Source organism: Panthera tigris, chromosome C2 (genome assembly GCF_018350195.1).
Source record: "Panthera tigris isolate Pti1 chromosome C2, P.tigris_Pti1_mat1.1, whole genome shotgun sequence".
NCBI classification, from domain to species: Eukaryota; Metazoa; Chordata; class Mammalia; order Carnivora; family Felidae; genus Panthera; species Panthera tigris.
In genome coordinates, this window is record NC_056668.1 from 67,580,707 (window position 1) to 67,652,795 (window position 72,089).

The 72,089-nt window shown below is 40.8% G+C and overlaps 2 protein-coding genes across 8 annotated transcripts in view; one reads left to right on the top strand and one right to left on the bottom strand.

The window, feature by feature from the left end:
* The first annotated feature begins 14,075 nt into the window (after positions 1–14,075).
* Positions 14,076–56,539, top strand: PARP14 (poly(ADP-ribose) polymerase family member 14). 4 transcript variants are annotated; one of them, XM_007098307.3, is made up of 17 exons: positions 14,085–14,348; positions 19,136–19,269; positions 20,030–20,063; positions 24,453–24,695; positions 27,370–27,606; positions 32,056–34,304; positions 35,222–35,458; positions 36,034–36,255; positions 38,509–38,587; positions 41,247–41,396; positions 41,702–41,764; positions 42,780–42,947; positions 46,395–46,601; positions 49,249–49,848; positions 51,355–51,488; positions 55,137–55,311; positions 55,890–56,539. In XM_007098307.3, exons 1-17 carry the CDS (start codon positions 14,162–14,164, stop codon positions 56,177–56,179), a joined length of 5,409 nt encoding a protein of 1,802 aa, XP_007098369.1. In that variant the 5' UTR covers positions 14,085–14,161; the 3' UTR covers positions 56,180–56,539. The 4 variants fall into 4 exon arrangements, with proteins under 4 accessions (XP_042854677.1, XP_007098369.1, XP_042854676.1 ...); XM_042998742.1 differs by lacking the exon at positions 14,085–14,348 and adding an exon at positions 21,658–22,174 and having other exon boundaries at positions 19,236–19,269; XM_042998743.1 differs by lacking the exons at positions 51,355–51,488; positions 55,890–56,539 and having other exon boundaries at positions 14,076–14,348; positions 55,137–55,218.
* A 4,592-nt stretch (positions 56,540–61,131) lies between these two features.
* Positions 61,132–72,089, bottom strand: part of HSPBAP1 (HSPB1 associated protein 1) — a 58,183-nt gene continuing 47,225 nt past the window's right edge. The window contains exons 7-9 of one of the 4 annotated variants that reach the window (XM_042998745.1): positions 68,132–68,170; positions 62,152–62,262; positions 61,132–62,024 (exon numbers count right to left, since the gene is read on the bottom strand). In XM_042998745.1, the coding sequence (XP_042854679.1) occupies positions 61,485–62,024; positions 62,152–62,262; positions 68,132–68,170 (690 nt within the window). In that variant the 3' untranslated portion in view covers positions 61,132–61,484. Of the gene's footprint in view, positions 62,025–62,151; positions 62,263–68,122; positions 68,171–72,089 lie in introns of all 4 variants that reach the window. The other 3 variants (XM_015544806.2, XM_007098305.3, XM_007098306.3) reach the window with 3 other exon arrangements.

Below are 72,089 nucleotides of genomic sequence, written 5' to 3' on the forward strand. Positions count from 1 at the left end.
CACATCTGCAAGTTCTGAAACACTCCTCCCAATAAGAGGTGGAGGTCCAATTCTCCTCTCCTTGAATATAGGCTAGGCTTAGTGACTTGCTTCTAGGCAATAGAATGCTGGAGAAGTGACAGTTCTGAGGGCTAAGTCATAAAAAAGGATACCCCTTGGGTTTCTCTCTCTCTGCCTGTCCCCACCCACTCTTGAGATGCCTTAGTTACTGAGCTTCCCTGGAGCCGCTGCCATGTTGGGGGGACCATGTGGTAAGCCCACACTGGGAGAGATGCCAGAGGAGCTCCCGGTTGTTTCAGGTTGTCCCGGTCTAGCAATCAGACAGCTGTGAGTAAAATGGCCTTTGAGATGACTTCAGCCTCAGTCATAGTCCGATTACAAACCTCAAGAGACTTTGTGGGAGACTGCCAGCATGAGCCAGAATGTCGAGAGATAATAATAATAAGTGTTTGTTGTTATTTTATACCACTAAATTCGGGGGAGTATTGTTCAGTAGCAAAAGATAACGAATAATTTACTCATCTCCTGCTGTGCCAAGAATGTTTAAAAGTGAGGTTGGCTGCCTGATGCAAAAGGAGAGTAATTTATATTGAGATTTCTCTATGTTTAAGTCTTTATTTCACTGGCAGATTATGGAATTTAGGGAAGAAGTTGATATGTAAGATGAAGGTTTTATTTATTTTAATTCAGGCATATGACTAATTTATGGAAACAGAATTTACCAAACCTCTTTCACAGAGCAATGACTTCTAGAATGGAAGGGCCTTGAGATATCCACCTTATTGTACGTAGAAAAACCCACAAGACTGTACTTTCAGACTGATGATAGATATAACATCCAAATACCTTGAATCTGAGCTGCAAGGCAGAAGGACACTGGGATTTCTTCAGAAGGTGCTCTGGTTGGGCTGTGAAAGACACACAGATTGAGCAGATGGCACTTGTTCCCAGTTGCTGATCTGCCTTCATTCAAGAGAGTGAAAAGATGCTTTAAAATGTCATACCCAATTATGTTATAGGCTGGCTTCTCTAGGGATCAGACTCTGATGTGAAATGTAATGTGCAGGATGTTTATTAGGGAGTGCCCTTCCGGTCAGCACCTTTGGAAGGGAAACAGAGGAAGCAAGAATGGGAAAAGAGGTCGAGTTGCCGTGGGGGCTTGACAACGGCCTCAGTCGGCTCTAAGGGTTGCTTGAGCACTAAAAGGGCACATCCGAGTTTTTCCACGTTGGGCTGGAAGGGCTGAATCTCTGTACTCCTACCAGAATCAGTCATTGGAGTGGGGACTGCCCCAGGAAGGGCATGACCTTGGGCAAGGTAGCTGTGCAGCTGATGCAATCCCTAATGGGCTAAGAGCTAAAGGCTGTTGACTGAGCACTCCCAGTAGCTGAGTCTACAAGTCCCTCCTTCTAGGGCACTCTTTGTGGTTCATCACTGCGACCACCACAAGTTGCTAAATACTTCAAAAGAGGTGAAAACTTTGGCTTAGTGTGGATCATCCATTTTGTTTCTAAGAATGTCTTTGGAGTGCAAATGGCAGGGTTCAAACCAGGGCAATCAGTTCAGTGGAACTGACTGAGCTTTCAGGAGACTCAAGAAGATGACAAAGTCTCCCCAGAGGTTTAGGGAGGATTTTATGACCCTCTGAATTATTCTAAAGTTTCTGGCTATGTGGCCAAATTCTAGTCAAAATTTGTGCCAACTCAAGGCTATGGGTATATTTTAGGTTCTGGCTATGAACTACATTTCTACAACTTTATTTGGCTGAGTTTGGACTTGACCACATCTCTCACTGCTCACTGGACTTGAAAAAAGTTTTTGAGTAAAATTACTAAGGATGCAGGATTTAATTGAAAAAAAAAAAAAGATTTGGATGTTATATTGTCAAAAGCCACTTTTCCTGTACCCTATAATTTAATTATAGAAAGCTTGTAATCCCAGGTGATCACCTTGTATTTCGAGTTACTACTTTGAAGAATATGGCTTAATCCAATTGATTTGATAGGAACATGCTTGTGTAGAAAAGAATTAACACAGCAAGACTGCTATCTTTAGAAAGGCCTGCTTGCGAGAGTGGCCCCTGGCTGGCATCTGAACTTAGGGAGGGTTCCCCCAATTCCCTAACTGATAAGAGAATTGGCTCTCAGAGTGCCTAAACTGTTTGTACAAACACCATGGTTTGTGCTGAACATCTGCTTTCCTTCAGGGTATCTGGAATCTTGGTGCAGGCTTGACAAAGACTGCCTACATGACCAGCTTCCCAAAAAACCTTGGGCAATGAGTCTCCAAAGAGCTTCCCTGGCAGATAACCTTTCATATGCATTTTCACAATTGGATGCTTGAGGAATGAGGCATATCCTGTGTGACCCCTGAGAATCTCAAGTCTGGTTTCCTTAACCCTCTTCCCATACACCTTTCCCCTCTGCCGATTTTGCTTAGTAGTCTTTCTCTGTAAGAAATCACAGCTGTGGGGCGCCTGGGTGGCTCAATCAGTTAAGCGTCCGACTTTGGCTCAGGTCACGATCTCATGGTTCATGGGTTGAGCCCCACATTGGGCTCTGTGCTGATAGCTCGGAGCCTGGCCCTGCTTCAGATTCTGTGTCTCCCTCCCTCTCTGCCCCACCCCTGCTCATGCTCTGTCTGTCAAAAATAAGTAAATGTTAAAAATTTTTTTAAAAAACCACAGCTGTGAGTATGACTACATATGCAGAATCTAGTGAGTCCACCTAGAGCATTACTAAACCAGTGGGTGGTCTTGGGGACGCTGAACACAATGTTATTGTAGATATAATTAAATCATTTTTTCCATTTGACAGTCTACACGTGTAAATCGTAAGTTCTCAATTATGCTTTTTCCTTAACGAAGCCAGAAATATACATATTTACTCATAAAATTAAGCGAATGAAAGTTTTGTGGTTAATATGGAAGACAAGGGCTAACTATGGAAATAGCTGTATCCACTATTAGCCATTTCCAGAGAACTGATGCAGACTGGGACCAAGAATCTCTAACCAAGAATTCTAGTATGTTTTCTTTAAAAAAAAAATTGTTTTATGTTTATTTTATTTTTGAGAGCCAGAGAGAGCACAAGCGGGAGAGGGGCAGAGACAGAGGGAGACACAGAATCGAAAGCAGACTCCAGGGTCTGAGTTGTCAGCACAGAGCGTGATGTGGGGCTCAAACTCATGAACCATGAGATCATGACCCGAACTGAAGTTGGACACTTAACTGACTGAGCCACCCAGTTCCCTCTCTAGTATGTTTTCTAAGGAGCCCCAGAAAAAAGGTTCCACTTCATCACTCCTCATCACTCTTTCCTGCCCTCCACCCCAAACAAACGGTGAGATAGACGCTTATATTTTTATTTATTTATTTTTAATGTTTATTTATTTTTGAGAGAGAGAGTGAGCGAGCGTGAGTGGGGGAGGGGCAGAGAGAGAAGACATAGAATCCAAAGCAGGCTCCAGGCTCTGAGCTGTCAGCACAGAGCCTGACGCAGGCTGAATCAGACACTTAACTGACTGAGCCACCCAGGCACCCTGATGCTTATATTTTTTAAGAAAGAGAAAGATCTCAAGACAATGGTATAAACTTCTGTCTTACCAAACTAGAAAAAGAGGAGCAAATTCAACCCAAAACAAGTCAAAGAAAGGAAATAAAAGAAAAGCAGAAATCAATGCAATCAAAATTAGGAAAAGAAAGAAAAAAATCAATACATCTAAAAGCTAGTTTTTTAAAAATAGTAATAAATTGATAGACCTCTAACAGACCTCTAGCAGACTAATGAAATATAACAGCATAATTTAAACTTATGAGTCAGGTACTACATAGTGCTGTTTATATACTTATCTTTTTATCTTATGTAATCCTGAAAACACCCTATTCTAGAAAGTAACATTATATCTATTTTTAAAGATGAGAAAACTAAGATTTATAGATTTTGGTTAATTTGCCCAAGGTCACCTAGCTGGTAAAATCCAGAATTAGTTTTGAACCCAAGTCTATCTGACTTAGGCCTTCACCACCATATTACATAAAGGGGTATCCATCCAGATCCCCATCTTAGGAATGACTATCTTTTCTCCCAGCTGCTAGGACTATCTGCTGCTGACAGGTCACAGCTGCATCCCTCACTGTAAACTGATCTGAGCCTGCAGACAACTGCCCCTCCCATAACTGGCTGATGCAGAGATTCAAACGAAAAGATCTCTTTCCTCAGCTTGGGACAATTACAAAACCTGTTTTAGTTCCACAGTTCCTCATAGGTCGGGCTGAGGCTTCAGCTGCACCTATATTGCAAGTCACTTTCTCCCCATGCCCAGATCTGTGTTACCCAATTCTTTACAGATCTGTCTCCCTAGAGGGCTCCTTACTAAACCTCTGCACTCACCTCTCTGTCTCAGAGTTTGCTTCTAGGGGACTCATATTGTGGTTTGCTTTTCTCAATAAAATTAAGTATCAAAAAATTGTGATACATTAATACCATTATACATTATGGAAAATAATCACATCAACTACTTACTTTCAAATTGTTCAGAAAAAAAAAAGTTCTTTGTACTCCTCTTGCTCTCACTCTCTCTCTCTCTCTCTCTCTCCTCTCTCTCTTTTCTGTAAACGTTATTTCAAAATAAAAAAAAATCTTTAAGATTAAAGACATTTTCAGACAAACAGAATGAGAAAGTTCACCATCCATAAGCTCTTGAAAAGAGAACTGTAAAGGGTAATTGTCTACATTAGAAAGAAGAAAATTGAGTGAAAAAGAAAGGAGAGGGCTTCAAAAACAAAGAAATTGCCAAACATGTTGTTAAATCAAAATATATATTGATTATTTTTAAAAAGATTAAGCTTTTAAAAAACAGTTCACAACAAAAGGATAGCAAGATAGGGATATATTTTTCTCAGGTTTGAGAAGATGTATTGATTAATTTTAGACTATTAAGTCTAAGATCTGCAAAAGAATAGGTATAGAATTTGTTAATTCAAACCAACTAGAGAGTGAAAGACGGAATAAAGAAAAACTATCAATCTAATACAAAACAAGAAAGGAAGAAAAATAAACAAGGAAAAATCATAGGTAATTAAAAAATTCATGAAACAAAATGGTAGGAATAAGACCTACTATATTAGTCATATATAATATCTATACACTTATATTTACTAATTAGAAGAAATTGGATTAAAAATAATGCAGCCACATTTTGCTAATGAGAGATACAAGCAAACTAAGGACACAGAACACTTGACAAAAAGGAATTAAAAAGTTATTCAGGTATATCAGAATGCTTTCAGCTGTAGGCAACTGAATACCTAACTAAAATAGGCTTAAACTACAAGAATGTTTACTGACTCATGTAATAAGAAATATGGAGATAGGTAGTACTAGGGCTGGTTCTTTAATGATGCCATCAAGGATTTAGGCTCTATCTCTCCAATTTGCCATTCTCAGTGTTTCTGAGGTATCGGGCTTCACGGTTACAAAACAGCTGCAGCATCTCCCATGATTACATCCACTTGACAACATTTTTAAAAAATAGGGAAAAAGGATTTCTCCTAAGTGTCTCTTTATGGAGTAAGAAAATATTTTCTAGGACAGACAGCATACTTCCCCTTAGATCTTTTTGCCGAATTGGGTCACATGACTATGTTTAAACCAATCCCACCAGAATGTAATTAGATGACTAAAACTGGCTTAGCCAAATCATAAGTTGAGTGTGGGTCTGAAAGGGTATCTACTTTACCTAAGCACTTCACCGCTGAGTATCGAAACAAAATTGAAGTTCTCCTGACAAGGAAGGAGAGACTGCCCTTGTGTCTAACCAACCAACCTACTCGAAGTGTCTGTCACACTCAGCAAGGACCAACCAGATTAAAGTGGTCAGAGCAATATTAATATACAACAATGGATTTTTAAGGCAGTGAGAATCAATAAAGGAGAAAGACAGGCACACATTAATGATGAAAAGGAACAATTCACTTGTATATAAAAATCTGAAACCTAAACAGGTTTGAGCAAAAGAAGATAAGCTCATAAGGTGGCAAAATTACAAGGAGAAATGAACAAATCACCCATCACACAGGAGAGACCCCATTTCCCCACAAGCTCACTATCCCAGCTTTGTTATTGAGGCCACATAAATACGATATGATTAACTTGGCCTGGGGGTAGAGCTGGACTCAAATGTAGGAGACAGAAATATTCTCTGCGATGAGGAAAGGCAAGGCCAGTGAAGGATACTGCTGTGAGATACTGCCATGAGCTGTGGACAGCCAATATTGCCAACAGCTAGAGAACTCGTTTATTACCCTGAAGAAGGGATCTTAGTAGAACGTCATTACACAGGTACAGCATCATGTTAGCTTGGGTTTGTATTCTAGCTTGACCATTTTTTTTTAATGTTTATTTATCTATTTTTGAAAGAGAGAGAGAGAGCATGTGCAAGCCAGTGAGCATGGGGGAGGGGCAAAAAGAGAGGGAGAGAGAGAATCCCAAGCCAGCTCCATACTGTCAGCACAGAGCCCAATGCAGGGCTCCATTTCACGAACCGTGAGATCATGACCTGAGCCGAAATCAAGAGTTGGTCACTTAACCTACTGAGCCACCCAGGCGCCCCCCCTAGCTTGACCATTTACTAGCTATGTGAACCTGGGCAAGTATTTAATCTTCCTGTGCCTCAGTTTCCTCATAGTAAGATGGAGTTGATATTAATTTTCTTAGAGATTGTTGTATTAATAATTATATTGACAGAAAAATGCCAAAGACTGCTAAGTAAAAGAAGCAAATTGTGTATAGTACCTAAAATTTTCAATAAATGTATGTAGTATGTGTAGAAAAACGTATGCTGTAAACCATTGACAACATCAGAGTTTGGTGTGTTATTTCATGCATTAGGTATGCCTGCTGTGATTAGATTCTTTGAAGCATCATGTGTTTGTTTTCATGAACAATTACTTAAGATAATAACTGAGCCCTTTACATTCAGCAGTAAAATTAGGATAGAGAACATCAAAAGTAAAAAGGAATTTACTAAAATCTTCCATAGAGGGGGGAAAACAGATCACAGAGAAGAATAGGAATCAATAGTGCATAAGACTCACAGACTCACATACCCTAAGAACACAATGGAGCTCTCTGCAAGGATCATCGTCAGCAAACTATTAGTAGCCAGAATTTTTAGAACTTAGATATTGATAAGAGAAAGAAGCAAGCCATTTAGAGAAGAGGAAACTCAAACGACCAAGAAATACATGCAAACATACACATTCCCGCAAGTAACTGGCGAAATACCAATTAAATCTGTCGTAAGGTACCAACCCGTATGCATCAGACGTGGCATTCTCACCAATACTTAACATTGTCAGCCTTTTACAATGTTGGCAATATTTATTAAGGATGAAGACACACATACTTTTCAACCTAGCAGTTTCACTCATGGATAAATACCAAGAGAAAACCTTCTACATATCTATCTAGAGATTTATACAAGAATGTAGCAGCAATCTAAGTGGTCTGTAATGCACTTAAATAACTATTGATAACTATTTGGGGACAATATAGGAGGAAAAGTGGGCATAGTGGTGTAAGAGCTAAATCCTCATCTGTCATATCAGGAAATCACTAATGTGTAAAGTAACAAATTAAGACGTGACCAAATAATTATTTGCAAAAAAACAGCAGAAGAAACTGCTAAAAGTTAAAAGCCATATATCTGGAGAACTAGGGAGGATGTGGGGCAAGAGACTGCTCAGGTTTTTTTTTATAAACTCTAAAAGTCAAAAAATATTTACACTTCTTAAGACATAAGACATGCATTCATTTGAAAAACTACCAAAGTGGGGCACCTGGGTGGCTCAGTCGGTTAAGCGTCCAACTTCGGCTCAGGTCATGATCTCGCCATCTGTGGGTTTGAGCCCCACGTAGGGCTCTGTGCTGACAGCTCAAAGCCTGGAGCCTGTTTCAGATTCTGTGTCTCCCTCTTTCTCTAACCCTCCCCTGTTCATGCTCTCTCTTTCTCTCTCTCTCTCTGTCTCAAAAATAAATAAATGTTAAAAAAAAAATTTAAAAAAAAAAAAAGAAAAACTACCAAAGTAATTAATGGGGGTGGGGTGGGGAGAAACATGAAGACGATAACTACCAGAAGGAAAATCTAAGAGAATAGAAATGCTTGCCAATGAAAAGGACAATTGAGGTTGGGGAGACTGCTGTTTTTACTGCAAGACTTTTGGAACCATTTGATTTTATGCAACCATTTTCAGTATTTCCTTAGTAAAAACAATTCTTCCTTAAATGAGAAGTAAAATAAAATAAAAATAGATTATATTTTTTAAAAATAATAAATACTGAAAATTCATCATTTCCTAATTATTTTACTACATTTTATTATTGTCTATATTTGAGTTATTTCTGTCTATTGTATCTGTATGGTAAAGTATTATATAATGGTGTGTTACTGTTTATCCCTTCTCAACTCTGCATTCAGTGACATCATGTTGGGAACTCAAGTCAGCCATAGTGGGAATATTTACACCACAAAATTGGCAAACACCACAAATCAGGGCTTGATTTATTGTTCTGTTAATTGTCTAGACTTAAGAAAACGATGGAGAAGATGTTAATAAGGCAGATTAAATTGAAACATTTCTCATGTCTGCATCCATTACATTTATTTTTATTTTTGAGAGAGAGAGAGCAAGCACGTGCAAACGGGGGAGGGGCAGAGAGAGAGGGGGACAGAAGTGGGCTCTGTGTACACAGCAGAAAGCCCAATGTGGGGCTCAAACCCACGAACCATGAGGTCCTGACCCGAGCCGAAGGCAGACGTTTAACCGCTTAACTGACTGAGCCACCCAGGCACCCCTGCATCCGTTACATTTTAAAGAGCACAAATGAAGAAATATTCTTCCAGCATTTGAAAACTATTATCCAATCCAGCAAAGAAGGAGCTCATGTCAGTGACAGATAAGAGTTCTGACACATGTCTTCCTTGTTTCATTTTCATCTCACTTAATGTAAACAGAAGCATCAACCAACATTTATGTAAGAATTATACTCACTCATAATTGCAACCATAGGCTGGCTACAAAGATAAGAGTTGGGCAAAAATCTTTGAAACGTTCTGTGAGGATCAACTGGTTATTTGAAATTTACAATAAAGAGGATTATATATTTAATTATCATTTGCAAAGTATGTGCTATGCAATCTTTATATCCACAAAATGTATAATAAACCACAATGTATGTGCAAACTATTTTTCTCCAGAGAGCTGGTTGTTCAATATTTAACAGCATGTCACTGGAGGAAGTCATGCATTGTATGATATGGGAGTAAAATATTTTATGTTTTTCTTTTAAAATATGATCTAGAGTGTATTATCTCTGAGAGTTAATGCCTGCCTTGAGACATGCATGTGTGTCTTATTCAGTGGCCAGGAGGATTGTTGCTTTGCTTTACTGTTCACCTCGCACAGACTTGTTAGATCTAGACTACTCTGAACTCTTCTGCAGAATCCTCCCTCTACTTCCCACCCAATGATAATGTTAGTGAACCTATATGACTCCTATTTGGGAAAAAGTACCATTAGGGGTTGTTACTATGCTGGCAGGGCGACGGGTATTAGGGACTTACCCTGTGGAAGTTCGAAGAACACAAAGCTTCTGAAGGGGACCTGAATACAGGGAGTGAGGCCAGAAACTGGGTGTGTCCCTTTGGTGACTCCCCCTGAGGACTGAATTTGGAGTGGCAACAGAGGGTGGCTTGCCTTATTTCTGATGTTACATTCTATTGTAGAGAACTGGGCCAGGAGCCTCAGGACCAAAGTGAGGTGGAGAGATGAGCATGAGGCACTCACAACTTACTGATTCAAGAGACGGGAAAGCCACCCTTTCCCCAAAATACACTTCCGTGGGAGAAATGGGGGCCTGATGCTTGTTTGTAGAGAAGTTGAAAGGAGCCTGATGCTAAGTTATAGAAGTCTGCAGAGAAGCTGAAAGGAGAAATTTAGATGAAGTAAAGAAAGGGAAGTTAGCCCCAAAATGCAGATGTGGGTTTTATAGCAAGATCAGCTGAAGCTATGAGGGGTGTTGACCAGGAAAAGAGGCAGAACAGAATTATAACAAAAGCATTTATTTGGGGTCTTAAAATTGCAATTCTGGCAACACAGATTTGGGCAGCAACCCAAATATTGTTTCCCTAGGGAGCAAAACTCTGGGGTTTTTAAAGACAAAGCATGGAAGGTTGTTATGTTGTTTACAAAGAATTTTGATTGGTGTTGGTGGCAGAAAACCAGTCTCGGTTAAACCTAATTGGTTGCTCAGGCTATCTCTGAGCAAAAGTCAGCTATGTAGGAAGTTGTAGGTGTTTATGCAGAGTCCGTGGAGTATTTGTGGTTTGGCTTAGTTCAGAAGTTCCACCCAGTGAGGACGGGCATAAGGCCTACCTCCTTAGTGGCCTCCAGCTCCAATTTAAAACCCGACATAAATGATTCCATTTCGTTTCACCTTTCATAGGTGGACATAGCCTCTTCTATGTTGGCCACTCCCACTTCCCTCCCACGCCCAGAGAGGACTTGCTTCCTTGGAAGGAAATGAGTTTCAGGAGATAGAGAATTGAGAGAGGATAAGCACACAGTGGGAGGGGGTAGGGTACAGACTCAACAAGTGAATAGGGACAAAACCATTTAAGATAAAAGACAAATACTTCAGGGGCTGATGATGAGCAATTTGCTTTTCCTAGAACTTTCTTTCCTTGGTTTTCAAGACCTGCCATCCTGATCCTCTGATAACTCCTTCCCATTCCATCCAGGGATGATGAACAGGCTTTGAGTCTGAGCAGACCTAAGACATTGCTGATAATTAAGGAGATTCTTTTTTTTTTTTTTGAGAGAGAGAGAGAGAGAGAGAGAGAGAGAGCGAGCAGTGGGGAGAGGGGCAGAGGGAAAGAGAGAATCTCAAGCAGGCTTCACGCTCAGCATGGCACCTAATCTCACGACTGTGAGATCATGACCTGAGCTTAAATCAAGAGTCGGATGCTTAACTGGCTGAGCCACCCAGGTGCCCCAAATTCCTGAAAAAAAATCCAGAGATAGCCAAATAAAAATTCCACTATAAATTAATGATTTCAGTTTCACTCTATTTCTTGTATAATGATAATGTAAGGAAAAAAAGATGAACTGCCCAGTTCTGGAATCCCAAACTCTGGGGAAAGAAGGGTGCTGATTTTAGTTGTTGTTTGGGGTGAGGCATCCTGGGGCAAGCAGTCACCACAGTGTGGTGAGAGCTATGCCTGGCCCTTCTGTGTCCTCCCCACCTCCCCTGCTGGGGTTCAGGGTGCAGTGGACTGGATGATGTGCGCCACCTGCAGGTAGAAAGCTGGAGGCAGGAGAAAACACCCGCCTACAGTTCAGCATTGTTACTTACTGAGCAGGAATAAAAGCCCAGTCAGTAATCTCTTTTGGCCCATCCTTGATTCTCTTCACCCTGAAATTTAGTTTCATTGTGATTAAAATACAACATGTGAGGTCCAATCCTGCACGGGAAGCCGCTCTAATTTTGGCTGTGCCTGAGACCTCATTCAAGAAGCAAACAGATCCCCCAGGGAGAATCCCCATAGCTTCCCACCAACAGTCAGTCAGAATCACCTACTTCTTTTTTGTTTTTTAACTTTTCAAAAAAAATTTTTTATTTTATGGAGAGAGAGAGTGCGAGTGGGGAGAGGGGCAGAGAGAGAGAGAGAGAGAGAGAAAGAGAATTTTAAGCAGGCTCCATGCTGAGCATGGAGCCTGACACAGGGCTCTATCCCACCACCCTGGGATCATGACCTGTGCCAAAATCAAGAGTCAGATGCTCAATGTACTGAGCCACTCAGGCACCCCCATAGTCACCTACCTCTGTTCTCCACCTCTTCCTGTCCTGGTGCAGTGAGAAAAGTGTTACCTGCCTGAAGCTAATGCCTCCAGAACCCCCTCCCACCTTCTCCCACAACCTGCATTTTCAACCGTCCCTTCCTTCGTTCCACCAGTATTAAACATGCTTAAGACTCTGCCATCTTAAAATATTTTTAAAGCTAGAAAACAAAAACAACAGCTCCCTGATCCTATAACCCTATACACTGCTAACTCCTTCACAGTCACACTTCTGGAAAGAGCTGACTATGCATGCTGCTTCCACTTCCTTCCCTTCCTTTCAGTCCTTTGTCCACTGCCATGTCCCTCTCCTCCCTCCTCACCAGGAGACAGTGCATGTGGTCCCCGCAGTCCACGAGATACTTCCCTATATGGTGATTTTTGAATGATAACTGCTTCTTCTCACTTGACACCCTCTTTTATTTATTTTTATTTTATCTTTAAAGTTTATTTACTTATTTTGAGAGAGGGAGAGAGAGTAGGGGAGGGGCAGAGAGAGAGAGAGACAGAGAGAGAGAACCCCAAGCAGGTTCTGCACTGTCAGCACAGAGCCCAAGGCAGGGGTTGGACCCAGAAACTGTGAGATCATGACCTGAGCCTAAACCAAGAGTCAGACGCTTAAGTGACTGAGCCACCCAGGTGCTCCGACACCCTATTTTATTACGGGTCAAAGGTACATACATTGCTAGCCTCCCTCCCACATTCCTGGCCACAGGTGATGCTCCCATCTGGTTGATGCCCTTATGTCTAGCCAGTTGCTTAGGCTGTCCATGGACGGCCATGGAGTCATACCTGAGCATCTTCTCCACTGTCCACATATTTCAGCAAGTCCTGCATCTGTGCCTTCAATGTCAAACTGGAATGTCACCCTTTCTCAGAAGGTCTTCCTCTGCCAGCATCCTGCTCTCAACCACCCTTATCCCTCACTCGGGAAACCACAGTAGCTACTTGGCTGACCTCCCTGCCTCTACTCCAGCGACTACACAGCCAGAGTGATCCTATACAAGTAAATTACATTATGGGAACCCCTCCCTTCTCAGCCCTCCAAGGTTATCCCCCTTTGAAAATTAATAAAGGGAAACCTCACTGAAATGGAGCTGGAAGGCCAGAAGGAAGAGCTGTCTCGGCATATCACTCCATGTCAGTCACAGGCAGAATTGTCAATTACAGACCCCAACAGAAGAATACTCAACAGGAGAGAGTTATCAGTGAGGAGCCCCAGCAGGAAACTGACTACCCCACCCACTCAGCCAATGAGAAACTGTCATCACCCTGAACTCTTGCTTTCTCCAGTAGCCTTGTGTGCAAAACAACCCCTCCCAACTTCCTCCTTCTTGTCCTCAGTTTTGTTTGTTGGACAAACAGATGGTTTTTGCAGTAGTTTGCTTGCCCTGAATTGCAGTTCTCTGCTATTACCAAATAAACCCATTTTTTTCTGGTTAAAATAATTGACTTTTACTTTTAGCATCAATACCCCCATCATCCTTTGGCCTCGGGTCACATGTCACCTCCCCATAAATTCTCCCTGAGCTCTTACACGGGGCTAGAAGCCCTCCTAATTTGTTCCAGGAACACCTGTATATTTCCTCCTGAAGCACCTACTGCACAGTCATCATTCCTATGTCCCCACAGCTGTGTGAACTCAATGAGGGCAGGAACCATGTTCGTTGAGACCATCCCAAGGGCATGGCACTTACTAAATATTCCACAAAGAACTGTGAATGTATGGCCCTCCCTTTCTGAATTTCTAGACATATAATATTAACAGATCAGGGAACAAAATGCAAAAGAAAAGCAAGGTAAAATTCTTATGATTTGTTTGGGGCCTATTTGGCGACTTCATTACACATTTTAAAGAGTCACAGTTTGCCAATACATTCTATTTTCTTGTAAAATTCTGGCCTCCAGAAAAAGTGAAGCTTTCTGTTTGCGAAGGTATTGTGCGTGACTCAAAGACGCTGGTTTCGGCTGTGACTTGGGTGAGTGGCACACAGTGCCCGAGCTTTGGGACGCAGGTGCACAAATGGAGGAAGACCAGATGCGTGGAGTGGCGATGCCCAGCACTTGCTGTGGGCCAGACCTGAAGGTGAAGAACTGGGTGGGCGGCGGTAAGTAGTTCAATCCTGGGACAGCTGTTCAGAGCCAAAGGCCAAAAACTAAAGACAGGGAGGAGTCTTCTGGGAAACGAAACCGAAAGGGGCAAAACTAGCCGCCCTCTGCTGGGGTGGGTCGGGCGGCAGAGGCAGCCTAGCGGAGCTGACCATGGCTGTGTCAGGCTCCGTCCCGCTGTTGGTCGAAGGGTCCTGGGGCCCCGACCCCCCGAAGAACCTGAGCACCAAGTTGCAGATGTACTTCCAGAGCCCGAAGAGATCGGGAGGCGGGGAGTGTGAGGTCCGCCAGGAACCGGGCAGCCCGGGGCGCTTCCTAGTGTTCTTCCATCGAGAGGACGGTGAGGGGCGCGAGGGATGGGTGTGAGATGGGACAACCAGCGTCTTCCCCCAGGGTAAACTTGGGCTTGGGGCCTGCAGCGGGAGAATCCTCCCGGCTCCAGCAGCAGCCATGAGGGGGGGCGAGGGGCTGCCGGACCGACGAAGAGCGCGCGAGGGGCGCTGTGCTTCTAGGCGCTCCCGGTGTTGCCTGAAGGTGGCGGCAGAACCGCGCAAGTGAGTTCATGTAGCACGGAGAAACAGAAAGGAGTTGACAGGCTGCTTTATTCACCTCACTTTACAAGGTTACATAGTGTGTTAGTGGCAGAGTTGCAAATCCATTGCAGTTTTTTCCTTCCTATTAAAGCAGCTGTTCTAGAACTCCAGAGATTAATGGGAGCACAATTTTAAGGGAAGAGAAAGCTTCCGGGGAGAATCACATGTAAACTGATTCCTGAGAGCCAGTTCAATTCCTGATAGGAAGGCTATTGGGGAAGGCTCTTCAGATGGGAGCACGTGGGCTGCAGTGCAGGGGGCAGGAAAGCACAAGGCATCTTCAGGCAACGTGCAGGGCGCTCTCTGGGAGGTTTGGCTTGAGTAGCGAGTCTACTAATCCCTGTGTACAAGCAAGGTCTGCAGACTGGGTCCTAAAATAACACGTGGGGTCTGGGAAATTTCATAAGGTCATGAAGGGGACACCTGTATTTTAAAAATCTTAGGCCTTCTGTTATTAAACCTCCTTCTTATGAAACGGTGGGCAGGAAATTAAGGCCAAGAGAAAGTTGAGATGGTAGGGGCCTTGTAGGATACCATAAAGAGTAGGAACGCCCTCCACCCCCTTGGCAGGGGAGAGGCATGTCCAAATATACTTTCAGGAGATAAATTTGGTTGAAAATAAGTACTTTGACTTCTTTTGGGAGAGAGCTTGGAAATCTGAACTTTTAGGAGAGTCATGCAATATTCTAGGTGAGGACAAGTGAGTCCTTGAACAATGAAAATCAGCCTGGGGATGGAAGATACGTATTTGTGTGGTATTCTGGATTTGGTAACTGAGGTCAATGCTCTGAGAGAGAGGGAGGGAGAGAGAGAGTCTCTTTTCTTCAGTTATTTTTTTAGGTGAGGAGTCATAGGGATTTTCTCCCAGTGTTTCTGGGGTCACTTGGGGGCAAAAGTGCTGCCTAAAATCACATTGGGTGTAAATATAGAAAGTTACTGGAGGGAGAAGGTCGTGTGCTGCTGATCAGCACGCAGAATCTTTGTTGAGGGTGCGTTGGTACCTCTTCCCTTGGTTTCATGGTGGTCCTTGGCCTGGGGTAGGGATGACATTCTGAGTTGATCTGGGTTGGGAGTTTTGAGCTTTGTGGGTGGGAAGCTTCCTCCCCACAGGCAGCCGAGTGGTTGAGTCCGTCCTCCTCCGGTTTGTTGTCACCCTTAGGAAAGGGGGCAGATAAGCACCCACCAATCTGCTTGTTCAAAACACTACCGGGTCTTTACTGAGAGGCTTGTGACCTGTTGTTCCCAGAGCATTCGCTTTTTCCTTTGGACTCTCATAGGAAATGATGTGGACAACCCCTGCTTCCAGCTTCCTGTCGCTGGATTTGGACAAGTATTTGATCCAGAGGACAGGCAATGAGGCTTACATGTGAGAAATTGGAATGCTCTAGGCAGAGATCCAAAAAGGAAAGAATGAAACCCAAAGAGAAGAGGGGTCCACAACTAAGTGTGTAAAAGGCGAGGCAGGTAGGGGACAGGAGATCTGTTAGGCTCACAGCCCTTATGAAAACAAAGTACCAAGTTTTCCAAGGATTAATTTCACCAAAGAATGCTGAGAAGGCAACTGTGCAATGTAAGCTGTGTCCCCTGGGTTTCATTTTCCTCAAGGAGTTTTACCACTTTGATTACAACTGTCCACATCATATGAGCCTGGCCCTTAGGGACTCTTCTTCCTTCTCCTTTAGAATCCCGTTATCCTTGTGAGTAGTTCAAATTGGGGCCACAGACCTCTGCATCTGACTCACAGCAGGCTAAACAGACACAGTCCCAGCTCTCTCTTAGAGATTTAGGAAACCTGGGTTTGGGTCAGCGGGAATCTGCACATTTAAACAGCACCCCAGGTGCCCCTGGTGTGCTAAAGTTTGAGAAACCCTGTTGTTTGTTGACAACCCTGAATGAATGTGATTACAGAAAGTACAAATGGCATAAAAAAGAAAGTACAAATGGCATAAAAATATCAACAGTGCAAAATACGATTTTGTGTCGATAACATCATTCTCTTCCAGCCCTGAAAACAGAAATGGTTTCAGTGTCCCGGCCAGGCTTCTTTCCTCACATTGCCCAGCCCACTACCCCTACCTCCATCCTCAGGCTACAGTAGTGGCCCCTCTCAAACAGACAACTCAGACTTAGTACAACTCAAAACCTTTTATGGACAAAGACCCTGGGTGGGTTGGGGGGAGGGGGAGGGTTCCTATTCAGTTTCAGTTTCCTACCAGAGGAACCATTGCCTCTGTAACAGGTTATCAGAAATTTGCCAACAATGGTTGACCCACCCTAGTGGGTCCTTCGGGTGTTCTTTCTTTTGCAGGAATTCCCTCCACCCTCCACTCTAGGAACTGGCTTCAACAGGTATAGGCCCACAGTGTAGCACAACTTTATCCATATAATTCACATAATAAGAATGAACCCAACAGCACTTCTCTATAGAAATTAATGCATAGCAAACAGAAGTATTCAGAAGCTATATCTTACTTTTATTTGTTTGTTTGTTTATTTATTTTAAGTTTATTTATTTATTTTGAGAGAGAGAGAGAGAGTGTGTGTGTGTGTGTGTGTGTGTGTGTGTGTGCATGCGCTCACATGAGCAGGGGAAGGACAGAGAGAGAGGGAGAGAGAGGAGAGAATGAGAATCCCAAGCTGACAACGAGGAGCTGACCCTGATGTGAGGCTCAAACCCACAAACTGCAAGACCATGACTTGAGCCAAAATCAGAGCTGGATGCTTATCTAACTGAGCCACCCAGGCACCCTGCTGTATCTTACTTGTAAATAGTTCACTCAATTTCTGAAACATCAAGTATAAATTGACTAATACGATTTTAATCCATGTTTCAGATGTGTGCATTTATCATTCTTTCTGGTCATAATTTGGCTCCTGATTATTTTCAGTCTCTTTGGGGTAAGGAAACCCGTCTCCTTAAGTAAATTAAATGTAGGTGGTCTGAAGTTAGTGCAGAAGGGAGGTTGTCCACAGGGGGTAAGGGTGGCTGGACATCAGAGTTTCAGCTCTTTTTCCTCCCAGATTCACCTCTCCTTGTTGCAGATCACTTACTGATATTGCTCCTGCCTGCTCTCTTGAAATAATGGTGCCGTACATATTGTGCACAATCTGAGAACAGGCTTTGGCATTTAGATGCCTAGATAGGACTCTACCAAAGTCTAAGGAATAATAAAAGGAATGCATCACAGAAGCCCACGACTCTAGACAACTTGGCTTATAAAACTTGGCTTGTTCTAAGGCTTCAGGGGTCTTATCCAGTCCTCAGTCCTCAGTCCTCACTCTAGCTTAGGACAGCCCCTTAAGAGTCCGTGTGAAAATCTCTTCTGCCTGATAAAGAGCGAAATTAGAGTCTGGCATTCCTTCTCATGTTGTTAATGGGGCTTGTTTTCCAAGTTAGTATCCAGTTAAGGCCTCACTTCTCCTACCCCTTCATGGATACGTGAGGTGGGAAAGTTATTCAAGCTCCTCTTAATGACTCCCTATATCCTTGGCCTCTCAGACCATCCACATCAGAATACAACATGGTAGCCCAACATTCGTGTCAGAGCTACATCTGTGAGTAATAGGGCACTTTCAAAGGTTCCCCTTCACCCTGACCTCTTTGCGCCATCTAACTATTTTGACCACATCTCCTCTCCTCTAAAGTCACTCATTCCCTATTTTCTGTGGCCTTAGGTACAGATTTTCCTTTTCTCTCTCTGGCCATTCCTCATAATTATAACCTACATTTGCATAACTCTTGTGGGTGTTACAAAATTCATTCACAGGCACTGCTTTAAGGGAGGAAACAGACTCAAGAAGTTAAGATATTTTCTCAATGTCACTCATCTAGTTTTTGGCAGAGTTGGAATTTGAATCCAAGTCTTTGGACTCCTATGTTCATTGGTCAGTTTTTTCACTACAGCCCAGCTGCCTGGAATGCTAATTCTATTTTTTTTTTTTTAATCTCTCACCTCCCTTCTTTTCTACTCCTTTTATTACTGGATGTGAGGGTCTTATCACAGGTTAAAGAACTGAGTGAAACATCTTTTGCACTAGGCACTTGGCCATTCTGCTCATGGTCACTCAAGTCGCCTTCCTAAAACACAGCTGTCATCATGCCATGTCCCAGCACCCAATCTTCACTGGCTCACCATGAGGCATGCTTTGATTACTTTCCTTCACTTGTGGAATAAATATTGCTACCTTTCTGAGTGCCTACTGAACATCAGGTACTGAACTAAGTTCTTTATAATGTTTTTTAACACACAACACTTGTACAAGACAGTCTTCATTAATAACTTATTATAGACAAGAGACTGAGGCTGTGTAAGTAAGACTTATTAAAGAACATGCCCAATGTTTAAAAAAAAAAGTAGGTATAAAGATGGAATTGAAATCCATGTCTACTTGCTAAACTTTTCCTCTTTTTACCACACAAGGACTCACTTGGGAAAATGACCAAGCCATTGAATGATGATGATGAAACCCTCTGGAAATCATGGAGTAATTTTGTGAATAAAAATTTCTTGACAGTTTTTTTTTTTAACTTCAGTTCGGCAAAAAGTTCTGGAGAAAAAGAACCATGAGTTAATATGGCCAGGAAAAGGAACATTCAAGTTAACTGTCCAGTTGCCCACAGCCCCAGACAAGGTCCAGGATGCCTTTGAGGAGGAAATTCCAACAAAGGTAAGTCAAAACATGAGTAAAAGGGAAGTAGGATGTTCTGCCGAGGTGTGTGGGAAGGGAATCACAACATGGGGAATACGGTGGGATGAGAAGTATAAATCAAATTGGAGTAGAAAGCACCTTACAGATGTGGAGGGAGTGAGAGTGGTCATGAGGTAGTTATGGAATAATGAAGGAGGGGGCGCTTTTTGTTTGATTTTAGGCACTTTCGGAAAGTCAGAATTTTCAGATTGTAATAAGGGTGGTTTGAATGTATAAATTTTTGGGTTTGTTTGTCCTGGGTGCTTTTAACCTGGAACTTGCTCTGTTTGCTTTATCTTTACATCACTTTGAGGGGACAGTGATCCATACTGCATGTACTATTTCCTTGACTGTCAAATGGGATAGTCATAGTATCTACCTTGTTGGATTGTTGTGAGGATTAAAGAGACAACCTCTGTAAAGCATCTGGCCCGGTGCTGGTTAATAGCAAACACTCAATACATGTTAAATGGGGGGAAAGATTTAGGGCTTACTCCATACCCCAAACGCTTGGTGTTAATTGGAATTTCTGTTATTTGTGACTCATTTTACCAATGATTTTGGAGCTAAGTAGATATAACACTATGCACGAGGTGCATTCAACAGCATAATTGCTAGAGCTTTTTATTATTGTTTCTATTGACCCTACGCCTCCAGGCCAGTCCCCAGGGACAGTTTCTCAATGTAAGGAAATTATTAGTAATTTATTGATGCTACTCTATTGTCTATTGGATTTCAGGAACCGGAAGGCAAAGAACATGTCAAAGAACCAGGTAAGGTCAAAGAACTGAGACAGGTGGCCTTCGCCAGCAGTTTTGCTTTCATTACAGATGGCACCTGCAAGGGTCATCCTTCTCTTCTTGACTTCACAAAGCAGGGTGTGCTCAGCTTAGAGACGCCTCAGGCTGCCTTATCTACATATTCTCGGCCAGTTGTTCTCAGGGTGAGCATTGGGGAAACCCCCTGAGAGCTTAGGGCTCAGGTAGAAGCATGGAAACAGCTCTCTCTGTGGGGACTGGGAGACACCTTGCAATTGAAGGGAAGCAAAGAGGTGCCTGGGAGATGGTGATAAGCCAACCTTTAGAGCCCATCAAGAAGCAAAGACATGATGTGTCAGTGGGTGCTGTATGTGGCTAAGTCTGTTTCTGAGCACTGAATGTGGAGGGTGCTGTCCTCTGGAGCCACAACAGGAGGGTGGACAAAGGCTTCTAAGTGCTGGGTGCAGGATGTGAGTGCAGCACCCCCCAGGCCAGCAGCAGCTCTTTTCATCCCATCTGCTGTAGGAAACGGCCTGCAACCTAGTAGCTGTTGTGGATCCTGCTGTTTCACTTGTGTCCGGATGTTGGCCTGTAGTACCACCTGCCAGTTACTAAAGAAGCAATTAGTTTTCCTGGCTAAGCATGCTGTTATAAAGGGGAGGGATGAGGACCTATGCTGAATGGCTGAGTAAGAGAGATAAAATGATGTATATACCCAAATCTTAGGCAAAAGGAATCCCAAAAAATGTATAAATTATTGTCCTCTAAAATTGAAATTGTCTTGAGAACATGTTTAGAGGTTTGCAACCTTCTCTTTTGAAAATAGCACTAAGCTGAGGGCTGCCTTTACTTGGCAAACCGACTGGATAGGGATGTATAGATTGTTTTCATCTAACATGCTATTAAACTATAGAATCTAGGATGCATGGTTTTCTTAGAAGCTCATGATTCTTATAAGATAGGAATTTTTTTTGTCTGTTTGGAGTAATTCCTGCTTTCTATTCTTCAGATATGGAACTGGCTTATACAACTCCCGGTGTTCATTGTGACCCCCTAAATCCTTATCTATTCTTGGAAAATGCCTTATGTGTTGTACCCTCAAACTCAATTTTAGACCAGGAAGTGGTTTTATACTGGTACATTTATATCTGTACCACTTCCTGGGTCTAGAATTAATCGAGTCTGTGTTTCTTACGGTTTCATAGATTTTACCCTCACTGTGTCTTAACTGATTTGTCAGCACTATTTCAGATTCACTTATAACCCCAAGTATAAGTGAATAAGTATAAGGAAGAGCCATCCAGCCCCACCCACCAGTGGAATTTTCATCATACTGGAGATTTTAGATTCATTGGCTAGCCTGTTTTTACATGACCCAGACTCTAATGATAGTCACCAGCCAGGAAGTTGGGCAGTCTTTGACAAAATACTTAATGGTCCCCTTTAAGAGACATAAGAGGAGGTCCTTTGTTGAATGGTTACTCCACACTGAATCCTAACAGTGAGCCTAAGGCTAGGACTCTTGAAATTAATTGGGATGGTATAGATAGTTTTCAGAACGAGCAAAATCAGGGTGGAAGGTGGTTCCCTAATAGGTCCCGTATTTCAGGAACGATAAGAACGGAGAATGCTGCCCTGAGAGTGCATGGGGCATGCACGAAATCCTGAAGTTGGAGATGGACAAGCAGTTGACAGAGTAAGGATAGGTCAATCAAGCCACACACCAACATCAGGGGATGTGAGCCCTGAGCTAATGTTCGATTCCCGGCGAAGCAGAGTTGGGCTGGGTCTGAAAGGTGGAAACCAGCAGTTGGAAGAACCTGTAGAAGAGAGACACGCAAGAGCAGAGAAACACTGGCCCTTGTGGTCAGCAAACTCTGGCTTTTTCAAATCTATATTTCCAGCCTGGACTCTTCTAAATTCCAGACCTTGTGTCTGATCTTCCTGTTGGAAAATATGTGAGAGCCACCATGTCTGAAGCTACCTGTGTCATCTTCCTCCTCCTACCCTTTCCGGCTACCTTATTTCTCTTGAAGTACACAACCAGTCTGCCCGTCACCTACTAGAAACTTCAGTCGTCTCTCCTCTTTAAGCCTTCACAGACATCGGTCACAGAGACGATCAATGTAAGTTTTCCTCATCTGTCCCTCCCTTATGCCAGACTCCCATTATTACCTCACAAATCCAGTATGGCAGGAGTGCCCTGTATCTGGGGTCTCTCTGATGTCCTTCCCCTGAAATCTGACCAGCCCTTTGTACTATTGCTGAATATCCTGTCACCCTTATCACAGAAACCTTCCACAACTCACTCTTACTACCAACTGCAAGATAAAGTCCACACCACATTCTGGACAAAGATGATTTTTTTTGGCCTCACTTTTGTCTGCACACAAGTGCTCCTTGAGCTTCATCAGTCAGATCACCTTTTCCTAAGTAGTTTGGGGCAGTCACAGCACCCTGCCTGTACTTCTATTGCTCACGACCCCTTCCATCCCACTTCTCTCTACCTACACTCTAGAGAGCTTTCAAGATCCACTCAGCCTCCCCTTTTCTCTGAAGGCTTTCCAAGGCAGCCCAGTCCCATTCTTTCTCTCTCGGACTCCTGGATGGATTGTTGATGCTCTTTATTTGGCAGTTAACCAAGCCTCAAGCCTCTCTTGTGATGGAGCTTCTAATAGTCATAGAAGCTTATGTCGCTGGAAAGGCTCTAACCATTCGGTTAATCCAATACTCTTCATTTTGTAAAGAGACATGCCTGAGGTCACATGGCTAAAGAGTGGCTGAGTCAGGGCTTGAACTCAGGCAACCTCATCCCCAGCTCAGCAGTCCTCCTGCTTCATGACATCTGTCTCATTGAAAGATAATTTAGGTTATTATTGAATCCTCAAGCCAATTTTTATTTGGCATGAATGTGTATATGTGTGTGTGGTGTTACATCTAGCATGTAACAGGAGTATGTGTGAGGGTGATCCGACTGGGGTAACAAATCATAGGTCGATATAGTTGGCAGCTGGGGAGTGGGGGAGTCTAGACTGCTTCACAGTCATTCAGGAATCCCAGATTCCTTCCATCTTTTGACAATATTACTATTGATATGTGGCCTCCAAAGTCACTGCAAGGGAGAATGGAGAGTCACATAAAGGAGATTTGTACTTGCCAGGCTTGGAAGTACACTTCACACTTCCACACATATCCCATTAGCCACATGAGCTTGGCTGTGGGAAGTCTGGGAAATGTTGCTCAGAGAGAAAACAAAATGGATTTGGTGAGCACAGAGCATTTTACTCTGTCATAATAAACCTTTACAAATGTCGGTTCCCTTTGTCATTTTTCTTGTATGCCTCCATGAGAAAAATCTGTAAGTTCCTTATCTCATGTTTTGTGTATGCATCCCTCTGTACACCTCTAGTGCCTTGAATATAATAAGGGCCCCAACTGAATAGTCACTCACAGAACGTCTAAAGATCTTATACACATCATGCTGCAGTGAGTGAGTGAGGTCTGAGTGAGACTGACCTGATACAGAGATGGAACTCACTTAGGGCCAACAGCGGAGAGGAATAAGCTGGCTGGGGTGATTGCTGTTCAGTGAGCTTGACATATACATACAGCTCTCTAGGCAATTTTACTTTCTATGTGTCTTCCTTGGTCATTCAGCAAGTATCCTTTTTTTCTCTTCGGTGATGAAAACTTAATACTTTTCAGAGCATAACGTGTTACATGGGCATCGTAAGATATTCTCGCTTTCCTCCAGTGGCCCAAGCAGTAAATCTCCAATTCAGCAAATGCTATTGAACCTCAAGAATATACTATGTGCCAGCAATACAGGATGAATAAATATATCCCTTGCTTTTGAGAAGCTGACTTCAATAACTATAATAAGGTGCTTGATAGAAGCATGTGTCAAATACTACAAAAGGCAGGTTCCTCAGAGAGACAAGGCAGGAAAGGATATAATAAAATCAAACTTAATAATAACAATAGACTGTTAAGTGCTCCATTTTATTTATTTAAAAAAATTTTAATGTTTACTTATTTTTGAGAGAGAGACAGAGAGAGAGAGAGAGAGAGAGAGAGTGAGTGGGGGAGGGGCAGAGAGGGAGACACAGAATCTGAAGCAGGCTCCAGGCTCCGAGCTGTCAGCACAGAGCCAGATGCGGGGCTCAAACTCATGAACTGTGAGATCATGACCTGAGCCGAAGTTGTACACTCAACCAACTGAGCCACCCAGGTACCCTGCTCCATTTTACTTTTAATTACATTAAGCAAAAAGCTTTCTAAAATCTGTTTGAGTTAGCCAAGAGAATGAGAAGGAAAGAGGACAGTGTCTTAAGATAATTTACTTTGCTAAGATCATGGTAGATTAATATAACATCTTGTATCTTTTTGTCCTTCTAAAATCAGATGTGTCAGAAGAATTGGATACAAAACTTTCTCTCAACAGAAGATCAGAAAAAGTGGAAGATACCTCAGAAGAATGTGAAAATATTTCCTCTTTGGTTGCATTTGAAAATCTCAAGGCAAATGTAACTGATATAATGTTAACCTTGCTAGTGGAGAACATAAGTGGCCTGTCCAATGCTGATTTTCAAGTGGAAGTAATACGAGATTTTGATGTTGCTGTAGTTACCTTTCAAAAATGTATAGGTAAGATCAAGTGATGCTGTATTTACCTATCTTTCTTTGCACCACACTTTGGGATTTGAGACATCCAGCTAATGTCTTTGAAAGTTGGACTCTTTCCAGTAGCTAGTAGGAGAGGACTCCAAGTTAATATCGATGCTTTTTTATTTTGAAAGAGAAGCAACTTTGTTTTAAAACTAAATTCTGATATATACAGTAAATCAGACTTTAGTGTATGAGTGGTGTGTGTGTGTGTGTGTGTGTGTGAAAGAGAGAGAGAGAGGGACAGAGACAGAGACAACACACCCAAATAGAAATCTAAAGTCTAAGGTTATTAAAGTGATTCCACCTGGGTGGCTCCGTCAGTTAAACGTCCGACTCTTGATTTCAGCTCAGGTCATGATCTCCTGGTTTGTGAGATCCAGCCCCACATCGGGCTGACAGCACAGAGCTTGTTTGGGATTCTCTCTCTTCTTCTCCCTCTCCCTCTGCCCTTCCCCCACTCATGCTCTCTCTCTTGAAATAAATAAACATTAAAAGAAAAAAATTAAAGTGATTCCAGGCAGAGGAGTCAGCATTTTCACATGTGTTATCTTATTGGGATAAGTAAATATTGATACGTGTTACCAAACTGGACTTATTGGAAGGTAATAATAATAGCAGGCAGTCATATAGTGATACTATAAGTCAGGTACTATGGTAAGCTCAGTACATGTATTTATTTCTTTTCAACAACCTTTTTTTTTGTTTGTTTATTTACTTTGAGAGAGGGGTCTAGGGGCAGAGAAAGGAAGAGAGAGAGAATCTCAGGCAGGCTTCACACTGTCAGTGTGGAGCCCGATGTGGGGCTCGAGCTCACAAACCAGGAGGTCATGACCTGAGCCAAAATCAAGAATCGGATGCTTAACCAACTGAGCTCCTCAACAACCTTTTGAGATCATTATTATTATTCCTCATTTTACAGTTGAAGAGACAGAGGTGCCAGGATGCTAATAAATTCTTGGATTTGAACCCAGGCAGCCCTGTTCATTTATCTCCTTTACAATATATTTCCTTAGTACTTTCATGGTCATCACGTAGGCGGGAGGGTAAGTGGATGGGATGCAGGAAATGAATGCTTTTCAAGGTCTGTGGGAGGAGTCGTCTTCAGAAGGACAAGAAAATTTCCCAATTCCAAGCCTTCGCTATTCCGTGGCCATGGTAGTAGAATGGTTAAATAAGAGCACAGGTCACAAAGTCAGAACTCTAGCTCCAACATTTGACCACTTATCTGAGGTTGTCTGAGTTACTACCCTCTGTGCTTTACTTTTCTTATCTGTAAAATGGAGAAAGTAGTAGCTACCTGATATGATTTCTAAGAGGATTAAATGAGATAATGTTTGCAAAGCTCTTAATATAGTATCTAAGACATGATAAGGATTCAAGAAAGAGCTATTCTTATATCAAATTTATAATTATTTCTTATAAAGGTAAAACTAAATGGCCCTGCTTTTGTTCATTAATCAAAACTCTTAAATATCTACTATGTGCCAGGCTAGGTGCTATGGGTACAGAGATGAATAATTCTTGGTTCCTGCTCTTGAGGACCTCAAATGGAGTTGGAGACCCATATGTAAATGAAAAATGGCAGATGCAAGAGGTGAAGCCATGAGCAGCAGGCTGTGGGGAATGGGAGGAAGGGGAACCCAAACAAGGTGGCTTGGTTTTGCCTTGCTTGCCTATGAAGTTTATACTCCAGTGATCCCAGTCTGCCGGGTCCCTGGTACACTGTTGTTTCCTGCCACTGCTCTTCTCTCTGTCTGAAATGTTTCCTCCCCTTATCTGTCTGCTAATCTCTTCTTTATTTTTCAGAATTCAGATCCGCATCCACTTTCTCTGGGGATCCTTGCGGGATTCCCTGTATTTGTCTTCCTGCCTCATCTGATCCTACAATAGGTCCTTTGTTTGCTTTCAAGATTCCTTCCCTCCTAGGTGGTGAACTTTCAAGGACTTGTTACACTCATTTCTTTATCCCCAGATCCTAGCAGAGTACCTGTCACATTGTGGGTCCACCATCAATATCTATGAATTTCAAAGAGATAATCAGGCTGAGTCCTGAAGGAGGAATAGGACAAGGATATTTTTTTTTTAAATCAGAGAAGGGCATTTCAGGCATAGGAAATTGTATATATGGAGGCAAAAGGGAATGAGGATTTCAAAATAATGACTAGGTTTTTTGGCAGTATGGAAAATAAAACGAATGGCAGAGAATAACCAGAGGTGATGTTTGGAAATTAGTTTAGACTCAAATAGCCAAACAAGGGCATTTTTAGCCTAGCTGAGGAGTGTGAACTGATGCTTGCTGCCTACAGGTAATGGGGAGCCATTGTAGGACTTGAGAAAGAAGTGAAATGAGACAATTTGTATTGTAGACAGAGCTCTCCGGTAGGGGTAAGATGTCAAGTGGGCTGGGGGAGGGCTGTGACTGGAAGCAGGGACACAGCTCAGTGGCAGTAATCCAGGTAAAACATTCATATGTGTATCGCTGTTCAGAGACCAGGAGTTTTAAGCGTGTAAATCCTCATATAAAAATAAAATATTGCCTCTAAAAATTGAGTGTTTATCTATCTCCTTTATCTCAACTAATATTCAGACAGTTTCTTCTGTATAATATAAAGATATAATCATAATTTTCTGATTGATTAATTTTGATTTGTAGATGCTGTGAAATTTGTTGATGATTGTGCCAGGCACCATTCAGTGAAACAACTTCAACTTTCTCCACGACTTCTGGAAGTGACAAAAACAATCAGGGTTGAAAACCTGCCACCTGGGGCTGATGACTATAATTTGAAATGTTTATTTGAAAATCCTCTATATGGAGGAGGAAGAATTGCCAGGATTCAGTGTTTGCCTGAAGAGAGTTCAGCTCTGATTGAGTTTTTTGACAAAAAAGGTAATATCTATGAGCTTGACATTATAAACCTACCTGACATAATCTCAACTGTTTTAGCGGATCTTAATAGTTATCAGTTGAGTTCTGATGCATGTTATTTTTTATTCATAAATTTCATTGGAAATCCAATTAGTAATCCCATTCATCTGGGATATCACAGTTAATGGGCCCAGTGATTTAAACATTAGAGAAGCAATGCTGAAGACATAAGGAGATTCTCTCATGAGTCTCTACCTATAATGGAAAATACATAATTCTTAGAATCTTTGAAATACTGTATTAAAGAAGAGGTGATCTGTGTTTTAGCTGTATACTTGGTAGAAATTTTCAAGTTAATTTCCACAAGATTAGGTAAAGAAATGCTCAGAAACACATACAGTTCCTATAAAGTATCACTACTTCCCCTTTCACCTGTCAGTATCATCATTCAGAAATTAATAGGGGTGGTTAGTGGCATCCATTGGATGCCTGCTGGATAGTTCTTTGCAGCAACCCTGTGAAAACCATGTCCAGCTGAATCTCAGGGAAACACTTCTGAGGGTTTTGTGGATATTAGATTGCCAGTTCTCCGAGGCATGTGCAAAGTCAGCGCAGAGATTCCACTTGATGTTCGGAGGTGAAGGCTGAGGAGTAGGAATTAGGGGGTCAGACATTTTAGGGAAAGAAGGAAGAGTGAGTTTGGGATTACCAGGGGGAGCATGAGACAGGATCACGTGGTATTCCACCCACTGAAGATAAACTGCTTCATGAGCATAGGGGAAGGAAGCTCCCTTGGGCTTTGATGAGTTAGGGAAACGGGTGAAGGTATGGTTTAGATTAAAATGGAATGAAATTCCTAGTATTCCTTGGACAAGGGGACAAAAGAGGAGCTTCTGTCACAATTTCTTTAAATCTCCCTGAGCCTGGGTTTGGGATTAACAGCTGTCTACTCTAGAAGTTAACTTCCCAGTTTATGGTGGGACTTCCAACCTCTTGAAGGCTTGGGCAGTTGACTGTGTCCTCAGAATGTCTACATTACATTCTGTATGGCTAATAACAGGAACTGCTTAATCTGGGTTACTTTATGCAGAGCTGCATCTGTGAACAGCAGGGTACTCTCAGAGGTTCCCCTTCACCCTGACCTCTTGATGCTGTCTGACTGTGTTGACCATGCCTTTTGCTCTAAACCCACAAACTCTGTGTTCTCTGTGGTCTGAGATATACTGATCTTCCCTTTCTTTCTCTGGCTGCTCCTTCTCATGATGATGACTTACATTTGCATAACCCTGCAAGGTGCTACAAAATACATTCACAGGCACTGCTTTATGGGCATTGCTATTACTGTAATTCCTATTTTACAAATGAGAAACTGCAGCAGAGAAACGTCAAATAACTTGACCAAGGTTACACAGCTAGTACATGATAGAGCCAGGATTTGAACATGGCTAGACTGGACCCTAATCTATGCTCTTAAATTCTCCACTCTTTCCTAATCTCCCGCTCACCTATACCATTAATTTTTCTTATGGGCCATCTCACCACTTACAACAGGTTATTAGTAATGAGGCAAACTGTAGCTAAAGCTGGATTAAAAGGATAATTTATTTAGCAGTCTACACTTTATGCAGATTATTTAAGAGGAATAAGTAAGGCACTTACTCTAAAATTATTTTGTTCAATTTTACAAAGCCTGATTCACAAAATCTTAAGGAAAGGAACTCTTTTTTTTTTAAGGAGAGGGGAACTGTTCCAGACTTTTAAAAAAATGTTTATTTATTTGTTTTGAGAGAGAGAGTGAGCAGGGAGGGGCAGAGACCAAGAATTCCAAGCAGGCTCTGCATTGCCAGCACAAAGCCCAACTCATGAACCATGAGATCATGGCCTGAGTCAAAACCAAGAGTTGGATGCCTAACCAACCAAGCCATCCAGGCACCCCTTAAGAGAAGGAACTCTTATTGAATACCTGTTATAGGTGAGATCTTTTGTTGTATTTTCTATCACAGTATTTCACTGAATCCTAGTAATAACTTACATATAGTTACTTTTTCTTGCACAGAGAAGGAAACAGGGTGGAGAATTTAAGCCACAATAAGGAGTCATCTGTGATGATTCTTGGGTCAGACAGATCCTGGATTTGATGCTTATTAGCTTTGTGATCTTGGGCAAATTACTTTATTACTTCATTATTTTAAATATATTTTTTATTGAAATATAGTTGACACACAATGTTACATTAGGTTTAGATGTTCAACATAGGGATTCAACAACTCTATACCTTATCCTCTGCTCACTGTATGGTGTAGCTACTGTCACCATACAGGGCTATTGCAATATCACTGACTGTATTCCCTATGCTATACCTTTCATCCCTGTGACTTACTGATTCTGTAGCTGGAATGTATCTCCCACTCCCCTTTATCCATTTTGCCCATCCTCCAACCCACTTCCCCTTGGCAATCATCAGTTTTTTGTTCTCTGTATTTATGGGTCTGCTTGTTTGTTCATTTGTTTTGTTTTTCAAGTATTTTATTTATTTTTGGGAGAGTACAAGCAAGGGAGGGGCAGAAAGAGGGGGACAGAAGAGAGCCTGATGTGGGGCTCCAACTCACAAACCATGAGATCATGACATGAGCCACCTAGGTGCTCCCATTTGTTTTGTTTTTTAGACTCCACATAAAAGTGAAATCATATGGTATTTGTCTTTCTCTGACTTATTTCACTTAGCACAATACCTTCTAGGTCCGTCCGTGTTGTCACAAATGGCAAGAGCTCATTGTTTTTTACGGCTAATTAATATTCCATCGTGTGTGTGTGTGTGTGTGTGTGTGTATAATCACATCTTCTTAATCCATTCATCTGTCAGTGGCCACTTAGGTTGTTTCCATATCTTGGCTATTGTAAATAATGCTGCCATAAACATAGTGGTACATGTATCTTTTTAATTAGTAGGGTTTTTTTTTTGTTTGGTTTCAGTAAATACCCATTAGTAGAATTACTGGACTGTCTGGTCTTTCTATGTTTTATGTTTTGAGGAATCTCAATACTGTTTTCCACATTGGCTTCACCAATTTACATTCCTACCAACAGTACATGAAGGTTCCTTTTTCTCCACATCCTTGCCAATGCTTGTTATTTCTTGTCTTTTTGATCACGTTAGTGATCCTGCCCAGGCTTGGATCCTGCACAAAGCCATGTTGGGAAGTTCATATTATGTGTAATGACCTCTGAAGGCCACATCCTTTTCATGATGTCTGGCTCCAGGCCTAAGAGACAATCATGCACAAGGGGAAATTATTTTTAACACCTTTATACAAGGATGCTATTTTAATTCAACTTGTTACTGGAGTTCATTCTAATTCCCTTCCTTCTTAGACCTCTTGTGCCCATCTAATAACTAACACAAAATGAAGAGGGGCTTTGGGAAGAAGAGTACCCGCCCATACACACACACACACACACACACACACACACACACACACACACACACATCCCACCCTAGGAACTTTCCCAGTAGAAGTGGCAGGAGAGGGGGTCATAGCAGGGACAAGGGGAGGTTCAGAACCTACTGAATCAGAATCCTTGGGGTTGGGCTTTCTAATGACTAGGAGGTGATCCTCTTTGGAACCCCTGGTAAAGGAGTAGGAGCATTGGCTTGAGAGTTAGACACTGGCTCAAATCTTAGATAATACTAATATTAGATGACCCTATTTGAGTTCTCTAACCTTTCCTAGCATCAGTTTTATCATTTGTAAATAGGGATGATAATAATAGTGTCTCTATCTCAAAGGGTTATTGTGAGGATTAAATAAATAAATATATGTAAAGCATTTAAAATGGTGTCTGACACATGGTAAGCTATGGTAATTATTATTATGCTCCCCCTCTTAGAGGTATTAATGGAATCTAAATCATCTATGAAGCCTAAAATTGTGAGACTGTATAAGAAGCAGCAAATAGCATGATTCTTACGTGAGCTTTGCTTTCAGCACCAGAACATTCTTTACACTGGGACCAAACATTGCCCCCATACTTGTGAACAAATTCTTATCTATTTGTTAATCTGGTGGTGATATATCAGTGTTACCAGAAAACAGAAAATAGAGGGGTGCCTGGCTGGCTCAATCAGTGGGGCACGCGACTCTTGATCTCAGGGCTATAAGTTTGAGACCTATGATGGGTGTAGAGATTACTTAAAAATAAAATAAAATAAAAAGAAGATAGAATTTGCTTAGCAGAATTTCACCATAGGGTGATCTTGGTTGGAAAGTATTCCATTAAACAAGGGATACCTATGCAGTATTGATACAAATCTATTTATATTTGAGCATAATAACATGCTTTTTAATAGCATGTTATAACATCAAAGTTCTACAAACACGAGGCTTTTTTTTCTCTAATAGAAAAGATTTTTTTTTTTTCACTTGAAATACATTACTCTGGGATTACTTTATTTGTTTCTTTCCTTTTAAGTGTTACACACCATCACGACCAAGAAACTTGACCTCAGTAATATGCCGCTCTCTGTGTTTCCGTACTATGCCTCTTTGGGCACGGCCTTGTATGGAAAGGAAAAACCTCTGATTAAGCTTCCAGCACCATTCAGAGAATCGTTAGATCTTCCCTTATGGAGATTCTTGAAGAAAAAGCACCATCTGATGGATGAGATAAATGAAGAAGTGAGGCGTTGTCACTCTGAACTAATGTGGTCCGAACTCAGTGGTGAAGTTACCATCAGACCTGCAACCACATTATTCAGTCTAGGTAGACTAAGGATCAGGACTTGGCGGAAAGATGTTTCCACAGCATTCTCTAGCATCAGGTCTAAATATAAAGTCACCCCATTGAAAGTGGATCCCATAGTGTGGGACACCATAAAAAATAGTTTAGAAGACGACAGGATTTTGACTGAATTTGATACACTTATGGGGGTTGTAACCTTAGTGGGGAAATCAGAGGATGTACAGAATATTGAGCCACAAATCAAGGAATTAATAGAAAGTACAATTCAAAAAATTAAAAAAGAAGAGCAAAGTGTAAAGGAAAAAGTGGCCATTGCTCCAGGAAGGTATTCTCTTTTGTGTCACAGTGGCATCCTGGAGCGTCTCCGCACTGAGTGCCCAGAGATGGAGATGTCTTATGATGAAGCTTCTCAACACATGAGCTTCAAAGGACTCCGCACAGATGTGTATAAAGCAAAGTGTGAAATACAGAAAAAGATGTACACCATGGCTCAAAAAAACATCCAGCTTCCCCCCGAGATTTTTCAATTTTTGCAAAAAGTAGACTGTACAGAATTCTCTAAGTCTCTTTTTATAGCACAGAAAATTCTTGCTGTTTATGAGCTAGAGGGTACAGCTGTTCTTCTAACCAGCTATTTCTCTGAAGTCCTATTAGATGCTGAAAAGCAAATGGTCAGTGCCTTAAGTTCTAAGCGCATAGACATTGAGGACACGGACATTCTTAATGACAAGAAATGGAAAGGGCTCACTCGCAGATTGCATAAGAAACATAATTCCTCGTCAAAGACTGTAATAATCGATGAGTTAACTTCAGGAACCAAAGCTGAGGTTATCATTGCAGGCTGTGTGAGAGAAGTGAATGAAACCTATAGCTTGCTTTTTGACTTTGTGGAAGAACACACGAAAATAGAGAGATTGGTTGAAATAGAGCCTTCCATAATCATTGATTATTTGAAGACAGAAAAAAAGCCATTCTGGCAAAAGATAAAGAAGACAAATGTTCAAGTAATTTTCAATGCTGAGAATAAAAAAAAAGGCATTTTACTAATTGGCCCAAAGGCTAAAGTCCTGGACGGCATGCACATCATCAAGCAAGCCTGGGAATCCATCTGTGTTGAAAGCATCCATATTGATAAGCCAGGAGTCAGCCAGTTCTTCCAGGAGAAAGCACAGTATTATAAAAGTGAAGTCAAACGGTTATTTGGATGTTTCATTGAACTACAGGAGAACGGAGGGAAGAAGGAGGGAGGTGGCACTGACGGACAGAAGTGCTCTTCTCGGGCAGAGCTGGCCCCTGGAGTCTCTCTGATTGTGCAACAGGGCGACTTGACACAGTTTCCTGTGGAAGTGGTGGTGAGCACTGCAAATGAGGACCTGAAGCTCTCTGGCGGCCTAGCGGCTGCTCTTTCTAAAGCAGCTGGCCCTGAGCTCCAAGCAGACTGTGACCAGATAGCGAAGAAGATGGGCAAGATCCCCCCTGGCCGTGCCGTCATCTCCAAAGCAGGAAAGCTCCCATACCGGCATGTGATTCATGCCGTGGGGCCCAAGTGGAAGGGAGATGAGGCCCTGAAGTGTGTGCTCCAGTTAAAGAAAGCTATAGAAGAAAGTCTCCATTTGGCTGCAAAATACAAGTACCGATCCATAGCCATCCCTGCTATCAGCTCTGGAGTCTTTGGCTTTCCCTTAGCCCGGTGTGTGAAGACTATTGTTTTGGCTATCAAGAAAAACTTCCAGCTTAACCAGGATGGAAATACCTTGAAAGAGATTTACCTTGTGGATACAGCAGAGAAGGCTGTGGAGGCCTTTGCAGAGACAGTGAAAACTGTATTTGAAGACTCCCTGTCTGTTGCCGCTTCGCTGCCCAGTTTACCCGCAGCAGTCCAGCCCAGCTTGGTAACAGTTCATGGAAACGGACAAATGTCATTGTCCCAGGGAAATCTGAGGCTCCTGCTGGTGAAAGGGGATGTGCAGAGTGCTACGGTGAGTGTCCCTACCTACAGAACACCCACCAAGGTGCTGTGACTCCAGTTAGCCTGTTGCCAAAGGAAGATTAGGATCGAGGGAAAGAATCCCATGCCTGCCCTCCCGGCCTCAAAACCGGTTTCCTCAGAAAACTGGGCTGCTTCATTGAGGCATTTACTAACAGCGATTGGCCAGTTAACCATGGGGACTACAAGTGTATTCAGATCGCTAGGTCTCCGGTAAATGTGAAAACCCACAGGAAGATCTTACGTTTACACTTATCCTCACCACTTACACATTTATACTTTTTCAGTGCCTTTATACCTGTCATATTTTGGCAAATCTAAGGTTAATTTCCTGTCAAATTTACAGAGAGCAGATACAGAAAAATTAGAATATTTGATGAGGGCAGAGGACAGGAATCTTGTCAATGGCGCTGAACCAGGATGAGCCACGTTACTCCTCGGTGACCCATGCGGGGCAGCTGTGAACATTGCTTGGTCACATTCCCTCTCCTCTCTTCTCTTGGTGCCTTAATCTAGCCTGATTTAGAAAGTCTCTATCAGGTCCAACCAATCTGTTCACAGCTCAAACGTACCGGGCTTATGTTCATGCTGGCCCCCTCCCAGATGACTGTCCTGTCTTCCTCTGCCTGCTGCAGGGATTCCCGTTTTCTAGACCCCAGAAGTCACTTCCTCTGTGCTGCTTCAGTGACCCCATACTATTTATATATTGCTTTTTGACAGCTCTCTGTTGTCCTAGAGTGTTAATTAAATAAGCTTCTAGTAACCCTTTGCCTTGGATGGCATTTCAACCTCTGAAATTAATCATCTTAGTTTCCCCCTCATCGTGCCAAGCACGTGGCTCAAACATAGTCCTCCTTGATGAATGCTTTTTGTTAGCATCTGAGACAAATTGTTGGCTTTCTCTTTAAGGTTGATGTTCTTGTCAACTCCATTCCCATGGATCTTGAGCTTAATAGAGGGCCCCTTTCTCAGGCCCTCCTGGCAAAAGCTGGGCCAAAGCTCCAGGAGGAATTGAACATTGTCGGACAAATGGCAATTGTTGGCATGGGCACAGTTCTCCAAACCAGTGGACACAGTCTGCACTGCCGCCGTGTGCTTCACGTGGTGGCTCCGAACTGGAGAGATGACAGCACATCTTCATACAAGGTGGGCCAGGAGTTAGGTTCTCTAGGAAATTGGGTAGCCCTCTGGACCCTCCTCTCAGGGTAATGTAGCTTGCCTCTCTGTCACATTCTCAGCAGGTTCTATCATTTGGGCTGTTTGTTTTGTTTTCTTTTGTTTTGTTTTGTTTTGTTTTGTTTTGTTTTGTTTTGTTTTAGCCCTAGCTGACTTCTGAAGACTGGTTAATAATATAAATTGATTATAGCGCCCAGTCATTATTGGGGCTCATTAAGAGGTATGGAAAATGGCGCGTCCTCAGTGGGGATAGCAAGGCGAGGGCATGGAGAATGGAAGAGGATGAAGGATTAGAACAGTTTTTGCCCTGCTTCTTATCTTCATTGCTGAGTAAGTTTGGATCTTTTTGGAGGGCCTCTGATGTTCTCTTTTTCTTTTCCTCATCAGCTCCTATACTCTTCTTTCCTTTTTTTGACTGCCCTTCACCTCTGTTGAAAGCGGAGGAGTAGACAGAGATCACGGTCAAAGTTGCTAAATTTTTGTCCTTTTTGTTCTGACTCCCAATTCTAGGAAAGATGCATAAAGTTGTGCTTTGTGCCTTTCAGATCATGGGAGACATAATCAGAAAATGTTTGGAAATCACTGAGAGCTTATCCTTGAAATCAATTGCATTTCCAGCCATAGGAACAGGAAATTTGGGGTTTCCTAAAACCATTTTTGCTGAATTAATCATTTCAGAAGTGTTAAAATTTAGTAGCAAGACTCAACTGACAACTTTACAAGAGGTTTACTTTCTGCTGCACCCGAGTGATCATGGAAATATTCAGGTACAATCTCACTAACTTCTGGTTGTTTTGGCAGCTGAGCCCTCATGTTCTCAAATGTCTTCTTGGTCTATTAGGTTGTTTTTTCCATGTATTTCCCATACATGGGAAAGTAAAGGAATAGTGTAGACTAGTTGTAGCACAGCAAATTTCAAGCAAATTTATGGATATGGAAAAAAATTTAACTTCTTATTAAGGAAATTTTTAAGCATTAATGAAAGTAGACAAAATAGTATAATGAATTCCCTGTACCCATTACTCATCAATCACAATTATCAACCTCTGGCCAATATGTTTCATTTCTATCTCTATTTATTTCCCCTCTTCCTATGTTATTTTTTTCTTTTTATTTATTTATCTTTTTAATTTAAATTTTAGTTACCATAAAGTGAAATATTGGTTTCAGGAATTGAATTTAGTGGTTCATCACTTACATACAGCACCCAGCGCTCATCACAACAAATGCCCTCCTTAGTATACCCATCACCCATCTAGCCCTTCCCCCCCCCCACCTCCCTCCCTCAACCGTCAGTTTGTTGACTATCCTTAAGAGTCTCTTGTGGTTTGTTTCCCTCTCTTCCCGCCCCCTCTTCCCATGTGTTCATCTTTTTTTCCCCCTAAATTCCACATATGAGTGAAATCATATGGTATTTGTCTCTTGAGCAAATCCTAGACATAACTTTATCCATAAACAATTCAGTGTTTATTTTATTTTAAACAATAGGATTCTTTTTGAAAGGTAACATGGCCACAGTGCTATTTCACACATAAAATAAATTGAAAATCATTTCATTATTTTAGCAATTACCAAATGATGTTCAGATTTCCAATTGTCTCATAAAGGCCTTATTTTGTTTTTATAGCTTGTTTGTTTTAATCAGATTCCAAATAAGGCCCCTATATTGCAGTGGAGCTGACATCCCTTAATCCTCTTTTAATCTATAGGATTCCCTTCCATATGAACATGGAAATCTTAATACATAATATAAAAGTTGTAGTCCTCTAAATAGGAGAAAAAACAGTTGTAGTCTTGTAAATAACATGAGGAGAATGTCAGGATGAGATACAACTAAAAGGTGGGGTTAGAATGAACTCAGCACATCCCCATGTGGGTAGGAGAGTTGGGACTAGAAATACCAGAACCCCCTTCGGTTGTGGAAAGTCTTTCAACCGGCTGTTCACCTTTACACATGGAGCTTCCCTAGAGGCCCATGAGCCTGAGACCCTGGCTCTATAGTCTTCCCTGGCCCCCTCCAGCTACTGTATCAGTCTTTTAGCAAAAAAGTTACTCATTTTTTTTTCCCAAAAAAAAAAATCTCTCCTGCTTGTTTAAAAGGAGAAATAAAGTGATGATTTGATGGTGTCACTAACAGGAAAAGAAATGGAATTCACAGGCTCACTAACTCTAGAATACATACACCAGCCTCTTATCCCAGAGAGGACTACTCCCCTAATGGTTCCTCTCCTGGTACAAATAAGAAGTTAAAAAATAAAGTGTTTCTGTCCATGTGACTATCTTTCTCATAATACTGCGGGTTTTTTTAACAACTGGCAAGATACCTGCTCTCACTGATTATGAAAACAACACATATTCATTGTAGAAAATTTGAGCCATACAAAATGTATTCATTCTTTTAGTTGAATTTCATCCTGGCCTTCTTTTATACATGTGTACTTTTTTTTTTTTTAATTATAGAGAGAGAGAGAGAGAGTGAGTGAGTGCAAGTAGGGGAGGGGCAGAGGGAGAGAGGGAGAAAGAGAATCCCAAGCAGGCCCTGTACTGTCAGCACAGAGCCCAATGTAGGGCTCAAACTCATGAACTGAACTGTGAGATCATGACCTGAGCTGAAATCAATAGTCAGACGCTTAACCGACTGAGCCACCTAGACTCCCCTGAAAATGAGATTTGAAATGGCTACTAAATATTCTAACACATGGATATACTAAAATTTATTTAACCATTTTCCTGTTGGATTGTAAACTGTTTTATATTTTCTCTGTTATAAATAGCATGTAATGAATATGCTTTATATATAATTTATATCTTTGTTCACATATTTAATAGTTTTCCTAGAATGCATTTGTAGAAACAGTTATATGTATTATTTTCATAGTTTTAAAAATATATTATGAAAATAACACTTTGAGAGTTGTTCTCTCCTGAGTATGTGTGCATTCAAGATCAAAAGCCCTGATGAATCAAATTTATTCATCTACTGAGGATTGTAGTGGTCAAAACTGTCTTTGTATTTCCAGGCATTTTCAGATGAATTCGCCAGAAGGACTAATGGAAATTTCGTCAGTGACAAAATTCCCAAGGCTGAAGATAAACAAGGTTCAGTAAAGCTTTTAAATGAGAAATTATTTCTAGTTGCTAAGTAACTATTCAGTGAAAGATGGTAGTGATGTTTTTTTATGAAAGAATCAATTACTGATAAAGAAGATATTAAATTATATCCCATACACCTGAGCATGTAAGACACTGGCTGTGTTTATGTGACCTAAAGTGAAAGAGTAGGTAGGCTAAATTATATAACCTGTACAATGGATTTTTAAGTAGTAATAAGGCTACCATTTTCTAAGGATGATGTGGCATGTTTTCTCAAACAGATAGATTTAAAGAGACAGTACCAACCAAATGCTTCTCCTCTGTCAAATTTGCTGTTGCTATATTCAAGTTTATCCTGTTTGGAGTTTGCTGAGGCTTCTTGATTCTGAATGTGTATGTTTCCCATCAAATTTGGGAATTTTTCAGTCTCTTCTTCAATTATTTTACCACACTGATCTCTCTCCAGTGCCCCGATAACAAGAATGTGAAGTGTTTTGATAGCATTCCACAGGGCCCCAGGATCTCTTTTTTTTCTTTTTTTAAAATCTCTTTTCTCTCTCTGTTCTTCACATTGGATAATTTCTTTTGATCCACTTCCAAGTTCATGGACTCTTTGCTCTGTCCACTAGCCATCCAGTGAATTTTTTTACTTCAGATACTGTATTTTTAAGCTCTAAAATGTCCATTTGGTTCTGTTTAAAAATAGTTTATATTTCTCTGCAGGGCCCCTATTTTTTCCATTCATGCCAAATCATTTCCATGAATTCAACTATGTTTACTTTGACCTCAGGGAGCATAGTTATAGCAGATGCTTTAAAGTCTTGGTCTGATAATTCCAACATCTGGATCATCTTGAGATTAGCATCTGAAATTGATTGTCTTTATCCTTGAGAACTCATCACATTTGCTTGGTTCTTTGGATGACAAACAATTTTGGATTATAGACTGGGCATTTTAAGTGTCATGCTGTGAAACTTGGGTCCTGTTAAAATCCTCTGGGGCACCTGGTTAGCTCAGTCGGTTAAGCATCCTACTTTGGCTCAGGTCATGATCTCAACAGCTTGTGGGTTCAAGCCCTGCGTCAGGCTCTGTGCTGACAGCTCAGAGCCTGGAGCCTGCTTCAGATTCTACGTGTCTCTCTCTCTCTCTGCCCCTCCTCTGCTCATGTTCTGTCTGTCTCTGTCTCTCAAAAAGCAAAACAAAACAAAAACAAAAACAATCCTCTGGAAAATGGTGATCATTTTGTTTGTTCTAGCAGACAGTCCGTTCAGTTCACTCTAAGGTTCTGTCTCACCTTCTGTGTGGGTAGCAGTTCCAATGTTAATTTAGTTCTCAAAGCCTTTGTTATGCTGCTTGGGTCTGCTCCCACACTTGCAGCTCTGTGTGAGTTCAGGATTTATCACACTTCACACACAAAATAGGGGCTTCCTTCTCCAGCTCTCATGTGTCTGGGACTCCTGCACTCTCTGGCTCAAGGGAGCCCATTTTCTAGATCCTCTGGCCAGAAAGACAGTGTCTCTGGGAGTGTAAGCTGCCTGTTGGGTTGCCTCATAATTTTGCATGGTAAGATTGCCCTTGTAGGCAAAGTGGAGAGAGAGAGGGAGAGAGAGGGGGGGGGGGGGGGAGAGAGAGAGAGAGAGAGAGAGAGAGAGGGCCTCAGGTATTGCCCATACATACACACTTTTCAGACCATAAGGGCCCTTTCTCTGGATTCTTCTGGACAGAAATACAGAATGCTCCCTGTGGTACCACTGTGGAGTTCTGTGACTGGGCCCACCTTGAGTCAGGGCCTGAATTAAAAAAGAAAAATTATGGACAACCATGATGATTACTTCTCATACTCTTTAGCTCATAGGGACCCTTTCTCCTAATCCTCTGGCCACAAAGACAGGAATTCTTATAGCGTAGTTCTGCAACTGGGCCACCTTGGGCCAGTGCTGGGAGAGAAAAGAGGAAATATTTCAAAACAAAATAAAATGAGAAACTCCCCCTCCCCTTCCAGGTGGCTTCTTCAAGTACTGACTTCCTCCCCCAGTCTGCCTGCTGTTTACTTTTCAGTTCTCAGTTAGTGGCTTTTTTGTATTTATCCTGCATTTTCAATTGTAAATCATGAGTGAAATAGATGCTAGGGGGCCTGACTTCACCCTGGCCAGCAGCAGAAGTCATGTTTGATACGTATTATGTTATATCTATTATATTTATATAATAGATATTATTTATATATATTTATATATAAATATATATTTTATGTATTTATTATACGTATATATATTTAAAGTTTATTTCTTTGTTTTGATAGAGACAGAGACAGTGTGAGCAGAAGAGGGGCAGAGAGTGAGGGAGAGAGAGAGAATCCCAAGCAGGCTGTGCACAGAGCAGAGTGCGATGCGGGCCTTGAACTCACCAACCATGAGATCATGACCTGAGCCAAAATCAAGAGCCAGATGCTTAACTGACTGAACCACTCAGGTGCCCCAATATGTATTATATGTTATAATCCTTTTTTCAGAAATGGACCATCACTGGGGCTTAGAGTCAGGGCTGGTTAAGGGCCGGAAGTCACAGAGAGGGGGAAGAAGTATGAGAGGAGCACGTGTGAGGAGTGTGTGATCTAAGTTGTTCTTACTGTTGCCAACTTGGTGATGGACTCCATTTTTCTTCTCAGTTTTCTATGGGACTGGGTTTAGCCCAGATGTAGGAATGCATGAAATGATGATTGGTCCCATCATCTTCCAAGTGGCCTTTGGAGATATCACCAAAGAAGAGGCAGATATGATTGTAAACTCAACATCAAAGACATTTAATCTCAAAGCAGGTACTTGACTTGTCAGATTTTGAGTAGGGTAATAGTCAACTATTCTACAATTGCTACAATTGCTACAAACTGGCTTCTACAACTTTGGCTTATTAATGTTAATTAATAACTTTAAAATTATTTTGACACGGTTTCTGCTAATTAGTAGTTTATAAATTTTTCTTCTTTCTTATCAGAAATACCAGGTGATAGGATCCCTTTGATGATCGGGAAAGCTTTTAGTTAATGAGGCGATCATTCTGATTCAAATGTATTATTTTCATTTTTTAAAATTCATGTTTGTAACTTTGCTTTTTCTCCTGTAGGGGTGTCCAAAGCAATTTTAGAATGTGCTGGACAAAATGTGGAAATGGAATGTTCTCGCCAAGGTAAGGCACAATACTATTTTTTGCTTCAAAATTGTAAGTGGGAGGCTGAATATGGAAGGCTTTGGAGAGGCTGGGGAAAGTCTTGGGATTGGGGAGAAAACGTATTAATCTTAAAATCATACATTTGACCAAAGACTTCTAAGCATAGACAATTAGAAGTGAAAAGCAATCTCACAGTTAAAAAGAGAAAAAAGATTCATCAAAGACCATATTTTAGTAGTCTCTTATTCACATAGAATGCTTTATGTGCCAAACCAAACATTTTGCTTCCTAAACAATCAAAGAGTAGGTTCAATAAAGAAGATGTGGGGGCGCCTGGGTGGCTTGGTCGGTTAAGCGTCCGACTTCGGCTCAGGTCATGATCTCACAGTCCGTGAGTTCGAGCCCCGCGTCAGGCTCTGTGCTGACAGCTCAGAGCCTGGAGCCTGTTTCGGATTCTGTGTCTCCCTTTCTCTCTGACCCTCCCCCATTCATGCTCTGTCTCTCTCTGTCTCAAAAAATAAATAAACGTTAAAAAAAAATTTAAAAAAAAAAAAAAAAAAAGAAGATGTGGTACATATATATACAATGGAGTATTACTTGGCAATCAAAAAGAATGAAATCTTGCCATTTGCAACTACGTGGATGGAACCAGAGGGTATTATGCTAAGCGAAATTAGTCAGTCAGAGAAAGACAAATATCATACGTCTTCACTCATACAAGGACTTTAAGACATAGAAAAGATGAACACAAGGGAAAGGAAGCAAAAATAATATAAAAACAGGGAGGGGGACAAAGCATAAGAGACTCTTAAATATGGAGAACAAACAGAGGGTTACTGGAGAGGTTGTGGGAGGGGGGATGGGCTAAATGGGTAAGGGGCATTAAGGAATCTAGTCCTGAAATCATTGTTGCACTATATGCTAACTAACTTGGATGTAAATTAAAAAAACAAAATAAAATGAAATGAAAAAAAGAGACAAAAAATGTAGGTTCAGTATCTAATTTTGTACCTCTCTGTTTTATGCTTCCCAGTTCAAAAGGGCAACAGTGATTATATAATTACCGAAGGTGGATTATTGAGGTGCAAAAATATTGTTCACGTTATTGGTGGAAACGATGTCAAGAGATCAATCTCCTATGTTTTGCAAGAGTGTGAAAAACGGAATTACTCGTCCATTTGCCTCCCAGCCATTGGGACAGGTTTGTAACCTCTGGCTATCAAGGCATCCACCTTTCCTTGGATCTGGTGCTGTTAATATAGTTAATGATGAGACTGAGTAAGGGTCTTCACTCCAACGCAGCCCCCTGAGGGAGTAAGCAAAGACTGTGGGTGGTTTAAGTAAGAGGAAAACATCAAGAAAACTGAAGACAGTGTTGAATATTAATTAGAGTGACATTTGCTCTCTCTAATTGGTAGGGAAGAGACAGGAAGGGAGAGAAAAGAAAGAAACCACCCATTCCGTCTGATTCCTCAGTCTCTCTCTTTTCTGTCCCCTACATTATTTAGTCTTTAACCTCTTGCTCCATCCCTTCTCCATCCCTGCTCCATCAGAGCATCCGCTTGCACCTCGCAGTTGCTGACTCTCAGATGAATATTCCTGCCTTCTTCTTACACCTCTTGGACAGTTGGCTGCGTGGGTTGGCCTTAGGACATGTCCACACAGAAGCCTCTCAGTCACCAGAGCTTAATGGGTTTTGGTTCTAATGGGTCATAAATTCAACTCCAAATTTCCCCTTTTCAGCCTACTTGCCTCTTTTGTTTTCCTCAAACTATTTAATAGTTGTGTGGGTCTTCATGTATAAGGATGGTGCTTTGGGTTTACCATTAGTGAGGTGATGTTCTTTGAGCTCTTTTCCCAGGAATCTGAGTCATGGGCATTGATTAGGAATTTCTGCTTAGTTTTCCATAAGAGAGCTGGTCCGGGAGGCAAACATTCTCAGACTTTAAGTGGAACATAGCTGATTGGTCCCAAAGAGCCCTGGATTGGTGATTCCATTGTGCAGCAACTGAGTGTTGCCCACTGGCATTCTAAGCCCTCCAAAAGCTTAGCTCAGTACACTTAACCACCCTTGTCATTTTCTGAGCCTTCTTCTAATCCTCTGTTATTTTGATTTCTGTAATTCTCTACCATTCCTCTTAATGTTCCCACATGGAATGCTACATCTATTTTATTACTTTCCTATTTCTGAAAGTATAATTTATAGTCCCTTTATGTTTTCATTCCCCATGTAGTATTATCCAATCTTGGGAGGTTAGCCAACATGTCTGTCTGCCTGTTTCTCTATCTCTCTATCTCTATCTATGTATCTGTGTATCTATCTTTTATGAACACGCATTAATGACTCACCAGTCTCTGTCTCCATTGGTTTTTCTTCTGAGCTCTGGTCTTGTATTTCTACATAAACTTTATTTGGGCCAAGAAATCAGACAATTCAAGGGTGGCATAGACCTTCCCAAGAAAAAACAAGGAAATGAGGCAGTTTTCATTTTATATAAATATACACATGTTTGAGTATTTCTGGGTTACTGAAAACCTGTTGTCTCTTCCACTGACCTGGTTGCATTGCTGGTCTGCACAAATGAATCAAGGTTAGCAGATTCTCCTTGCTTGTTGTCTTTACCAGTCTCTATCACCACCTGATTTGGTCCTTAGACTAAAGCACTAAGGACCTTTAGTGGTGTTTATGTGTTGAACTGGGACTGTGATTGAGACAGCTTCTGGCAGTAAAAGAAGCCCTCTCCCTGGTTCCTTACAGACACATGCCTGGGGGAAGGGGTGGGTGTCCAGCGATAGTCGCAAGCACCTCAAGTTCAATGTAGACTATGAACTTTCTTCTGTTGTCTTCTGCCCTGAACCTGCCCTTCCTCTTGTATCCCTGATCATGTTAAAAGCATCACTTTCTACTTATAATCCTTGACTCTACAGTCTTTATCACTCCTATGTTCATTAGCTTATTAACTAATTTGATTAAATGTTTACCAAGTGCCTGCCATGTGCCAGGCACTGTGTTTAGGCACTGGAGACAGAAAGATGTCTCAGAAAAGGGTCTAGTCCATAAAGAGCACCTAGCCTACTGTGAGAGACAGACATGTAAACAAACTACTGCAATACAGCACGACTCATGATGCACACATACTGGTGGGTGGGAGGCAAAAAAGAAGGAACACAGGGTCAAAGATAAACCCAGCTGGTCACTAGGTCCTGCTGACTTCACTTCCCAACTGTCTTCTCAGTCCCTGTACCTGACTCTTCATTCTGGCCTCTTCTTTTTGTTCAGCTCTGGTATTTTGCCTAAACTTTTATTATAGCCTCCTATCTAGATATGGGCTCCTGTGGAGGAGACCCACCCCTAGATTTATCCTTCTCAAAAACAGATCTTTTGCCCTGAACACACCAGGCTAAGCATATCAAACCCCTGTTACAGTTCTATCAGGCATAGCCTTTCCCTCAGCTTCTCTTACTTCACCTGTTGAATACCTATTTATGCCCATATATCACATCCTCTGTGTTCTAAGTGCCTAGCTGAGAGCTAGCCCATGATGGGACATAGTAAATGTTTGTTGACAGTGAATGAATGTGTCTGAACACTCCCATTTAAAATCTTCCAAAAATCACGGGATAACCATAGCTTTGCAAAGGAGAATTGATCTCTTTTCCTGATCATCTAATAAAAAAAAAAAAAACCTGAACAAACCCATTTGTTTAGTTTTGTACAGGGTTTGTCTACATTCCCACAAGTGTCTATGTAGCCAGGCCAGAGTGGTCTACTCTCATTTCTGCATTAGAGGTGGACACCGTCAACAGGGAACATCCAAGTGGGCTGTTAGTCTACCACACCAGGTTGGTCAAGGGATTTTTACACTGCTCCCCATTGTGATTTTCCAGTTGCCATTTATTTGTATGCGACTGCTTCCATGGCTTTTCATGGGACTTTTCAAGGGACTTTTCATGATCTTACCTGGGCATTAGGCTTGCGAAACAAGATATGGAACGTGCTGTACAAAGAAAAAGACTTGCTTAGGTGGCACCTCAAACCTAGAAAGTCAGCTAAAATCTCACTGAGTGTTCTAGAAAATATTTCCTAGAGGCTCATGGATAACTTGTGTGCAAAGAATTATAGATTATAACAGATAGTTTACAGCTCCAGGTATCTTACAAAATTAGCTTAGTTTAAATCAGGTCCCCAAAGACATCTGGAAGAATAAAGATACATGCATATAGTCAGGTGACTCTGAGCAAAAAAGAAAGAGTATGATATTTCTACATATATTAGAATATTTTGCTTTTTATGGACCTTTTGAGGACACTAATGAGCTGAGAATAGTTAATTATCCTTGTAACACAGAACACAGTGAGGTAGGGTCAGCTCAACAGAGTAGATATGAACATCAGAAACCAAAAGTTAGATTTCTGGGTCCTTTGTTCATTGTTGGGCTAGTGACTTCCTGACATCCTGGAATAGAAGCTCCCTGTTGCATCTAGGACCTCAAAAGTGTTTGACCGTGCATTGCTAGAAAACCCTGAGATGATGAAAGAGTTGGGCAGGGGGGGCATTCATTCTGTGAGGACTGGAATCCCCAACTTACTGCTCAGCCTCCCCAGTTGGGTCTTTACCCCTTCCTGTTTTTATTATTTGCTTTTCTAGGAAATGCCAAACAAGACCCAGGTATGGTTGCTGATGCCATCATTGATGCCATTGAAGACTTTATCCAAAAAGGATTTGTCCGGTCTGTGAAAAAAGTTAAAGTTGTTATCTTTATGCCTCACCTACTGGACGTGTTTTGGGCCAGCATGAAAAAAAGAGAACCATCTCTGATTTCTCCCCAACAGTCTCTGCCGTCTAAATTAACATGTGAGTTGACCTTTTTTATGAAATGCATATTCCTAATATGGATGTCACATGAGAAATAGCTAATCTTAAACATAACTATCAGAAAGAGAAATTAAGAAAATAATCCCATCTACAATTTTATCAAAAAGAACAAAACACCTAGGAAGAAATTTAACCAAGAAGGTGAAAGACCTATACTCTGAAAACTATGAGACATTGATGAAAGAAATTGAAGATGACAAATGGAAAAAATATACCATCCTTATGGGTTGGAAGAATTAGTATTGTTAAAATGTCCATACTACCTAAAGCAATCCACAGGTTCCATGCAATCCCTATCAAAATTCCAAAGGCATTTTTCACAGAAATAGAACAAACAATCTTAAATTTGTACAGACCCACAAGGCCCTTAATAACCAGAGCAATCTTGAGAGAGAACAGAGGAGCCTGGGTGGCTCAGTCAGTTGAGCATCTGACTCTTGATCTTGGCTCAGGTCATGATCTTACAGTTCATGGGTTCAAGCCCTGCATTGGGCTCTGTGCTGGCAGCTTGGAGCCTTCTTGGGATTCTCTCTCTCCCTCTCTCTCTCTGCCCCTCCCTTGCTTGCACTCGCTCATGCACATGAAAGAAAGAAAGAAAGAAAAAAGGAAAGGAGAACAAAGCTGGGGGCATCACACTTCCTGATTTCAAACTATGTTATGAAGCTATAGTAATAAAAACAGTATGGCATTGGCATAAAAACAGACAGATTAATGGGACAGATTAGAGAGCCCAAAAATAAATCCACATATATACATATCTTCTTTGACCTACAGTGGGGTTACATCCTGATAAACCCACTGTAAATTGACAATGTCATAAGTCATAAATGCATTTAACACACCTAACCAACTGAACATCATAGTTTAGCCTATCCCACCTTAAACATGCTCAGAACACGTTAGACTAGAGTTGGATAAACTCATCTGACACAAGCCTATTTTATAGAAAAGTGTTGAACATCTCGTGTAATTTATTGAATACTATAATGGAAGTGAAAATGGAATGACTTTACAGGTACAGAATGGTTGTAAGTGTAGTGGTTTTTGACCCTCACAATGCCTGGCTGGCTGGAAGCTATGGCTCACTGCCAGTGTCCCACATCACAAGAGAGTATGCCACCACATATTACTAGCTCAGGTAAAGATCAAAGTTCAAAGTATAGTTTCTACTGAATGAGTATGATTTGCATACTATCATGAAGTTGACAAATAGTAAGTTGAACCATTGTAAGTTGGGGACCATCTGTGTGGTCAATTAATTTACAACAAAGGAGCCAATGGGAAAGGATATCTCTTCAATAAATAGTGTTTGGGTGCTTGCTTCAGCAGCACATATGCTAAAATAAATGGTGCTAGGAAAACTGGACAGCCCCATGCAAAAGAATGAAACAGGATTACTGTCTTACACCATACACAAAAATCCACTCAAGATGCATTAAAGATCTGAAACCATAACACTTCTAGAAGAAAACAGGGAGTAAGCTCCTAGATATCAGTCTTGGCAGTGATTTTCTTTGGATTTGACACCAAAGCACAAATAGCAAAAGCAGAAAATAAACAAGTGGGACTACCTCAAACTGAAAAGCTTTTCATGGCAAAGGGAACCATAAACAAAATGAAAAGGCAACCTATGGGATGGGAGAAAATATTTGTAAATAATGTATCTGATAGGGGTTAATATACAAAGGGGTTAATATATAAAGAACTGTGCAACTTAATAGGAGAAGACAAATAATTGGATTTAAAAATGGGCAGAGGATCTGAATAGACACTTTTCTAAGGAAGACATACAGATGGCCAGCAGGCACATAAAAAGGTGATAAACATCACTAATCATCAGGGAAATGCAAATCAAAACCTAAGGAGAAATCACCTCACCTGATAGAATGGCTAGTATCAAAAAGACAAGAAATAACAAGTGTTGGGGAGGATATGGAGAAAAGAAACCCTCACGCACTGTTGGTGGGAATGCAAACTTGTCCAGCCATTGTGGAAAACAGTATGGAGGTTCCTCAAAAAATTAGAAATAGAACTACCATATGATGCAGCAATTCTACTTCTGGGTATTTATCTTAAGGTAATAATAAAAAAACTATCTTAAAAAGATTATCTGTACCCCCATATTCATTGCAGTAGTATTTACAAAACCAAGACATGGAAAAACCTAAGTGTCCACCAACAAATGAATGGATAAAGATAATGTGATATACACACACACACACACACACATATATATATACATATATATATATATCAGACAATGGAATATTATTCAGCCATAAAAAAGGAGGAAATCCAGCCATTTGTGACAACATGGATGGACCTTGAGGGCATTATGCTAAATGAAATAAGATGATCTCACTTAATATGTGGAATATTAAAATACAAACAAACTGTTAGATACAGAGAAGAGATTGGTGGTTGCCAGAGGCAGCAGGGGGTGGGATTGGGAGGTGAGGAGGGATGAAATGGGTGAAGAGGGACAAAAGGTACAAACTTCCAGTTATAAGATAAATAAGTCCTGGAGATTAATGTACAGCACAGTAACCAAAAAGAGAGAGAGAGAGAAATAGCTAATCTTCCTTTCTTTGCTTTTCTTTTTTTCTTTTTCTTTTTCTTTTTTTAGCATTTATGGGATCCCCGAGTCAATCTCCCCAAAAGCAGAATCCTTTGGTTTTGAAAAAGAAAACAGAATCAGCAAGTTTTCAGGTGTGTGGTGAAAATGTAAAATGTGTGGAAAACGCTCTCACCTGGATACAGGATCTGATTACAAAGGAACTGTGTCCTTACACCAATGAAGATGAGTGTATCAAAGATTTTAATGAAAAAGAATATCAGAAATTGAATGAGCTGCAGGAGAACTTAAATATTGCCATTTGCTTGGACAGTAAAAGACCTCTGATTGAAGTTTTTGGGATTGGCAAAGATTTGACAGAGGCTAGAAATGCAATTGAGGAAATGATCAAGAGAATTAGATTGGCCAAAGAACAGAAATCCCAGGCAGATTTTATCAGTGAATTTGTAGAATGGCAATATTATGACAAAGACACTTTTCATAGTTTTAAGAAAATAATCAATCTGCAATTGGAGAATGCAAGGAAGGCAAAAAAAAGGATAGCTGTTGTGAAAGTTAATCACCAGACCTACACCGTGGACCTGTGCAAGTACAGTGCTATAGATGCAGGAGGACGCAGTTTACCTGTTCGGCGCCTCATGAAATCTGAAGGTGAGTCAAACCTGTGTGCTTGTGATCCATTATTTTACCCCTACTTTGGGCTTAACACTATTTGGTACATACATCGAAATTGTACTCAAGCAGATCAAATTCAGGCAACTCTTATGGGATAAAATAGAAAACCTGGTGTCTGAGCTTAATGCACTGGGGAAACATAGCTGGGTGCACTCAACAGTCTGAGGCTGACCATCTTAATGGTGACAGTACCCAAGCCTTGCAGTTGTTCCCATCTCTACAGTTTATCAGCTTTCCAGAGCCAGTTCTGCTGCAGAGATAATGGCTCCTTCAGTCAGAAGAGGGAAAGCCGTGGGCTTTAAAGAAAAGTGGCTCAAGGTTTTCTAGAACAAAAGGAGAAGACAGCCTGGTCAAAGTGGGCACACTCTCTGTGACTGATAACCTGGAGAGCACTGGGAGCTTGTAGGATCTTCTCCCAGAATTCACTTCCTCTCCTGCCCTGAACATAAGTCTTCCTCAATGCATGCATCAGGAGGCAGCCTTGGAATTCTCTGACTGGATCTACTCCCCGAGAAGGGACTGTTTGTGTTGTGTAGATAGACATTCCTGCCTTTGAACCACACAGGTCCTGCACTGAAAACTAGTAAATTGGCTTCTGGTACATTATCTTTATCTCTCATGAGATCCGTGTGAATGAATTCCTCAGACTCTGAGCCACCCTAGGGGAATGACAAATCAAGTATGATATTCTGTTTAGCAGAAGAGAAGACAGCAAAACCTGCCAGCCACCCAGCTCTTAAGGATGGGGAGAAAAATAATGAATAGATGCGGAGGGCCTTGTGGTAGTGAGGCGTTCCGGCAAAATTCCACACTTTTCTAACAAGACCATTGTAGGGAAATAATTTATTGTTAAATTATTAAATGATGACAGATTAGAGACTGAACAGAATATGCAGCTTGAGTTACACCACACCAGCACTTCTTAAATCCGAGCATGATCAAAACTTGTTAAGATGCAGGTACATGGGTTCCACCCCTCAGAGAGTTTGATTCAGTAGATCTGTGGGTTCTTTCTTTTTCTTTTTTTTTTTTTTTTTTAACATCTATTCATTTTTGAGAGAGAGACAGAGAGAGAGACAGAGAGAGAGTGTATGAGCAGGGGAGGGCAGAGAGAGAAGAAGACACAGAACCTGAAGAAGGCTCCAGGCTCTGAGCTGTCAGCACAGAGCCTGATGTGGGGCTCGAACCCACACCCACGAGATCATGACCTGAGCCAAGTCAGACGCTTAACCTAAGATGGAGCCATGCAGGCGCCCCTGTGGGGTTTTCTCTTAACAAGCATTAAGATTGGTTCTGATGTAGGTTGTCTGTGGGCCATGCTTTGAGAGACATTCTCTGAGAAAGATAAAAACTTCTTGAACACGTTGAGTTAGGAGATAATAAAGTAAGAACACAGATGATACTCAGTTCTTCAGAGCATACCAGAAGCGTGTGGATGGGCCTTCCCAGGTGTGTGGGAGTCCTCAAATGTCCTCTTTGCAGTTGGGATCCCTGAGCACTGGAGTGATATGAAACAGCAGGATGTCTGTGTGGTTGAGCTACAGCCTGGTCATGCAGAATATGACACGGTGGCAAGCAAGTTTAATCAGACCTGCTCGCACTTCTACATAGAGAAGGTAAGCCTTCTGCTGACATGGAGTTTCTTAAGAATGGTGGAGATGAGTGGCATCATGGTCCTGGATAAATCTACAAATACATTTGCAACCACATTGTTTTCCCAGAATTAGAATATTTTATGGCAATCCGATTTTTGATTGTAGATTCTACTCCCATCACTATAATTACAGAGACATTAAGATTGAGATCGTGTCAGTTATTACAATATAATATTAGATTGCGATATGATGTTAGAATACTAAAAACACGTGTTGACTCAGTGAGGAGCTGGTTAGTAATGATCTTGAAGAGACAGCTGACAGTAGAAGCCTTCCCAAAGGAAGAAGTCTTTTCCCAAAGAGGAACCAGTTAGTGACCCTGTAGAGGAAGAAAACAGGAACATCCCCCCAAAAAGAGGAAACTCTCTTCCTCCAAAGGAGGAGCCACTCAGCAGCGGACCTGAAGAGGCTGCTGACAGCAAGGGCAGCAGCTTCAAGAAAAAGAAAAAGTTCCAAAAGCTAGCCCAAGAAAATGAAAACGGACCCACAGCAACATTCCCCCACCCACCCTGATATCCCAGCAGAAACGAATTCACAAGAATCTGTGAAGCAAGCTAGTAAAAATTCAAAGAGCTGCAGGGTTGGATTCGATAACTAGAAAACACCACAAAGACACACAGAGGCCCTCAGATCAGGATTCTGTGCTTCTGCTCCACCATTCACAGATCAGCAGCACTCGCTTCTGTGATTAATTCCAATGGCCCTTTCCTTGTTCGTCTCCCTCATTTTGGCATCTTCCACTTTTAAGCTTCAGTGTTGCTCTTTGAAATTATGTTCCCATTTGACCTCTATGGCAATATTATATTAATGCTTTCTTCCTTAACTAGTTTTCCTTTCGTTATCCCTGTTATTTATTTCTTCTCCAAACTGCTAATCCTAGCTTTGCCCATAGGATTTATAGTTTGCTCTTCTGTCTCTGTACTTCATCAAGAAATGTTTTTACCCTTCTTGGCTTCAGCTGCTATTTCAATGTTGACAGCTCCCAAATCAACATCACCAACCTGGATCTTTGATCATACTCTACAACATGTATTTTTATTTTTTATTATTTTTTTTAATGTTTATTTATTTTTGAGAGACAGAGACAGAGACAGAGCATGAGCAGGGCAAGGGCAGAGAAAGAAGGAGACACAGAATCTGAAACAGGCTCCAGGCTTTCAGCTGTCAGTACAGAGCCTGACGTGGAGCTCAAACTCGGAATGGCAAGATCATGGCCTGAGCCAAAGTCAGATGCTTAACTGACTGAGCCACCCAGGCACCCCTACAACATATACTCAATGGCCTAAAAATATCTCTGCTTTAATATCTGTCTGCTAAATCAATTTCCCTAAATCTAACTCATCTCACTGTTTCCCTTTCCTTCCCCACTTCTGTCCTTGGTTCCACCACTTTCTGAGTAAAGTTAGAGACCTTTGGGTACCTTCCCTTCATCCATCAAAACAAGTCTGCCAATAAGGCCTGCATTTTCTTTCTTACCAAATTTTCTATTTCTGCCACCACTCTGTTTATTTATGTAGTTAAGCACATAATAATTCAAAACGATTTGAAGCGTCTTAACAAGGATATATATCATATCTTCAGATAAAATAAAGAAAAATGGACAAAAAAGAAAAGGAGGGTAGGAAAAATAAGATAATACAGAGGCATTATCATTTACAAAAATATATAACAGGAGTTCCTAGGTAGTTATTAGAAGGACCACAGATTTGTTTCCTTGAGCTTCCTGGTAGACAAGGCAAAGAAGTAAACACGCATTCTTGAGATTCATAATTTTCATAAATCAGAAAGAAAATCATGTAATCAGGAGACTCACAGCTTTTCACGGTACAGAGACTGGCTACTGAGAGATTTATCCTGTGAATCAAGTCCTGGAGAATATTTTCAAAATCATCCTCACAATAAATTCAATATCAAACTTTGTACCACAGCTTCCATTTTTTAATCCTCAACGTAAACCATTTGAGCAAAAACAATTCTGAGGTACCAAGACAGTGTGATTCAGGTGTGCGGCACTTTGATGGTCTGGTTCTGCAATAACAAATATGTTTCATCTCAAATATCAAGTACAGTCATCTGGTAGTGGCTGACTGGCACATTTTGAGGAGATGCCAAGTCCAGATTGAGCAGGACTGTCCGGTGGACCAGCCATGTCTACAGTGGGCTCTGGAGGTTTGCCATGTGTTAGTGGACGGCCAGAGAAATGATTTTACTATTTTTTTGTAGACACTTTTTAAAAATAAAATCTTATGTGAAAGTCCAGTGTGTGAAACAGATAAAAGTAGAGCTAGGTAATACTTAAGACACCTCTTTGGAAATCCCTGACAGTATGAAAGCACTAACAGGAAAAATAGGACCTCCATGACTATTAGGACCTGGGACTAAGACTTTTAACATCCATAAACTTACACATAGATTCAGTAATTTTGCCACATTTGCTTTTTCTCTCTTACTCTCTCAGGTTTTGCTGAAGCATTTGACAGTAAGTTGCAGACTTCATGACACTCATAAATATTTTAGCACATATTTCATATGAATAAAGACCGTCTCCTAAATAACAGTGTTATCCCATATAAGAAAATTAACGGTAATACAGTAATATCTAATAGAGTCCATATCCAAATTTCCCCAATTGCTTTCTTATTACTCCCCCCTCTCCAAATATGTGTTCACACACTGCATTAGGTCATTTTGTCTCCTTTGTCTCTTCTGATCTAGAATATACTCTTGCATTTTAAAAAATCATTTTTCATGATGCTGAATTTTTTAAAGAGTTTAAGCCAGTTGTATTATAGAATGCCCCACATTCTGGCTCTGTCTTGCCTAGATTTTCTTTTTTCTTTCTTTCTTCTTTTCCTTTCCTTTCCTTTCCTTTCTTTTCTTCTCTTTTCTTTCTTTCTTTCTTTCTTTCTTCCTTCCTTCCTTTTTTTTTTTTTTTTAAGAACCCAAGCAAGTTTGCTTACAGATTCTAGATTTGTCTGATTCCTCCTGGGTCCTGCAAGCCAGGACTCAAGGAATTTCCCCCACAACCCTGGAGGCCACCTCCCAAAGAGGATGGATGGTCAAAGCATAACTGTGGTCTGCAAGCAGATCCTATGCCACCAGGATTTATGCCCCACTCTTCCAACTGGACCAGAGATTGATTTTCATTAATTAATTTCCTTCTGGACCAGACCCTCTAGCACTTCTCCCACAATTAGAACATGGCTAACCAGGTGAACCAGTGTCCCAAAAGGACTGAGGAGGAGAGAGGCAAAGTGACAAAGTGACATAGACAGAAACTGAACTGCCCTTGAACTGGAGGTGAAAAGCAGGAGTTGGGGAGGCTTGGTCAGCCAACTTCACACAACGAGGACTTAAGATCCTAAACGCTGTTTGCTGTCATGTGGTACATAAAAGATGTTAAAAAATGAAATTAATATTCTTCCCACGGTCTGTTTTTGTGAAACACTGGATCTAAAAAGATTTCTGAATGCAGAAAGGTGCCATCTGGCATTGAAATTGTTGTTTATTTTAATTTTCATTTATGAAAAATAATGGTCATGTTTCATTTGCTGTATCTTGCCAAAGGCTCTTGGCACCGACAGAATATTTTTCTTTATTGATTTGTAGATTGAGAGGATCCAGAATCCAGATCTTTGGAATAGCTACCAAACAAAGAAAAAAGCCATGGATGCCAAGTATGGACATAAAAACAATGAGAAGCAGCTCTTCCATGGGACAGATGTTGACTCAGTGCCACATGTCAACCGAAATGGCTTTAACCGCAGTTACGCTGGGAAAAACGGTAAGGCAGCAAGCAATCTGCCTGCTACTAATGGGGTGTCAGCTGCGAGAACCCAACCTGGGCAAGGGACAGTGTGGTTTGCAGGGTTGGTGGCTGTGCTGCAGCCAGAGTTTCAGGGTTAAGAGTCATTATGTGTCCTCCCAGAAGGACTGACTGGCCCTCGGGGGTGGAGAAGTGATTTTTAAAAATTAAAAACACATGAGGGGCACCTGGGTGGTTCAGTCAGTTGGGCGTCCAACTTCAGTTCTGGTCATGATCTTGCATTTCACGAGTTTGAGCCCCGCGTCGGGCTCTGTGCTGACAACTCAGAGCCTGCAGCCTGCTTCAGATTCTGTGTCTCCCTCTCTCTCTGCCCCTCCTCAGTTTGTGCCCTGTCTCTGTCTCTGTCTCTGTCTCTCTTTCTCTCTCTCTCAGAAATAAACAAACATTAAAAAAATTAAAACACATGAAAAAAATTCTTAAGAGGCTTTGGAGAGAAGAACTGAACGTTATTATAACATTATTTGACGTACCGGGTCAATATGTCAGATTATAGACTAAATTGAACTTTTAAAAAATGTCTTTCTTTATCTTCACAGCTGTGGCATATGGAAAGGGAACCTATTTTGCCGTCAATGCCTGTTATTCTGCCAGCGATACATACTCCAGACCAGACAAAAATGGGAAAAAGCATATGTACTATGTGCGAGTACTTACTGGAACCTACACACGTGGAAATCAATCACTGATTGTGCCTCCACCAAAGAGCCCTGACAACCCTACTGATCTGTATGACACTGTCACAGACTGTGTGCATAATCCGGGTTTATTTGTGGTATTTTATGACTACCAGGCTTACCCAGAGTACCTCATTACTTTTACATATTAACATCTTGGTATCCTTCCCAGAAGACATTGCTCATCTATATACTGTGTTGTAAAACAAGTTCATATTTTTTCCCCCCTCTTAACAGCATTTTCTAAGATCAAAGGATACTTATCACTGAAATCAGACTTTCTTCAGCTTCTCCTTCATAACTGGAATGTACCTCTCTTGAGAGCAATAAATTTGAGAATTTAAATCAGATAACTTAGTTGCAACTGTTTGTCCACAACTGTGGACATCAAATCTGTAGAAGGAAAGAACATATTTGTATTTTCAGGAAGGAGAGAATAACGTTCATCTTATAATCTGATTTTTTTTTAATGTTTATTTCTGAGAGAGAGAGAGACAGCGTGTAAGCGGGGGAGGGACAGAGAGAGAGGAAGACACAGAATCTGAAGCAGGCTGCAGGCTCTGAGCTGACAGCACAGAGTCTGACGTGGGGCTCGAACTCCTAGACTGTGAGATCATGACCTGAGCTGAAGTCGGACGCCCAACCAACTGACCCACCCAGGCACCTCAGAATAATGTTCATCTTAAAGTCAGAGGGCACAGCCATGCAATTTCAGCTGCTGCTGAAGGAGACAGCTGGTATCACATTGGGATGCCATATTCCTTGAGGAGCACAATATTACTGAGCACAATATTACTGTAGGATTGCTGATTTCCCTGAGGACAGGGATGGTGTCTAACTCATTTTGGTTTTTTTTAATCCCTGGGCTGAGGTCTGTGCCTTATGTAAACAGAAGCTCTAGAAACGTTTTATAAACCAACTAAGAAAGAGAAAGCATAGTCAGACTCCAACCCAAAGTAGGAGCCATCTCTTTTACATCCTAGACTTTGCCTTAAATTGAAGATTGTACGACGGGGAATAGAACCATGACAGGTGGGACAGCTCCAGTCAGGCTTCTGGAATCACAGTGCAGATGTGCCCCACATGGTTCAGGGGCTGTGGTCTAGTTTGTGGCCCAAGGGAGTTGTGTCCCACCCACTTGTGCAGCACAGCAACCCTGGCTCAGACTGGTCCATTTGTATGTTGACCCCAAATCTGCCTTCATAAGACCTTCTGTTGGTCTTAGTTCTGCCCAGTGACAACAGTGAGATAAGCCTGCCACACTGTCAGCATGAAACCCTTCTACTATGTTAAGATTAAGGGTTAAGAGTAAACCCTTCTACTATGTTCTAATGTTATTAAATAGCATATTTTCTTTATGCACTCAATTTTGATTATTTTAAAGACTTGTGCATAAATAAACCAAAGGAATCAAGCAGTCATATTGCTAATTTGTTAGCTCAGTATCTATTAGATAGTATTGTGGTTTTTTTTTTCCCCCCCAGGTAAATTTTAGATTCAGACACTATTCATTGAGCACCTAGATTGTACCAGGTAATATAATAAGTGCTTTCACATAGAGTATTTATTTTATTCTTTCAAACAATTCTATGAGGTAAGAATATATCCCCATTTTATTATTTTTTTAATGTTTATTTTTATTTATTTTTAGAGACAGAGTGTGAGTTTGAGGGGTGGGTAGAGAGAGGGAGGGAGAGAGAGAATCACAAGCACGCTGTGTGCTTTCAGTGCAGAGACCTATGCGGGCTCAACCTCACAAACCATGAGATCATGACCTGAGCCAGAATCAAGAGCTGGATGCTTAATGGACTGAGCCACCCAGGCGCTCCCATATCCACATTTTAAAGTTGAGGAAACATGCTCAGAGTGAAGAAGCTTCCTTGCCTGAGGTCACCTAGGTAGTAGTCCTCAGAGACAGAAACACAATCTTGGTCCTTGTGTCATCAAGCCCTTTGCTCTTCCCATTACAGAATATGGCCTCTGATTAATGTTACCATTTCAGAAACAGCTCAGGTTATCTATGAATGACCCTCATATTTCCTTGGCTTTTTCCTTCTGCCTTTGATTTCCACTATAGTCTCTTCCTTTGAAACTCTGTAGGCCAAGAGACTAGACTGATGCCAGGGGGTGTCGCTAGGAGGCTAAAGGCACTCTTCCTTGGCTGCTGCGAACTACCTCACTCCAAGTTTGGGAGGCTGAGGGGGCCACAGGTACTGCTTCATTAATGGACATCTTGAAATTTTTCTTGCTGTTGCTATTTGTTTTTTAAGTGGATTGGCAAAGACTCCTTATTGTTTAGGAGTGGCTTCACAGCCACTGGTGTCTGAACGCAGGCTTGACAATGAATGTAAGAAATAAAAAGGAGAGACCTGCTCTCTGATTTGCTCTTGTTTTCCACTGGTTTGGTTAACTCAGGGCAAACCTGAGTATCAGGGTGTATTGCACCAAAGTGTAATGATCCTGTCAGTAAATGTCATAGTTATCCTCAATCTAAACAAATGTATGTCATTTACCTCCTTTTTGAATAAAATATTTGGAAAATACATTTGGTGGTAAACCTCTTTATCCTTAAGGGCAGATACAGGAGAGCTTGATGATAAACACAGGCCACTGTTGATACAAGACTACAACTAAACACGAGAGCATCAAGGGGTCCTCAGAGTGTTAATAATATTCAGCTGAAAATTACAGTAAGGGCACAGTACAGGATTAGTTCAGTAAATCTGAAGGGCAAATTGACCCCAATAAGAAGTCCCTGCTAAACCAAGCCCACCTTGAGACTGTGAGAGGTCTTGGGGGTTTCCCCTAGGGCCAGAGATTCTTAAATATTTTTGGTATTTGAATCACCTGAGGTGTTTGCTGAGCTAACAAGTTCTGGCCCATCCCAAAGGAGTCAGGTTCTGTAGCTCTAGAGCGGTGCCTAGAAATATGCATTTTCAGCAAGCATCTCAAATGATTCTGATATCCTGATACTCAGAGCCATGTAGGACTTTCATGACTCCAGGGACTTTTGCCTTCATGGGCCCCTTACTCCATAAAAAGTAAAAAGTATTAACAATTACACTTTGCAACTGAAATGATATAACTGTGAATGCAATTGAAGCTGAATTACATGTTTTTTGTTTGCTTGTTTTTTTTTTTAATTTCAAAAGAATCTAAAGCATTTTGGGGAACTCTAAAAGGTCATGGGCTCTAGTCACTGTGCCAACTGGACAGGTTCGCCCTGCTAATGCCTGGGTACTTTGGGTGTGATGCTGAGTCTGTATTCTCACTAAAAATTTTGTTTGGAGTTCTTCCATTCTCATTGTGTGCAGAGCTGGAACCCACTGCCCTACCCAGATGTGGCCCGGTCCTGAAAACAGGGGAGAATAAGCCTGTATTCTTTGACGCCTCTGGCCTCTGCAGGGTCAATGCATTTATCTAATAATTTCACTCACTCAGGCATGCTTATCTGAGAAATGCAGGATGAAATGCGATCCAGCTCCTTTTGGTGGCTGATGGCCTCCCCCTTTTACTGTCTTTCCTCACTACCATACTCCACACATAGCCAGGATCTCCATCTCGATAAAATCAGGAAATATCTCCCATCACCCACTTACACTTAGAAATCCATTCATACCAATGTCCTAACTCTCTTCCCAGGTCTCAGCGTGTCAAAGACTGTTACCTCTAACTGAATTAAATGTTTTATCTCAGAATATATTTCAAATTTCTCTGACCCCAACCTACATGAGGACATGAAGAAATATACTTTATATCAGGCCTAGCACACACACAAATATAACTGAAAAGTTTTATGAAATACACTTATCCTGGAAAAATACTTCTCCTGAAAAATTGTATGAAATAATACACTTTCTAAAGAGTTCACTGAAATCACCTATTCTGTTCCACTTTTTAAAAATGCTGGTCTCACTTACTATATTAATATGTCTACTTCTGCAGTAAGGATCCGCTTCCCAAGGGGAACAGACATCTTGCCCTTGGCCACAACATCCTTTACTCCAATGTATTTGATGGAGTATTGCCAAAAAGTTCTTTTTATAATCCACTCAGCCCAATATTTAACAAGCCCCCAACAGTATGCTGGACACTCTGATCAAGGCTCTATGAATACAGTAATAATCAAAACCAGGTCCATACTCCCATGGAGTGACATTCTGGTTAATAAACAATAATTATATAAATAGGTAATTCAAATAAATAGGTATATAGTGGTCAATTGGTAGTAAGTCCTACAGACAGGTTTCTTCCAGACCCTTCTTTTCCTAGGCATGTTCATATAACACCTTCCTCTCTTCTAGAGGGCATATACTTTTTTTTTTGGATGTACTGATACCCTGAGTCTGAAGACTGAGAAGGATGGAGACAGTTGTCAATTCATCTGAAAAGATTACTTTGCTTGGGGTACCTGGGTGGCTCAGTCAGTTGAGCAACTGACTCTTGATTTTGCCTCAGGTCACGATCCCAGGGTTGTAGTATCAAGCTCTGCTTTGGGCTCTGTGCAGAGTATGGAGACGGCTTGAGATATTCTCTCTCTCTCTCTCCTTCTGCCCCTCTCCCCCACTCGCTCTCAAAAAAAATATTATTTTGCTTATCTTTTCTGTTATATATTTGTTTCACAAATGGTTACTCAGAAATCAACATACTTTTCTAATTCTAAATTCTTACTTTGTAATAGTAATAATTATCCCCAGATCTTCTTGCAAATGTAATGAAAGTAGGTAGGATCAATTTCACTAAATCAAACTTTTAGTTAGTTTCAGGAGTCAGTAACCTCCAGTGCTTTTCATTCCCAGGACTGGTGTTTCTAGATGTCTCAGTTCCTTCCATAGAGAGGACTTATATTGGACCCCCATCTACTTTTTTTCCTGCTCTAGATGGCAGGGGTTAACCAGTGAGAATTCTGCAGGTGTCACAAGTGTGATCACTTCAGATCAAGGCTAGAATCCACCCAATGGATGCATTAGGCCAGGGTTTGTCAAACTTTTTAAGGGGACAGACAGTATTTTCAGCTCTGTGGGCCAGCTGTCTTAGTCACTACTCAACTCTGACACTGTAACTCTAAAGCTGCCATAGACAATATGTAAATGAATGGCATGGCTGTGTTCCAATAAAACTTTATTTACAAAACAAGCAGCAGGCTGACCTCTGCTTGAGACTGCTGAAGAGATTACTTTCTGTTAAGAACACCTGGGACTTGAGGTAGGCTGAAAGGATAGGATGGGACAGGAAAGGCAAAGTCACTGAAGAAAGAAGGCCCAACAAATAACAAAGAGCCAGTCTGTCCAAGGAGCAATGTTCATGAATGAAGGTGGCAAGAGACTGAAACACAATTAGGTAAGAACAAGTACATTTATAAGCATGTACCATTAATTTTTGCTCTTCCATCTTTTATTTAAAAATCACACCGTTTCAAAAAATATTTTAAAAGTATTATTTTTAAAGCCATTTTCCTTAGAACCACAAACTTCTTCCTTGTATCAGAAGCTGTGCCACTATCCTGGTTACTTGTGGGTTCAGCAAGCAGTCTAGCAAGTCATCTGTAGAAATAAGTGTTTGAGAAGGAGCCATATTACTATTTGAAGCATTTTGCTCCACAATTGCATCCTCACTTTTACTCATCATTCGTTGCCTCTTGGTACAATGCAATTTTCCAGAGTGTTCTCCATCTTCTCCAACAAAGTCTTTACCATCACCTTCAAATATACTTCCTGTCTTTGAGGGTAGTTCTTCAGAAGTCAGTATTACAGGAACCAGATCAGGGCCAAAGAGACTTGCTGCCTCCTGTTTTACCACTCCCACGCTTAAGTCCTGGCCACCTGTCTGTTCCATCTCCATGTGATTGTGCACATTTAATCCTTCCTTTTTCATGTGCTCTCTGTTTGTTCTCAGTGCTTGGATTTCTACTACCTTAGATGTTCTGTAATAATCGAAAAGGGCGGAAACAGCTCTATTTAAGTACCGACAATTGACTTCATGGGATGTTTCCTCAACCTAAGGAAAAAGAAAAACTCTTTAGAATGGATATGTGCATTTACATGAATTAGAAAGCAAATGTTCTAGCCAGGGTCGATTTATTACAGGAAATTAATTGCCATGATGAAATCCAGAAGCGGCCTACCTCAGTTGGGTTTAACCAAGCTCTGGTATTGTGTGGGTCCTCTGCAGTTTTGAGGGCACACACAAGTATGCGTGTGATTGCCTCTTCTACCCGGGCTTGGTGGTCCTCTTCCTGAGTCAATATCAAAAAACACATTTTTTTTTCATTTGTCTGTATGTCTCATGGCTTAAAACAGAATAGAGTTTAATTGTGTGTCCTATTGTCTTATTAATATAAGCTTTGTTATAGAAGGAATGAACATGTTGTTGGAAGACCACAACTTTTATGTATTCACTATCACCTGCCATCTAGAAGAGCTGCAGAATATTTCACCAACCAAACGGAAGTATTATCTTGTCTATAAGACATAGGCCTTAAGTATGAGCCATCTTTGATGTTTTTTCCAATTTTTTCCATTTGTTGGCATGTTTAACATTTTTTTTTTTTTAAAAAGCACTGAATTTGATAAGCTAATTGAGGAATGGAAGAAAAATTGTAATAAACATTCTTGGCCACAAGAATGGAATGGCTAAAAGTCCAAATACGTTTTTTTTTAAAGATACAATAAGCAAAGACTATAGCGTTAATGATAAATTACATTAAAATCAACTTCTGTTCATCAAAAGGCACCAAAAGGGAAAAAACAAACCAGATGTCTGTAACACATAAAACTGGTAGGAGATTAATATCCAGAATATGTAAAGAATCTGCACACATCAGTAAGACAAACAACCCAATCTTTTAAAATGGGAAAAAGGGGGTGCCTGGGTGGCTAAGTCAGTTAAGCCTCCAACTCTTGATTTTGGCTCGGGTCATGAGTTCATGATTCATGGGTTCAAGCCCTGCACCAGGCTCCACGCTGACTGCATGGAGTCTACTTGGGACTCTCTCGCTCCCTTTATCTCTGCCCCTCCCCTGCTCATGCTTGAGCTCACTCACTCTCTCTTTCTCAAAATAAGTAAAAATTTTTTAAAAATGGGCAAAAGACATGAAGACAAGCATTTCAAAAAAGAGCAATCACATGACTAATAAACATGAAAATATGCCATGAATAATAAGGAGATACAAATCGAGAAACTGATGAAATTGGTGAAAGAGAGTCTCATAATTCCAAGTGGTGGAGAAATGTGCATTGACAGACTCACTGATGGTGGGAGTACAAACTGGGACAGCAGTTTGGAAAACATGTTGGCATTATCTTGTAAAATTGAGTGCTGTATACTCTACAGACCAGCAATTCTACTCCTAGAGAAGTACATAGTTTTTAGAGAAACTCTTGTACATGTGTAACAGAATATTCTATTTATAAAAACAAAAAATAGGAAACACTCAATTATCCAGCAACAGAACAAAGAACGAATAAACTGGGTACATTAATATAAGACAGTATTATACCACTGTGAAAAGGAATTAAATCCCCATGATAAGACACCACTTCACACTAGAATGGCTATAATAAAAAAGAAAATATAAAGTGTTGGTGAGGAAGTGGAGAAATCAGAATCTTTGTACACTGCTGGTGAAACAATACTGCTTGGGAAACAGCCTGGCAGTTTCTCAAAAGGCTAAACACAGAGTTGCTATATGTTATGGTTAATTTTAAAGTTTATTTATTTTGAGAGAAAGAAAGAGTGATTGTAAGTGGGGGAGGGGTATAGAGATTGGGAGAGAGAGAATCGCAACCAGGCTCTGTGCTGTCAGTAAGGGCTTGAGCTCACAAGTTGTGAGATTATGACCTGACCCAAAATCAAGAGTCAGATGTTTAACTGACTGAGCCATCCAGGCGCCCCTGTGACGGTTAATTTTATTAGTCAACTTGGTTAGGCTATGGTACCCAGTTGTCAAACCCTACCTAGTCTAAATGTTGCTGTGAAAATACTTTATAGAGGTGATTAACCTTTACAATCAGTTGACTTTAAGGAGATTATCCTCAATAATGTAGGTGGACCTCATGTGAAGGCCTTAAAAGCAAAGACTAAGGTTTCCTGGAGAAGGGAATTCTGCCTCATGATTGTAATAGAAATCTTGAGACCCTGAGTGAGTAGGTTTCTGGTCTGCCAGCCATCCTACAGATTTCAGACTCCAGACTTAAACTTCAACTCTTGTCTGAGTTTCCAGCCTGCTGGCCTGTCCTTAGGATCCATTAATATAGCATATGATCCAGAAATTCCACTCCTAGATGGTCACACAGGAGAAATGAAAACATATGTTCACATAAAAAACTGTACACAAATGTTAACAGTAGCATTATTCATAATAGCAAAAAGTCAACACAAGCCACATATCCACCAGGTGATGAGTAGATAAACAAAATGTAGTATATTCATTCAGTGGAATATTATTCAGCCATAAAAGGGAATGAATTATCGGGGCACCTGGATGGCTCAGTCAGTTAAGCGACCGACTCTTGATTTCAGCTCAGGTCATGATCTCACTGTCGGTGAGACAGAGCCGGGCATCGGGCTCTGAACTGACAGCACAGAGTCTGCTTGGGATTCTCTCTCTCCCCCTCTCTCTGCCCCTCCCCTGCTCCCACTCTCTCTCTCTAAAAATAAATAAATAAACGTTTAAAAAAAAAGCCAAAACGTTAAAATGTTTTTTTTTAATTTTTTTTTAACGTTTATTTATTTTTTGAGAGAGAGACAGAGCGTGAGCAGGGGAGGGGCAGAGAGAGAGAGGGAGACACAGAATCTGAAGCAGGATCCAGGCTCTGAGCTGTCAGCACAGAGCCTGATGCAGGGCTCGAACTCACGGACCGCGAGATCATGACCTGAGTCGAAGTCGGACGCTTAACTGACTGAGCCACCCAGACACCCCTAAAATGCTTTTTAAAAAAGGGAAGATAGTATGATATATGCTACAACATAGGTGAATCTTGAAAATACATAATGCTGAGTGAAAGATGCTGGCCACAAAAGACCACATACTACATGATTCCCAAATTGGCAAATCTATAGAGACAGAAAATAGGTTGGTGATTGCCTAAAGCTAGAGGGGAAAATAGGTTGGTGATTGCCTACAGCTAGAGGGGAGCAACTACTAACACGCAAGGGGTTTCTTTTCAGGTTGATGAAAATGTTCTAAAATTGATTATAGTATGATCGCACAATTCCTTTTTTTTTTATGAAATCCATTCACTTTTTAAAAAAAAAATTTTTTTTTAACGTTTATTTGTTTTTGGGATAGAGAGAGACAGAGCATGAACGGGGGAGGAGCAGAGAGAGAGGGAGACACAGAATTGGAAGCAGGCTCCAGGCTCTGAGCCATCAGCCCAGAGCCCGACGCGGGGCTCGAACTCACGGACCGTGAGATCGTGACCTGAGCTGAAGTCGGACGCCCAACCGACTGAGCCACCCAGGCGCCCCAATTCACTTTTTTTTTTTTAAATATATGAAATTTATTGCCAAATTGGTTTCCATACAGCACCCAGTGTTCATCCCAAAAGATGCCCTCTTCAATACCCATCACCCACCCTCCCCTCCCTCCCACCCATCAGCCCTCAGTTTGTTCTCATTTTAAAAAAAAATTTTTTTTTTCAACGTTTTTTATTTATTTTTGGGACAGAGAGACAGAGCATGAACGGGGGAGGGGCAGAGAGAGAGAGGGAGACACAGAATCGGAAACAGGCTCCAGGCTCCGAGCCATCAGCCCAGAGCCTGACGCGGGGCTCGAACTCACGGACCGCGAGATCGTGACCTGGCTGAAGTCGGACGCTTAACCGACTGCGCCACCCAGGCGCCCCTGTTCTCATTTTTTAAGAGTCTCTTATGCTTTGGCTCTCTCCCACTCTAACCTCTTTTTTTTTTTTTCCTTCCCCTCCCCCATGGGTTCCTGTTAAGTTTCTCAGGATCCACATAAGAGTGAAAACATATGTTATCTGTCTTTCTCTGTATGGCTTATTTCACTTAGCATAACACTCTCCAGTTCCGTCCACGTTTCTACAAAGGGCCATATTTCATTCTTTCTCATTGCCACATAGTACTCCATTGTGTATATAAACCACAATTTCTTTATCCATTCATCAGTTGATGGACATTTAGGCTCTTTCCATAATTGATCGCACAATTCCTGAATATACTTAAAATTTCTGAACTTCACGCTTTATTGTTTTTCCACAGAGTATTCAAATGCACTTATTTGGGATCCTAAAATAGTTCTATTCTAGTCCATTTGCTTCTTAATGGGCTTTTAAAAAACTGCACTTTTTTAAAGCTACCAAAACTAGTAAAAGAAGTAAAACTCCTCGAAGCTCTCAAAAACCTCCAAGAAATTTTTTTAATTGAGGTATAATTGACACACAATGTTACATTCATTTCAGGTGTACAACATAGTGACTCAACAACTTATACACTGCTATGCTCACCACGAGTGTAGTCACCATCTGTCACCATACAACATTCCTACAATTCCACTGACTCTATTCCCTATGCTGTACCTTTCATCCCCGTGACTCATTCATTCCATAACTGGAAGGCTGTACCTCCCCCTACCCTTCATCCAGAAAGGAGAGGAGTGGGGGGAGATGAGCGAAATTACACCATTACAAATATGTTACATATATATTATTTTACATGTATAAATGCAATAAGACACAAAAATGGAAAAATTATTAGAGCAAGAGGAAAGTTGTTAAAAAATTAACAAAAATATTCTTTAAAGTTTGGGGGAAAATATTAATAAAGTAAATATATTTCAATACTAAAAGAATAAGGAGGAATACTAAAAGAAACAGATTTTAAAAAGGCACAATTGAGAAGAATTGAGAATATACTTTATCCTTTGGAAAATATTAAAATAGAATCTGCACCACTTTAACAGAGAAACAAAGAACAGAGGAATATTGTACCACCTGAACAGAACTAAAATTTCTACTTTTTTCCCCAAATCTATGTGACTTGTGACAAGAATACCAGAGTCAGGAGTTTGCCTGAGTTACCGAATATTTTACGTTTTAAAACCTAAGGGTTTTTGGAGTCAAATTTGGCAACGTGAAAAAACTATGGTTCAGTGCTTGAAGAGATAAGGATAAAAGCAACAAATGACAGAGGAAGATAATAATTACTCAGCTCCTAATCTGCATTCCAGTTTTTCAAGGAAGAATGAATGAACTGTGAAGTATATAGAAGTTATAGAAGGAACTACATTTCTGGCTTGGTGAAGGACAGAAATCATCTACTTTAAGTCAGCGTAACTTGTATACTCAATGACACCAATCCTTTGAAAACTTCTAAGAGAGACAGCTGAACAGACAGTATATAACAAACTTCTAAAAAGACCATAGTGAAGGCTTTTAAAATCTTGGGGCCAGATGAACTCAAATCTAAATAAAACAGGAACAAATGGTATTCTATATAGTACGTTAAGAAAGAATACATCACAACCAAGTATGGATTTGTTCCAGAAATTGATGGCCCATACTAGAAAATCCATTGATTTAATTTACTCAAATACCAGATATTTACTAAAGAGGAGTCTTATTTGATCATTTCCATCGACGCTTAAAAGGCATTCTACAAAGTTTAACACCTTTCCTGAATTAAAAAAACCCCAACAAAATAAGTAATGAATTGACAGATACTTAACATATATATATATATATATATATATATATATATATATATATATACACACACACACACACACAACTCACCCACAAATCCAGCATTTTACTTCAAGAAAAATCACTAGAGAATTCTCTCTAAAATCAGAAAAAGACAAGGATGCCCCCTATCTCCATTATTTTGTATTATTGATTTGGAAGTACTAGCCAATGTGATTGGACAAAGGAAAATAACTACAGGAAAACAAATTGGAAAGGAACAGGTAAAAGTATCTTAATTTTCAGATAATCTGAGAGATACCTTAAAACCCAAGAAAGTCAATAAAAAAATCACTACACACAAGAAAATAATTCAAATTAACACAAAAATCAATAGTCTTCATATACACCAACAACATCCACTCAAATGACATAATGGAAGAGAAGACCCACCTCACTTACCATAGCAGCCAAAAAAAGATAAAATGCCCAGGAATAAACCTTGAAAAGAAATGTGCAAATCCAATGTGAGGAAAACTTTAAAACAATCCTGGAACAAAGACAACTAGACTTGGACGAGAAGAAAGATATCTCATTCCTGGATAGGACATTTCAACACCATACAGCTCATATAAAATTTAATATAAATGGAATAAAAATATCAATCATTTTTTTCCCTGAAGGTAGATGAACTGACTCTAATGATCACATGAAAAAACAAATTCAAGAAGAGTCAGGGAAACACTGCAAAAAAAAAAAAAGGTTTCTGCCCTTACAGATACTAAAACCATACTGTAAGACTTCTCTAGATAAAACAGGGTGAAGTGTTGAAAGAACATGAAGAAAGGCCAATGGAAGAAATAGACCCAACCAAGTACACATAGATATCTAATATATGATTAAAGCAACATTTCAAATCACCAGAGAAAAGACAGACTTTAAAATAAATGATGTCCCTGACAATTCTATTATCATTTGGTAAAAGATAAAAATAGATCTCAGAGTGCCTGAGTAGCGCAGTCGGTTAAGCTTCCGACTTCAGCTCAGGTCATGATCTCGCCGTCAGTGAGTTAGAGCCTGCTTTGAGCTCTGTGCTGACAGCACAGAGCCTGGGGCCTGCTTTGGATTCTGTTTCTCCTGCTCTCTCTCTCTCTGCCCCTCCACTGCGCGCGCTCTCTCTCTCTCTCTCAAAAATAAATAAACATTAAAAAATTTAAAAAAAATAGACCGCAACCTTACATCATACATTAGTAAAAACCACTAAGTGGATGAGAGACCTAAATGTAAAAAAAATGAAACAATCCAAGTTCTAAACTCCTTTATGACCTGGAAAAAGGAAATGTTTTTCTAACTATGATTCAGAAATCAGAAGCAATAACGTTCAACAATATATCCTGTTGGTGAGGCTGTGGAGGAAAGAAACACATCATGTACTACTGATGGAAATGCAAAATGGCACAATCACTGTAAAGTAGAATTTGGCAAAACCTAACAAAATTAAAGATCCATTTACCTCGTGATTTGGCTAACCCACTTTTAAGACTACCCAAAGACACTCTCCTGGCAAATATAAAACAACATGTGCACAAGGTTACTCACTGGCACTATTTATAATTACAAAAGGCTGGAAACAACCCAAACATCCATCCACATGGGAACCAGTGAATAAATGATTCTGTGCCATATAATGGGGTACTGAACAGCTGTTGGGGAAAAAAGTGAAAATATCTCTGTAATATCATGTAGTCAAGTTCAGAATAGCATTATAGTATTGTTGTGTGAAAAAAGCAGGGTGCAGAACACTGTAACTTATTACTTTCTGTGTAAGAAAGGAGAGGAACTAAGAGGGAATATATATGGATAAGCATATAAATCAAATATATAAAGGTTTGTTTATATTATTATTCACATATAAAGTCATAAATATATTTGTTCATTTACTTAATTATTTCCATATATGTTCACAAAGAAGATACACTGGAATGATAAACTAGAAATAATTAAAAACAGAGCCTTGCCCAAGGGAAGAAGGATGGAATGGAGGGGACAGAGAGGAAAAGGAGAATTCTCTACATATACTTTTTAATACCATTTTAACAAGTTAAATGATTAATGTATTCAAAATATTAAATTAGGTCAAAATGGGAAAAAAAGTAAATCCTAATGTTGAAAACACACTGAAACAAACAAATCTACCTAAAATTAGTAACATGACCACAAGTGAAAAGAGTCCCTTCACAGTAATTTCTAAACACAGTACTTTGTACCCCCTTACTGGAATATGATCTAACAATAAAAAGGATCAAAAAGAATCTTAAATTTTATTTGCAAGTTTTGATATTGGAATTTTGAAACTGTAAATGTGAACGTCTTAAACATATATAGGTGAATAAAGGAAATAAGTAGATGTTACTGTAAGGATGGATCTGGATTTTCAGTGTAAGAGAAGAGATAAAAACACAGAAACAAATAGGGAAAAAATTTATAATATTAATCTTGAATTAGAAATATAAATATATCCATATCTACCTATCTACCTACCTATCTATCTATCTTACAATCTAGCTTTATCACTTAAAGGTCTGGAAATAGTGACACACCAGTAAAAACGAACGACAGCCTCAGAGCCCCAATCTCAGTTTCTAAGTACCATCCCTCACTGAAACGAACCATGACCACTTGGAGAAATTACTGATTTCCAAGTGTGAGGCAAGGAAAATACAAGGCAATCCTGAGATATCTTCTTGTACTAGAAAGCAAGGATACATTCTAGGATGAATGAGGACATATCAAAAGGGCACAGGCCCGCTTGAAGGAGTTCACTAACAACACAGAAGAGAACCAAATTCAAAACTATCTTGGCAAGCTGGAATGCTCAACCAAATGACCATGACAACAGCTGAGAGAGGTGACTGGAGTCCTGGATGCAGGTTTAAATAACCAGCTTTACAGCTTCACAAGGGAGGGCAGCCAGACATGGAAGCTGATCATGTGAACAAAAGCACTGGATATTCTCAAGCTGAATATGAACCCAAAGTGAGATCAGATTCCTAAAGGCTAATGCAATATTATAAGCAGCACTGAATAAATTTAGGATCTAAGTCATGTGAGACAGAAATCATATTCCATGAACTGAGGCCTCCTGGTATTTGTACATTAGGAGGGCTACTCTTGACATAATAGTCCTTCCTCCTCCTCATAGCAATTTCTGTTTTTAAACACTTCCCATGTATTAGGCAGCGGATTAGTTTTCCCCAACTTCAGTCTCACAACTACCCTACTGAGGTGGGTGCAGTCATAATCCCCATTCTGCAAGTGAGGAAACTTAGGCTTAATGAGATTAGCTAACTATCTAGGTTAGCCAGCTAATAAAGGTACAGACCTGAAACTTAAACCTACCAAGTTCCAAAGTCTATGACCAAAATGGTGAAGAGTCTGGAAAAAAATAAAAGTCATATAAAAAACAGTATTAAAGAAACCAGAGGTTTTGAGCCTGGGAAAGAAAAATTTAAGGAGACATATGGCAAGTATCGTCAAATATTTAAAAAAGAAAAAAATTCAGGGTGCCTAAGTGGCTCAATTGGTTAAATGGCTGACTCTTAATCTCAGCTCAGGTCCTGATCTCAGGGTCGTGAGTTCAAGTCCCACACTGGGCTCTGCAGTGGGCATGAAGCCTACTTAAAAAAAAATTGTGTATAGTTTCAGAAATAATCGGTACATTGATAAGCAGGCGGGTGACAGCTCCAATATTTAACAACGAAAAGAGCTACCTTGAGAGTGAAGCACTGTCAGGACTGGGAGTGGATGGTATTTTGACATTTGCCCCAACTACAATTCAGCATGCTACCAGCAGAACTGAGTAACTAACTGAGTCTACAGATCTCCCACCATTCCTCTCACCTAATCCCCGATAGTACAGCTTCTTGTGATTAGTATTCCTTATGCTCCACCCATGACAAAGCCCTCCCCATTACCAAAGGATGAGGAAATCCCGAGGGGAGGATACAGTAGCCAAAGAGAAACGAGAGATGCATTCAAAACCTTTGCAATCAAAGCCTCTGGTTAAAGAGGCACAGGTGCAATGAAGGCCTTGGTTGAACCACACTGGGCAGCCATTTTCATTGTCAAGTAGAGCAGGTGACCAGGATTAAGCAGGGCATATTTCAGGGAAAAGTCCTCTGGCAGAAATGAAATGATAAAGTCTTGGCACTCAAAGACTCTACTTTAAGGAAATGTATAAGCCAGGACAAAGAATTGTGCAATTAGTAATAAGGACCCTGAACCAAGAAGCAGTTATCTCTGGCCCAGATGGTATAGAAGGACTGGTAATGTGGAACATACACGGCAGATCTAGACAGGCCCAACACAGTTCTCCTAATAACACTAGTCAAAGGAGAAGACCCTGCACACCAACATTGGG

What these genes read in the sequence shown, in the direction of transcription:
- PARP14 (XM_007098307.3), top strand. Translation starts at nt 14,162, where the DNA reads ATGGCTGTGTCAGGCTCCGTCCCGCTGTTGGTCGAAGGGTCCTGGGGC. An exon ending in AGGAGGAAATTCCAACAAAG is followed by an intron (nt 19,270 to 20,029) that starts GTAAGTCAAAAC and finishes ATTGGATTTCAG; the next exon opens with GAACCGGAAGGCAAAGAACA. An exon ending in CGCACTTCTACATAGAGAAG is followed by an intron (nt 51,489 to 55,136) that starts GTAAGCCTTCTG and finishes ATTGATTTGTAG; the next exon opens with ATTGAGAGGATCCAGAATCC.